The 60948-nt window shown below is 53.0% G+C and overlaps 1 protein-coding gene across 3 annotated transcripts; it reads right to left on the bottom strand.

Annotated features, from left to right (window-relative positions):
- Positions 1 to 621: 621 nt before the first annotated feature.
- On the bottom strand, positions 622 to 37725 carry OLFML2B (olfactomedin like 2B). 3 transcript variants are annotated; one of them, XM_058700073.1, is made up of 8 exons: positions 37316 to 37725; positions 34651 to 34914; positions 32295 to 32402; positions 19314 to 19490; positions 13941 to 14166; positions 11479 to 11988; positions 2209 to 2385; positions 622 to 1694 (listed from the first exon to the last, which is right to left on the bottom strand). In XM_058700073.1, exons 1-8 carry the CDS (start codon positions 37490 to 37492, stop codon positions 1093 to 1095), a joined length of 2241 nt encoding a protein of 746 aa, XP_058556056.1. In that variant the 5' UTR covers positions 37493 to 37725; the 3' UTR covers positions 622 to 1092. The 3 variants fall into 3 exon arrangements, with proteins under 3 accessions (XP_058556056.1, XP_058556055.1, XP_058556057.1); XM_058700072.1 differs by having other exon boundaries at positions 11479 to 11991; positions 37316 to 37724; XM_058700074.1 differs by lacking the exon at positions 32295 to 32402 and having other exon boundaries at positions 11479 to 11991.
- Positions 37726 to 60948: the final 23223 nt, after the last annotated feature.

Raw genomic sequence — 60948 nt, 5'->3', positions numbered from 1 at the left:
GGGGGTGCATCCACCTGGCCACACAGGGAGGCTGGCCACAGTCCGGGGATGGCCATGCGGGCCGTGTGTGCGTGTGTGTGCGTGCGCGCGCGTGTGTGTGCGCCTGTGTAGGGGGCACCTGAGGTCTGTACAGAAGGACTCTCTGGGCAACTGCTCCCCCAACGGTGGGGGGGCAGGGGAGGTGGGACAGCGTGGTGACATGATGTGCCTGACTTCCAACCTCATCCTCAGGGTCGGCCCTCTTCCCACAAACTCAGGAGTCACCTGTCGAGGCTTCTCCGTCTGTTTTGTGTCATGAGGAGGCGAGCGCTGGCCGGTGGGCTCAGCGGCGTCTGGAGAGGGGCCGGGCCTTCCCTTCCTGTACACGCTTCCCGGCAGGGGGTGGGGGGCTGCTTTCAGAGCGGGGCCGAGTCCCCCCCTCGGGGGAAGGTGGGCAGGGAAGCCCCGCGGAATGGGAACATTCACCACGAGGATGAGGAGGGGGAGGCGGACTGAGCAGACTGATCCGGCTCCGTCCAGACCCCCCTCAGCAGGGGAGGTGGCTCAGGGCGGGTACAGCTCCGAGGGACAGGATCAACCCTGCCGGACACAGCCACGAGGAACAAAAACGCGTTTGGGGGGTGGTTTTACATTTCCTCTTTATTTAAAAAAAAAAAAAAAAAAAGCATTTTTCTGGGTTTTTAAAACTTCTCCAATAATAAAAATTTTCCCGCCCCTTAACGCTTCTTTCTCGCCTCCTTCACCCCTGCTCCTGGGGCCTTCGGCCTGCAAGACCCGGATGGAGAAACCTTTCCAACGGCCGAGATCCGGGAGCTGGAGGGGCTGAGGGTTTGAAGGAAGGTGGTTCCTGGTCAGAAGGAGAAGTTCATTTGCACAAAAATATAAACCGTGGAGGATGAGACCAGCACATACGTGTATGGATTGATCTACAATCCACTTAAAAAAAATAGACCCAAACTGTCATTTTACAACTGCAATATTATACAAAATATTATATATTTTTTAAACCACACACACCCACCCACACACACGCGCACGCACGCACACAAGGCGCCGGGGGCCCCTCTGCACTTCCGCACGTGGGGACGGGCGTCAGTAGGCGAAGATGACGTGGTAGGTGACCTGGTGCCCATTGTCCCAGGCGTAGAGCAGGCGGTCCTTGGGGTTGTAGTCTATCTGGGTGGTGTACGAATACTCGTTCTCAAACAGCAGCCGGGGCACGATCTGCGTGTTGGTGTGGGTGTCGAAGGCGTAGGAGATGTTGGCGTTGCGCTGGTTGTGGCTGTCCACGGCGTACAGCACCCCGCAGATGACGAAGCAGTTGCCGTACAAGTGCCGCCGCAGCCCCGTGCGCCACGTGGTCTCCTTCTGCGTGCTCAGGTCCGCGGCGTTGAGCTTGCTCAGCACGATCACCTCCTGGCTGAAGCCCTCCTCGTCCAGGGCCGGGTAGATGAGCCACAGGCCGTTCTCGTCCACGGCGAAGTCCACGTCCGAGTGGCCCTGCCACCGCCAGGGCGTGGCCTCCTCGTAGGCCACGTCGTGGAGCATGGCCCAGGCGGCCACGAAGCGCTGCTTCAGGTCGTACTTGATGATGTTGCGGGTGAAGGCGCGGTTGTAGTAGAAGGCGCCGCCGTATACCACGTGACCCGTGCCGATCCAGCTGTAGGGCAGCTTGTAGGAGTTGCTCCAGCGACCTGGGGGGGGGGGGGGGGGGGGGGGCAGTGTGATGGGACCCGCCAGCGGCTAGGGGTCCGGACCCGCGTCTCCACGTCTCCGTTCTGCCACTTACGGGTTTCGTCCAGCACACGGCGAGCCTCCGCACGCCCGCCCACCACCCGGAGAGAAGGCGGCCCACTCCCCTCGCCTGGCGGGTTCCAGTCCCAGGACGCTAACCCACGAGAGCCCGGCCCGCACCCCACCCCACCCCGCGCCCTGGGAGGGGGGAGGTGCTGTCACCACCGGCCCCCTCCAGTCCACGACCCAGGAGCTGTGCGCAGGGAATGCGGGGCGGGCAGAAGCGGGCCCTCCCGCGACCAGGAAGGACCTCTCGCCACCGGAAGGCGGAAGGCCCTTCTCATCCGCCCCCTGCTTCCGGAGATCTGGCCGCGATGAAAGCAGGAGGGGGGAGGGCACCCACGAGGGCCTGCGATGGAAGTAGGGGTGGGGGGGTGGGGGGGCAGAGGCACCCACGGGGCCCGCCGCCTGTACCCTGTTTGAAGTTCTCCAAGTTCCGGAACTCCACCAGCGTGTTGCCATAGTAATAGTTGGTGACGTAAATCCGCTCATCCTTGGCCAGGGGGTCCTTCATCCAGGCCCCTTCGTTCCGCCCGTACGTGTTCTGGGTGATCGGCCCCGTGATGGTGGACAGGGTGTCCTTGCACCTTCCTGACGGCGGAGACAGGGACGAGGGGCAGGGGTGAAGGGGGACCTGAAGCGAGTGCCCCCCTCCCGGGTCTGACCCCGTGCGGCTTCAGCGGCCTTCGAGGTGCCCAGAGCCGAGACGCCTCGACATCGTCCGCTCCTCCTCCCGCCGGTCCTGCGCTCTACTCACTCCGAGCCACCTGCTGCCACCATCCCCACTGCGTTAGTGTCCCCGTGCGGGCTTGTCAGCCCTACAGACTCCTCCCTCAAGGATCTAAGCTCCAGAGTTCTCTTCCGACACCACAGCCTCCTGTGAAAAACCATCCTACTTCTACTGGATTCCATCTGTTCCCACCGAGCTATGAACGAGCCTCTCCGGGACGTCATTTCTCTGCTGAGTGACCCTGGTGCCTCCCCCTCCGCCCTCCAGGTCTCCCCCACCTGGAACGCGAGCACCGCGGGAGGCAGGCAGGGGGCTTCCTCCTCCCCCACGGTCCTCAGGATACAGCATCTGGGTGGATACATGGCAGCTGGGGAAGCCCTACCAGAGCTGAGCAACTTGCCTACTGCCTGTGACAGGGACGCGGGGCTCCACCCGCCGCTGAGCTGCCCAGAGGCGTCTGTCTGGCCAGGCTGTCTGGGGCCAGGTCAGTCCCGGTTGAGCAGTAGCTGTCGGTGCCCCTGAGGCCCACCCCCTGGGTCCTGGAGAGCTGTCCTCAAGCCCATGCCCCTGTCGCTATGGTGGGCAAGATGCCAGGGTCCCCTTCTGGGGAACTGGGGGAACAGGGGACCCAGCTCCACGTCAGGAGCTGCTTGGCTGTAGGCGCCCCTTCTAAGCCAAGTCTGCCTTCGTGGGACAGGAGCTCAGTAACGTACCCCTAATGGGCTCTCTGGAGTGACCTCTTGTGCCCAGGAGGGGCCCTAAAAGGCCACGGGAGCCACGTTGAGTTCTAAACCAAGTGGAAAGCCTGCCGTGCTTAATACATAGTGTTGTTATGTAGTGAGCACAGCCCTCCCAGACACTGAAACGATGTGTGACCACTGAGAACGTGTGTTCTTTCTGTCCCCGCACTGGTGCGTTGGGGAGGAGGTGGGAAGGTGAATCCGGCCCTCACACGGCCCCTGTCCTGCTCCTCCCGGCCGAACACCCCCACCTGCCATCAAGACTGGTGTGCGCATGGGCGAGAGTGGTAAGAGTAACTGGTCCCTGACGTTCACCTGGGACAAAAAACAAAGGCCTACAGTTCAGATTCAGGGTGCTCTCGATTCCAGGCCACCCTCATTTCCAAACTGCTCCGATCCGTTCCATCCATCCTGCTTCCCCATTAGTGGTCTGAGGAAGGAGCTCGAGCTGGCAGGACAGGCAGGCACAGTGCCCTTGGCCCCGGGCCCGGGGCAGCAGGCGGCCGGAGGTGGGATGAACATTGTTTCCCAGGCGGGCCCCGCGGTGGGGTGCAACTGGCAGGCTTCGGGCAGCTCTGTGTGGGGTTCATTAGGTCCCGATCTGACAGAGCGGGGAGGGATTCGGTCTCCGTTAGACAAACAACAGAGCCGACCAGCCAAAGCCCCATTCCCCCACATCTGAGCTCATCTGTTCAAAACAATAAACTAGAAGGCTAGAGCTGAGCCCAGGCAGCGGCGTCTGATGGAAAATATCTCGTTCCCTGGCGCCGACCGGGGGTGCCGGCTGATAGGTGGGGAGGCCGTGCTTCCTCTGCGCGGAGGTGAGCCCTCGTGTGCCACCCCCAGGGAGGAGCACTTCTCGTGTCCCCTCTCTGACCAGACTCAGGAACTGCCGATGAGCTCCCGGGAGCCAGGACTCCTCTGAGTTTTTTGAAACACTAGGGTGCCCTGGGCAGCCCGCTAAATCCCTACAGGTCCCGTCTGAGCCCCGAGGCTCTGCTGCGGCTCCTGAGGCGGGGGTGGGGGTGGGGGAGGCTTTAGCATCTGTCCCAGGTTTGGAGCCAGAGGCCTGGCCTTGGTCTTGGCCCTGCTACTGACCCCAGAGTCTGTGTTACCTCCAAAATGTCATACAGCCTTAATTTCTTCTGCAGTAAAGCGAGCGTAATATACGTCCTACCTACTTCACAAAGGTGCTTGGAGAATCCACTCCGATGACGGCACGGTAGGCTGAGTCATGGCCCCAGAGACACCCAGGTCCTAACCCCTGGAACCTGTGAATGTGACCTAACATGGCAAAAGGGACTGTGCAGATATGATTAAGTCAAAGATCTTGAGATGGGGATATCCCGGATTATCCGAGTGAGTCCCCAATGGCTCAGCAATTCCCTTATAACAGGGAGGCAGGAGATTTGACAGGAGGAAGCATGGGGGACGCAGCCGCCAAGCCAGGAAAGGCAAGATATGGATTCTCCCTTGGAGCCTCGGGAAGGAATCAGCCCTCTGACATCTTGATTTTAGCCCCTTGAGACACATTCCAGACTTCTCACCTCTAGAATGGTCAGAGAACAAATTTCCATTGTTTAAGCCACTAAGTTCGTGGTAATTTGTCACAGGAGACATAGACACTGAGGCGGATGGAGTCGGCTTCTGGAGTCAGGTGTCCCTACCTCTGTAGTTAGACGGAGTCCCAGCTGGCAGGCACCCAGGACCTCAGATAGAGGGACACGGGCCGGCAGGAGGGCAGAAACAGTGGGCACACATGCGCGGTTTCAGAGCACTTGAAAACATGTTCAAGGTCAGTAAAACCATGAGGCCCAGACCCATCACCACGGCCTGAGAACTGGGGCCGTTCGGACGCTCCTGCCCTTGGCAACAAACTGTCAGCCTCGGAGGGAAGACGCTTCGTGTTAACAACTCTCTTCAAGGACAGGGAGAGAAAGGCGGGAGAAAATTCAAAGGAGCCACAGAGGAGATGGGCTATCTGTGACTCATGTTACAAGTGTCCCCCACGCTCAGTGATGGCAAACGTGTACGAAACCCTCTCTAGGTATCAGCCCCTTTAAGCAGACAGTTCAGTGGCTCTCCTGCACAGGGTCCCAGGGGCTGAAAACAAGGGGCTCCTCCCCTGAGCACATGCACCTGCCCGTCCCTGGCCATCCTGAATCTGCAGAGAGGCCCCCTTGCCATCGCGGGCTCTCAGCTGTGGCGCTCACGGGGCAGGGTCCCCGCAGACACATGGGGGCACCGTTCCGTCCTCCCCGTCACCCCCGACACCTCCGATCGCCAGTGGCCACGTCCTTCCCTGCCAGCTCTCACCGTGCTCTCCCCTGCCCCCACTCCCTGGTCCTGCTTCCCCAGCTCCCGGGCTGGCCTCCCCCCGCCCACCCTTCACTTTTGTCCTGAGAGCTACACTCTTGAGCCTCTCCCTGCTCTTCCTGCGGCCGCTGGGCAAACTCGGCTCCTCTTGAGGACTCAGCCCAGGCCCCGCTTCAAGGCACATCCAACTGCCCGCTAGACACTGGCCTCCCATGTGCCTTCCTGGTTCCTCAGACTTCACAGGGTAAAAGCTGGAATCCAGTTGCTTCCATTGACAGCTTGCTGCACTCGCACCTCCCGCCCCCCAGAAAGGCACCGCATACCACCCAGTGGCCACACCAGGGTCCTGGTCCCTCCTGCTGTCTCCTCCTCCCCCACCCGCAGGTGGCTGTCTCCCACCTCTCCCTCTCCCCACCTTTCCCCTCCCCACCACTGTGGCTTAGTTCAGACCTCACTGCCTGTTTCCGGGGTCACCCAGTTACCCCGCTGGCCCCTCTGGCTCCCCTCTGCCCCTTTCCACCTCCCCTGCCCCGTGGTCACGAGCTGTTTCTGCTTAAACCCTTAACCCGCCATCGCCATCACCGGCCACCGTGGGAAGCTGACTCAGCCCCTATCCCGGCACGCCTGTCCTCCTGCAGTCTATCCCTGCCCCCGCCGATCCCCACCAAACTCTGGTGGCTCCAGGGGCCAGGAGGGGACAGAAACAGGTGAAGCGGGGGGGGGGGGGGGGGCGTTGTGTGGGACGACAACAGGCAGCAATATAGAGGCCGTGGCGGGTTGGGAGAGCAGCTGACCCGAAGGCATCCAAACTCAAGGCTGTAAGAACATCCTGGGATGAATTCAGCCCTCTGGCCGCCACACTAACTGCTTGTGTTCGCGGGCTGCCCTCTCGGGGTGCACAGGCCTTCGTGGCCTGTGATCTCTGTGCCATCACAGCGGGCCCCCGCTAGGAAGGGGCCGCCCTGGCTTTAACGCTCTGCTGTCGCCATCCTGACGCTCTTGATAATTTTACCTGTGACCTTGTTTCTAGAAGCGAAGTCTAACAGGACCGTGGAGCGCGTGCACGTGTACAGGAGCACACAACACGTGTGTGTCTGCCTTCCTCGTCACCCGTTTGCACGCGGCATTTGCTGGGCCTGATGGACACAGGACTCCGGGGGGACCCACCGTGCGCGGGGGTTCAGCCAGACTCGGGTGAGCACGTTGCCCCCACGGCAGAGCCAGGGGGACCCGCGGCCCCAGAGGCCGTGCTTTCCCCCGGGAGCCAGGACTTAGCGGAACGTAGAAGACAGTGGCGCATTCAGAAACGTGAAAAACCGAGTAAAGGGCCCCGTGTTATTTCTTGTGTTACTTCCTGGGATTAGCCAACGACCGACAGCCGGTCTTGTTAGCCTTCCCCACCCAGCGGGCTGGAATGGCGCGTCCTGCCATCACACGCACCTACCAAGAAGGAAAACAAAAGAGCCGAGCGGGCTCGTGCGGCCTTGCGCCGTCCTAAGAACAGAATCCGCCTGCATGAAGGGACTGTGACGTAGGAATTACGTCATTCTGGTGACTTCCACACAGGAGTTAAAAGATCTTATATTCGCATTTAAAACTGACGTTTCACAATGTAAATGTGGTAAAACTCACGCGAGTAATTTGAATTTTTAGTATTTCTTCACTTACACTGGCACGAAATAGCAAAGAAAAACAGCATGAGAGAGAGAGAGAGAGAGAGAGAGACAGAGTCACCGCAGAAGAAAGGGAAAAGCTTCTATTCACTACCTCTTGTGACGCCCCACCCCCCGCGCTCTCATTCGGGACGAGGATCCACGAATCACTGGCCACCCCGACCATGCCGCTCCCGCAGTCCCACCTTCCACCTTCCTGCTCGGCCTGTGCAGTTCTTCCTCATCCTTCGGGACGGCCAGGTTAGCTCTCTTTCCAGGAGAGAGTCCCTCGGACCCAAAGCACCCCATGCTTCCCTCCGCTAGAACTGAAACGATGTTCCCGGGTCCCAAACACGAGCGGGGACACTACCTCGCCTGAGTTGTGAACGCCTCCTGCACCTGCCGCCAACCTGCTGAACACCTGCCTTCCGCTGGGCATCTCAGGTCCCGCCTCAACAGCTCCCTACCACTTTCAGAGTTGACGCTGTGATCCCTTTCATCATCAGGCCCCTGTCCCTGTTCCCCTCCAGCATGTGCCCTTGCCTGGGGGGCTTCCTTCACAGCCCCCAGGCAGGTGGCTCTGCCTGCAGGGGCTGCTCTCCCCCCACCCCGGGGGGCCGTACGCTGGGGGGCCACGCCTGGAGATGGGGGTCCACAGTCAGAGCTGCTGTCGGCCTTGGCTGGACCGAGAACATCCCCATGTGCACGGCTCCCTCAGGCCACACTAGCCACTTGTCCCCGCCTAGTCCCCCTGGGACGTGAAAACAGCTCCCGCCCTTTCGGGCACCAAATGAGCCTTTTCCCAGCAGAGAGGTGAGGACTGGATTCCTCAGCCCCTTACAAGGAAGCCTCCACTGCATACTCCTGCTTCTAGGCCCAGGGCTCCTGCTTGTGACTGAAGTTCCCTGTGGCTTCAGGGGGCCGCTTAGGTGACTAGGGGCAAAGCAACTGACAGCAGAGTGCCTGTGGGGTCGGGGAACGAGCCTGTTAGGTGGCAGGTGGCGACTGGGGCGGTTCCTGTCTGGGCGCCGCGGGGGGGTCCGGCCAGCACTGCTCCCGGCCCGTCAGCACCACCTTCCTCACGCAGCCCGGACCGGCACCCCCTGACACGTGGCAGGCAAGGCTGGTCACCCCGCCCATAACCAGAGGGCCGCCAGACCTCGGGGACTGTTAGTGTCTTGGGCTTGTGGGGGAGACCGGCCTTCACAGATCGGGTTTCCTGGGTTCCACGAGGAGACGGGCTCTCACGGGTACTGTCGTCATCCTGACGGTCGCCTTGTCTGCTCCTCCCCTCTCCTTCCCCACCCCAAACCAGCCCCACGGAAAATCTTGAATCAGGAGCTGCAGCTGTTGAAGTCTGGGGCTCTGCAGAGCCTGGCCCACGTGGCATAGGCTTTTCTTCCTCTGCAGGAGCCTCAACAGCCATCCCCAGGCCCCAGGTTGGTGGCTGACCCCTCCCCGGGCTGCAGGGACAGTGGCTGACCCCTCCCCGGGCCCCAGGATGGTGGCTGGCCCTTCCCTGGAGAGCTGGCAGCATCTTTCCTCTCCTGGTCCTACAGTGAGTAGACTTTAGCCAATGCTTGTTTTCATAACCAAAAGTTAATTCTGATTTACTTGTTTTTGGAGTTTTTCTGAAAGGTTTACAGTTCTCCTGAGGATCATGGTAGACATTTTAGGACATCACAAAATCAGATTTGGAAAACATGGCATAGGACGTTCCTTTTAAAAGCAGCCCCATTTAAAACTGCATCTCAAATAGCTTAACATCAAAATTGCCAGACTCCTTAAACAGCAAACGGCCTCCACGGGCAGCATACTAGTAGCCTGTGTCGGTTTCAGCCAAATGGTTTTTATTTACCTGCAACTAGGACACGTGGGTGCAACCTGGTCTAACTCAGCCGGGCACAGACAAGCAGGGGTCTGCAGAGAAGGTTCCGGAAAGGAAATCCCATCCACACTAACAACAGCTCGAGGGAGCCACTTGACAGTGATAAACGATTAAAAATGATCCCCCAAAACGAGCCAGCCAAGACCACGCTGCCGGAGACACAGAACTTTCCTCTCTCTGTGCCCCCCTCTCTTTTCACCCCTCAGTGTTCGAAGAAAACACCACATGTTTGTTCACATCCTTGTGTTTTCTCTGCAGTGGACTCCAGAGGCAAGGATTTTCTTCTGGAAAACCCTCTGGGCCAGTCTTTAGGCAGACCCTTATATCCTCTACGTGCCGATGTCATTCTGGTTAAACAGAATACTGAACAGCAAGAGAAAATGATTTCCCACCTCCGGCTCCCACCAGGTAAATGGCCACGAGGACGCCAGGTTTCTCCCGCCTGGGCCTCAGCATCTCAAACAGGCTACTGGAGGTGGACAGAGTCCTAAGAGCCCCAGAAACGCACATGTTGGCAGCTACACTGGGGGCAACCACCCGCGAAGGCAGGCACAGCAGAGAACCCCACTCCTGGCTAGGAAGTCACCCAGGGAAGAGCTCTCAGGCTGATAAATAGCATCGCTGAGGGCACACAGGTGTGCAGGTTCACCTGTAGCCTGTCTTCACCGTCAGTATCTGAGCCACCCGTGGAGGGACAAGTCTTCTGGACGAACTGTCCCTCCCACTCAAGGGGGAAGTGGTGAGGGTACAGGGGCACCGGGGAGCTCACTCCACGGTGGGGGCGGGGTGCAGTGCTGATCTCGGGGCCTGTGGTCCCATGAGCATGGTCAAGGCCACCCATAGCCAGTGCGGAAGTGGAAAACTCGGGCTCAGACCCCAGGACGTTCTGCAGAAATTGGGTAGGACCCGTGGCTTCAGGATGGACTTTCCACGCAGTAAGGAGCTGCCGTCTACACTGTGGTCAGCTTGCTTCCGCCACGGAAGGGAAAGGAAAGGAAAGGAAAAAAAATGTTCTCTCCTGTTCCCACCCCAACCTCTGCGGCCCAAGAACTGCCTTCTTCTCAAGGTTCATGAGATTTTGCCCTGGGGTCTATTTTTCCTGGATATCTCCCTGTTCCCACTCTGCTGTTATTCTGGGATTTTCCCCCAAGAAGAATCTCTTGCCGTATCATGGCCTGATAAACCTACTGCAAACAACAACAAAAAGCCATAGGATTTCACGCAGACAACAGCGTGAAACTTTAGCAAATTTCTGATTTCATGTGAGACCCATAGAAAGGCAGGGATTTGGCCAAGGTCACACAGCTGTCAGCGGCCGGGACCAGACTACAACCCAGGTGTTTGCTCCCGGCAGGTGCTCTGTCCACCACCTGGTCCGACAGCAGCTACCAGCACCTTGTGGGGAGGAGGGAACGGGAAGAAGGAAGACCTAGGCAGAAGGCAAACCATGTCTCCTGCAAAGCTCGTGCACTTTTCAACACGCATTTTGATGAAACTATGATTCAACAGTGTTTTCATTCACTACCCGTGGTGACTTAACTAAAGTGTAGTTCTCTTTGGGAGAGGCACCTGTGGCTCCCACCTCTTCTGTTGTCGACTTTCCCCCACCCCGTGTCCCACGGTTCCCAGAGTCCTCCTGTGGCCGCGGAGCCCCCAGAATGGGGCACAGAACAGGGCTGCACTCCTCCATGCTTCTGGGACACGTTCTGCTCCTTTAGGCCCAACAGTCAGAACGTTTCCCTTCTGTTTAGAAAACTCCTGTTCATCCTTCAAAACCCAACTCAAATGCCACCCTCCTCAGGAAAGCTTCCCCAGCCTTCTTGGCATCCGGGCCAAGCTGGTGCTCCCCTTTCCACTCCTCTGTTCCTCCTCTGTGAGAGCATTTGCCACATGGTGCTGCGATGTCCCCACGCTCTCCAAGGCCGCCGCTCGTGAGATTTGGCCCTGGGGCCCGTTGTGCTAGTTACTCCCCGCCCCCTCCCTGACCCCACAAAGAGGAACCCCTTGTTATCTCACGGCCTGGTAAACCTCCTGCAGAAAACTCAGTCATTGCCAAATACCCGGTCCCCACTACAGGAAAGCACACAAGTGTTTACAAAACTGACCAATGCAGGCGGGGCCCTGGCTCCGCTGATTTCGATTTACTCTGGAAAGGAGCTTCCCACCGGGCTCGCCGGCCACACTATGAACGCATAAACCCAGGGTCAACCTGTGGCACTGGCCGAAGACGCAACTCCACTCACTCTCCTTTCCGAAGAAGTCTGACCATCTGGCTCCTGTCTCTCCATTCAACCTCTCCCCAGGCTCAGCCTGTTACCGTGCAAGCGGGAGACGGGGGGCCAGGCAGAAGGAACTCACCTATGACATTCCGGATGTCATCCTCCTCCTCCGGGCTCAGGGTGGGGCTGGCGGAGGCCCCGCCCTGCCCCGTGGCAGCGTCTCTCCCCAGCGGGTCTGTCTGGACTGTGGTGGGAGGCACCAGGGCCGTGGGTGGAGCCTCGGTAAATGCGTCCCCAGAGGCCCCTGGCACGGAAGCCGAGGCCGGAGGCTGCTGGGTGGCTGTGTGGGCCACGGTGGTGGCTGGTACGTGAGTGGAAGGTTCCAGGCCTGCCCCCGTCGTGGGACCTGGAATCACGGAGGAGGTCTGGAGCGGGTCTGGGAACCGCGTCGCTGAGGGGGACAGGGTGGGGTCGGGGGAGCTGGGATCTGAGGGCGAGGCCGGGGCCGAGGTCTGCATGTGGGTCATTCCGGAGGTGCCCTGGTGGGTGGCCACCGGCCTCCGGGGGGCGCTGGTCAGCAGGTCGTTGTGTCTCAGAAGCTGATCTTCAATCAGCAGATCCACTCCGTTGTCACCACTGAAAAACTCGTCTTCTGGGAAACAAACAGAAGGTCATCTGTGATTCGGGCGGAGGAGCACTGTCAGGCGGGCAAGAGTATGCGACATTGGGCAGATTAATAACAAAGTTTCTTTCCTCGACATGACGGCCTGATTCAGAGATGCAGCCCGGCTGGGATTGCAGAAGAGGCAGGTGGGAAGCAGCAGAGATGGGAGGGCTCTGCATCTCCTGGAGGGTCTCTGAACAGACCGCCTCTGAGCTCCACCCGGTCTCCGGGGCACCGGGAGGACGCACAGCCACCACCTGAGCTGGAGGAAGTCACCCCACCCCTGTCCACTCCCCTGGCAGACGCATATGGAGCACATCCAACAAGGGTGAGCAGAACAAACATCCTTCCCCTTCATGGAGCTTCTGTCCAATGGTGCAGACACTAAACAATAGACAGCACACTTACAGTGCTTGGGGGAGAAAGTCGAGGGGGGTGAGGCAGGCCCCGGAGCAGGGAGGCGAAAGGAGACTTCCAGTAATGGATAAAGTGGTCAGGAGGGAGATGAGCAGAGGCCCTAAGGAGGTGAAAGAGTTGGCCAAGCAGCCATCAGAGGAAGAGTGTTCTGGGGAGAACAGCAGCAGTGCAAAGGCCCTGAGGCCAGAACCTGCCTGCGAAGGCTGAGGAGCAGCCAGTGTGGAAGAAGCAGAGGGTGTGAGGGGAGAGTAACAGGTGACATCAGGGAGGACACAGGAGCCACATCACATTGGGTTTGGCTGCGGTTTGGACTTGAGTTCTTCTTGTGCATGAAATGGGGGACTGTACACGGTTTTGAGCAGAGAAGGAATATGAGGCGGCAAAGATCTCTTAGGACACAAAGTCTAACCACAGATGAAATAAACAGAGAATTGCATTTCATCTGTTTGTTAAAACCACCATTAAGGAACTGAAGCCATGGGCAGGGCAAAAACGTTTGCAGTACATACAATTAACAAAGGACTTGTTCCAGAATATGGAAAAGAAAAAAAAAAAATCCCGTAAGTCAGTAATTTAAAAAGACAGGGGCGCCTGGGTGGCTCAGGTGGTTAAGTGTCCAACTTCAGTTCAGGTCATGATCTCACAGTCCGTGGGTTCGAGCCCCACGTCGGGCTCTGTGCTGACGGCTCAGAGCCTGGAGGCTCCTTCGGATTCTGTGTCTCCCTCTCTCTCTCTACCCCTCCCACACTCATGCTCTGTCTCTGTCTCAAAAATAAATAAACATTAAAAAAAATTAAAAAAAAAAGGCAACAAACATGGTTAAAAATGGGCAAAGGGCACCTGGGTGGCTTAGTCGGTTGAGCGTCCGACTTCGGCTCAGGTCATGATTTCATGGTTCGTGGGTTCGAGCCCTGCATCAAGCTCTGTGCTGACAGCTCAGAGCCTGGAACCTGCTGCGGGTTCTCTGTCCCCCTTTCTGCCCCTCCCCTGGTTGCACGCTCGCACGCTCTCTCTCTCTCAAAAATAAATAAACATTAAAAAAAATGTTTTTACATGGGCAAAATGACTATGCCAACAGCTAGGTGAGCATCAACTGTGAGGAGGGACAGGGGAGAAGCCCAGGTACCCTGGAGGCAGGAACAGGTGCGGCGGGGGGCGGGGGCAGGGGTCTGAGCACATCATCCCACCTCCAAGCCTCAGTGTCCTCATCTGCAAACTAGGAAACCAGGCTGGGGGGTGGGAGTGGGGGGTGCACAGAAGTCCCTTAAAGCTCTGCTGTGTGATCTTCTGCAAGCCCAGAGAGGTCAAGTGACTTGCCCAAAGCTGCTCAGCAAACTGTGAGAAGATACAGCAGGAACTCTGGATAGTTCGTAACCGCAGGCAATTTTCCCATGACCTGGCTGGCCCGGAGAGGCCACGGCAGCAATCGGACCCCAGAAGGGGCGTGTGGCTCAGAGGATGTGCAGATACACAGGGTGCAAACGGTGACTCCCTCCCCACCCCGCCGACCCCCAACTCACGCTGCTCTTCGATGTTGTTCTCCTCCTCCGGGACCTTGGCCTTGTAGTAGGTGATGCCCCGGATGACGGTGGGCTTGGAGGCCGGCCGGCCCCGCAGGGGGACCCGCCTCTGTAGGGGCCGCTGTGGCCTCACCACCTCGGGCGGGGCCAGGGGCCGCGTCTGCAGGAGCTCGATGGAGTTGATCTGCTGGGACACGGTTTCTTCCTGCAGAAACCGCTCCTCATACTGTTCAGAGGGGACACAAGTTAAGGTCAGGTCACTGGCCAGACAGGCAGTGGTGGGAGGAGGCAGTGCTGGAGCCGGGACACTGTCCTATGCGCTTTACAGACGCCAAGCAATCTTCCCCCGAGTCCCACGAGGTAGGAGCTATGTATCACTCCCACGTACACATCAGGAACCTGAGGCACAGAGACGTCAGGTAAATTGCCCAAGGTCCCACAGCAGGTAAGAGGTAGCAGGATTTGAACCCAGGCCCTCTGGCTCCAGCACGTGTCTCTGTAACGTCCACACTGTGCTTTCCAGCCTAGGGCTGCTGCGTGCCTTAGATCTTGTCTCAGTTGTTTCTGGGGAGGTCTGTGTGTGGGCAATGGTGTCCAGGCTGGGACATGAGGCCCGAGAACCAAGATGCACCCCTCGGGATGAAGCTTTTCCTTCCGTGATCAGAAGGAACTGCTCCACAGCCTCCCTGATGCATCCAGGATAAAGTCCAAAGTGCCTGGCCTGGCATTTTCCACCCTCTTAAGCACGGACCCGGACCCAGCTCAGCATTCCCCTGTCTTGTTCTGGGCCCCCAGCCCCAACCCTTCCTTGGTGCTTCAGTCACCTGGCTGACTCCTCAAACTCTCGGCTCTCCTGAGCTGCCGGGCCTTTGCTCGGACTGTTTTCTCCATCTGGCAGGCCTCCTCTCTTCCCCCCTCTAGCTACTTATCGTAATGTACCCATTTCTCAAGGCCCCGCTAACCTCTCACGTCCTTAAGAAAATAGTCCCAGCCCTTCTCGTTCATAATTAATCTTTGTTTCCCAGTTCTCACTCTGCACTTTGTGGCAGAAACTTCTAACCGACCACGTAAATCCCGTCTCCTTGTTCCTCTCTAATGGGAAGCTGGCTTTGTGGGAGGGGCCACGGGACAAAGTCCTGGCCAGTGGGGTATAAGGAGAAGTTGGTGGAAAGAGCTTTTGGAAGAGCTCCTTAAAAGGGAGGCTGAGTCAGCTGGAAGGCATCTTTCGCACTCTTCCTGACTGGTCTGGCCTGAAATGCGGACAGAGCGGCTAGAGTAGGGCAGCCCTCCTGTGACCAGGAGGGGATCTGGAGGATGGATGCCACTGACGGCACCATGAAGTTAACCACCCACCACGGTCTGCCTGCCCCTGGAGCCCTTCTACACGAAAGAACAGCAGACTCGGGCCTTCTCCTCAAGATGCTGACACAGCTCCTAAGGGACACAAGTCTATCCCTTCTACCACAGCACCTCTCCCAGCCTGCCTTCCGTGGGCATTATTTAAGAATTTGCCTCTGCAGACCCTGTGGAATAGAAGGACAGCAATCACCTCTTGCTCAGTTCTGATGCCCCCGGCTGGGCGCTCCTTAATATTTACATTGCATTTCCCTTAAGTCATCTCTGTGCCCAACACGGGGCTCAAACTCATGGCCCCAAGATCAAGAGTCGCTTACTCTACTGACTGAACCACCCAGGCACCCCCCCGTTGCGCTGAATTTTTTAATCAGAACAAATCCCGAGGAACAGTCTACGTTTGTGACTGGCATTGGGATTCTGTCAAATGATGCTTTAAAGTAGGCAGCCCATGACCCAGGCCTCTTTTTTTTTTTTTTTAAAAGTTTCATTTATTTAAGTAATCTCCTCACCCAACATCAGGCTTGACCTCATGGCCCCGAGATCAAGAGTCGCACGCCCCTCCGACGGAGCCAGCGGGGCGCCCCGACCTGGGCGTCCCGACAGCACCCTGAGGACGCTGCCGTGCTGGTTCTGGTCCAGCGGAAGAAGCGCCCTGTCCTCCGTGGAGCTGCTGCCCAGGCAATGGCCTCTTCTGTCCACGGCGTGGCACGCTCTGTGGGTCCTGCCTCGGTCCATCTGGTCACGTAGCCGCCCCCAACCCAGGATCCCGATCACCCACCATTGAAAACAACAGACTTTGGGCACAGGTTCCTGGGAGCTGAGTTCAAAGCCAGGGCCGCCCACAGGTGGGTCCAGTTCCTGAGGGGTGTGGCCCTGACCTGCTCTCAGGAGGAGGGCTCCGGGGGCTCCATAATGAAGAGGAGGCTTCCTGTCGCCCCCGAGCCATGGAAACCCCCTCCTCACCACGACGAGGTGGGCAAGCGCCCCTAAATCCCGTTACCTGAGACCCCAGTGACATCCCCCCAGAGAAGCAGAGCCCACTGAGAAACAACACCTCTGTCCCCGGAGGCCCAGGGTCCTGAGAGGCAGGGCAGGGCCTTCAGGGTCACAGAATATGAGCTGGAGGAAAGCCAGCCCGAATGGCCAACTTTCTCACCTTGCACAGAAAGAAGCAAATAAGGCTCTTGTTTTGACCTTAAAAATCTGGCCTGGAGGAAACCTGGAGCCCTTCCCAACCACACCCCCAAGGCTGTACTGGGTTTTCCCCGTGACAAGAGAGCTGAACCAGGTGACAGAGCAGACATGGCAGCCCCATGCTCCCTGGCATCCCGTGGGGACCGACTTCTCCAAAGCAGGGGCCCCTCTCTGCCAGCCTCCCCTGGCTGGGGCCAGAGAGCTCTCTAGAAAGGGGCAGGCGTGTGCCCAGGGGAGCCCCCACTCCTGCCACCTGCCCCCTCCTCAATTCCCATTTCGGCTGGTGAGCTGAGCTGGACTAGAGATGCAGGGATACATGGCCTGTGGGGAAGAATTTCAGTGGGCTCCCATTCTGACCAGACATGTCCCTTTATGGCATTTTTTAACCCTTACGACAATGAGGCAAGGTAGAGAGCACTTTACAAATAAGCAAAGAGGGGCTCGGGGTCATTTAGAAATTCAGCTGAAGGTCAATCAGTGAAGTGGCTGAGAGGGGCACTTCCAAATTAGACCCAGGGCTGCTGTCTTTAGAGCCTGCACGCTTCCTTACATTAAGCCACACTGCCCACACCGGTGACCATGGGACTGACTTGTCTGCCATCCAAAAACTCGTCTACACCCCCAAGCCCACAAGGCCATGGTCTGGCTACTGCCCAGCAGACTTGGGGATCCCTCATTTCCCACTGGGAAAGGAGGCTGGGAAGCTGAGAAGAGGCCCCCAAGCGCCTGACTCAGACGCTGTGGGCCAGCTAATTGCCGGACCCTGGCCTCCCTCCGCATTGCAAAAGCAGGTTGTCATTTCTTCATGGTAAACCCCAGGAACTGTCTTTAATTCCAGGCTCTCTGGGACAGGCGGGAACTGCAGTTCCTTCTCCCAGCCAAGCAGATGGAGTAAGACCATGGCGGCCTCTGCCAGAGAACATATAATTTCCCTGGATCCACTGGCGACAGGCTGTGCTGGGCGGCCGCTGCCCCCACCAAGCTTTGATTTCCTCTCTCTGTTAATCCAAGAGTCTGTTGTATGACTTCAACTCCTGGCGTCCCTGTGTCCCCACTCCCAACCCGGCCCCCAGAGCCCCTTGCCAACCCTCCAGGCAACGACCTTGTTGGAGAGAGGCCTCCAACAAATGGCCATTCACCACGCCGAGAAACCCCAACATCGACGAGAACCCTGAAAATAACCACCGAACCCAGCACCTCATTTGCCCCCTTTTGAGTCATGGGGTTTGCTACACAGACAGAAAGATGAAGCGGGGGGGGGGCAGGAAGATCCTAGCCTTGGCCTTCCCCCCTTCCCACCCCTCCCTGGCCCAGCCTCTACCCCCTGGCACGGGAGGATTGTGCTCACCTCAGCAGCGTGCTGAACGGGGATTTCAGGAGGGGAAAGGGCTTTGCTGAGCAAGGACAAAACGGGTTTGGTGCATTTGATTTGGTTTACTGTTTGCCCTCAGGAAATATGAGCCGGGTTGCTGAACATACCACATAATGTATCATCAAGACAACAGACGGGTTCTCAGGCTCAGCCTACTGGGAAACTGGAAGCCAGAGAGGGCAGGGAATGCCGGACTCCGCCAGGCCCTAGGCCAGCTCAAGTTGCCAGATGGGCTGAGACAGGAGTGGCTGGGTCCCAGGTGCGGGAAAAGGGTACCTCCAAGTTCCCTTCCAGCCCAAATGTCCTCAGCTTTTTGGTTTATTTAGAAGCTCAGATTTGGGGCGCCTGGGTGGCTCAGTTGGTTGAGCGTCCAACTTTGGCTCAGGTCATGATTTCACGGTTTGTGAGTTCGAGCCCCATGTCAGGCTCTGTGCTGACAGCTCAGAGCCTGGAGGCTCCTTCGGATTCTGTGTCTCCCCCTCTCCCTGCCCCTCCCCCACTCATGCTCGGTCTCTTTCCCTCTCAAAAATAAACGTTAAAAGAAAATTTGTAAGTTCAGACTTGTTCAAGGATGACCCACTAAGCTGACTAAACACATGCTCAGCAGCTAGTGCCTTGGGGACAACTAAAAATGAGAATAAAAATAATTGCTTAAGAAACATGGTATTTCCAAAAAATCATCAAAGCAGTCATCATGGGCAAAGCCAGAAAATTATTGGCCTTCCTTATACTTATTTTCTGGTCTGGAACTGGTTTTATTTTCAATTCCTTCTTGGGCAGGGTGCAAGCACCGTATGGTCTTCAGGGTTTCTGGCCTCCACAGTCCTGATCTGCCCACTGTCCTGCCTTTGGAATCCATGTGCCCAGGATTTCCCCTAACCCACAGCTGCCACCTGCTTGGCATCTCTTTTACGAGTCTCCAAGCGTTCCGAGCATCGGCTGACTCCCTCTCTTACCCCAGTTCCTAGTGGCCCAGGCAACAGGCTCCTACACAGCAATGCCTAGCCCTTTTCTACGTCGCAGTGCACAGCAACGGCTCAGACGCTCTGAGTGTCCAAGGCCCTGCGCCCTGCCTGCCCCCCAACACCCTGCCAGGGGACACCTCGGCGGTACACCTGGAATCCAGGCTCTGCCACCCACCACCGACTCTTGGCCCGGTGAAACACTTCAACATTCACTCACGGAGCCCCTCTGGGCCGCCGAGTCAACCCTGCCCCATCACACCCACAGAACTGCTATCTAGATAAAATGACACCGTGACCGTGAAAGAACCAAATCCGGCAAAGCTCTGTGCACGCGTGAGAGCCATGCCAAGTCCGCATGGCAAGAGGAAGGTGACCGGGCACCAATGGGTTCCGCAGGTGGCAAGTGTGGGGCTCGTGGGGGTCAGAGCAGAGAGGGGATGGGCACAAAGCAGGCTGTGCTCAGAGGCCAGGGAGCCAGGGCCGTACCTCGGGGTGGGTGTAGGCGGCCGCCGCGTCCCTCTGCAAGGCCGAGCGGACGTCCGGCATGCTGTCCAGGAGGCTCTTAGAGCAGTTCTCTTTCCCCCGCTTGTTCATCTCCGTTCGGATTTCTTCCATGTCTTCTTTGATTTGCTCATTTTCCTTGGTGAGGTTTTTGGAAACTTCCTGAGAAGAGAAAAAATTTAAAAAAGAAAATCCATGATGAGGCACTGGGTGGCTCAGTCGGGTAAGCATCTGACTTGGGCTCAGGTCACGATCTCACGGTTTGTGAGATCGAGCCCTGCATGGGGTTCTATGCTGACAGCTCGGAGCCCGGAGCCTGCTTCGGATTCTGTGTCTCCCTCTCTCTCTGCCCCTCCCCTGCTCAGTCTCTCTCTCCTTCAAAAATAAATAAATGTTAAAAACAATAAAAAAAGAAAAAAGAAGATCCATTAATGTGCTCTAAAGATGAGCAGAAGGCAGCTGGCAGCCATCTTCGGGTCAGAGCTAGAAATGCAAAAGCAGGCTGAGAAATCGGCCAAGAAGTGACTGGGGCTCTGGAGAGGTCCGGCCCTGTGCTGAGGGCCAGATCCCAGGCAGTATTTCTGGGCCAAGACGGCTCTGGGGCGTCCCACTGCTGGACATGCTACCCCAAACTCCCATAGCTTTCCTGGTCATGACACTGCCTTGTCTCTAGGTCACCAGGACACCTGGCTCCTTTTCTGTCATTTGCACACGGTCGTCCTTATCCGGCGAGAACTAACACTACAAAAACTTCCACTCATACCTCATACATGTGTACCAGCAGCTCAATGAACAGAAGAAGGGTTTTTAAAGCAATTTTAGAAGAGGTGGCTGAAGACATCTACTTAACCTGCATTTCTAGTGAACACAAACTAACCCCCAGCACTTTGAAAGCATCATTTACATAGAAAACCCACAGGCTGGTTTTAAACTTTCCTATTTACCCATAAAAACAGATTCCCTAAATGACTTCCACCTGGCAAAGGAATGGTGTTCCAGTCCTGGTTCATACCGGAAGGGACCGAAGGTACATCTAAGCCAACCAACACTGGTGAGTACCTCCTGTGTGTCTAAGGAGCAAAGCCTCACGATACCCTGGGGCTCTTGGTCTGGGGGTGCGGGGGAGGTGCCAACTATAACTGGGAAGAAGGTCCGCGTGGCAAGAGGAAGGTGACCGGGCACCAATGGGTTCCGCAGGTAGCAAGTGTGGGGTTCGTGGGGGTCAGAGCAGAGAGGGAAGGGGCACAAAGCAGGGCCCCAGAGGCGGTGACGCAGCATGGGATTTGAACCAGGGATGGGTACCGACAGGCTCAGAGGGGCCCTTCTCCTCTGGTTATTCTGAGGGAGGTTGGTTTACTGCACGGAGACCCAACACTGTCCTGCTCTGGCCTGCATTCTGGTTTGCGTGAGCATCTGAGTTTTTATTTTTTAATTCTTTTTAACGTTTATTCATCTTTGAGAGACAGAGAGAGACAGGGTGCGAGCCGGGGAGGGGCAGAGAGAGAGGAAGACACAGAATCCGAAGCGGGCTCCAGGCTCTGAGCTGTCGGCACAGACGGGTGCCCCGTGAGTTTTCAGATGTGATGTTCTCCTCGGGCCGTGTTTATGACGTGGGTAGAGGAAGCCACCATGTAAAACAGAAGATGCGTTTGCTTTCTGTCTCGGGGACCGTAAAAGCACAGACGTCGACAGGCACAGCCCTGCAGCCTGGCAGGATGCTAAGTCCTAGAGGAAAGCCGCGGTAGCTCCAGTGGGGTGTAGAAGTATCCAGGCCGGCAGTAACCCCCGGCGTCGTGGCTCCCGTGGCTCCCGCGGGGGCTCCCCTGACCAGTCTACTAGGCCCCAGAACCACCGGCCGTGCCATTCTCCTGGCATTTCATCTCACGGCAGATTTCGAGCACTGGAAGGGCTTGATGCGTTCTGTGGGGCTCAGGCTAAGCTCGTGTCTCTAAATGGCAGTTAACTGTGAGAGAGAAAGCCCCTGAGAAAGAAGTCTTCTTTAAGGAATACCCGGAATGAGCAGTCTTACCGGGTGGGCAGTCATTCCCGATAGGTGTTGTCAGGGGCGGTCAAGTGCAATGGTTAAGAGCAGGGGTTCTGGAGGGAACAGTCTGGCTTACGTGTCAATGCTGGTCCCACTTCTTTGATCCTAGACAAATCAAAGTCCCTGAGCTGCAGTGTCCCCAGGGGTAAAATGGAGTAATACTAGGATTTTCCCTACGGATTATTAGGAGTAAATATGTGAATATATATGGAAGTGCATGGGACGCGGTGATTATTTTTGATAGGATGTTACAGCTGGGTGTTCTAGGCCCCTGCGGGATCCCAGAATTCAAGCCCTTCCCAGATGGGGAAACTGAGGCCCAGAGGAACGATGTCGTTTTCCTCAGATGACAGACACAAAAGTGCCAGGGCTGAGCCCAGCACCCAGCCTCCTGGCCCTGGCTTCCGCAGTTCACTTGTGGAACCACTAAGACGGCTGGGGGGAGGGTCCTGGAGCTCAGCCAGTTCTCTGAGCAGTGGGGAGCCCATCAGAGGGGCCTGTGAATGTTGCAGTGTGGTCTCAGGGTTTATGACAGAATATGCATATGCAGAGAAATGCAGAAATGGTGGATTCCCCTAATCCTTGTTACACAAAGCATGTCTCAGGAACCTGTTAGGAGCGCAGTCTGGGGCCCCGCCCGGGCACCTGCGGAATCAGAATCTACGTTTTAACAAGACCCCCAGGCGACGTGCATACACATCAAAGTTTGAGAAGGGCTGTCTTAAATGTTGGAAGCTTGGGGTACATCTGCTGGAAACAGGGCCAAAATGTATGAAAGGGGCTGTTTTACCGGAGCCAAATATTTGGACTCACACATTTCTTTTTTGTTTTTAAAGATTTCATTTTTTAAAAATTTCTTTTACATGTTTATTGATTTTTCAGAGACAGAGACAGAGAGCGTGGGCGGGGAAGGGGCAGAGACAGAGGGAGACACAGAATCCGAAGCAGGCTCCAGGCTCTGAGCTGTCAGCACAGAACGTGACTCAGGGCTCAAACCCACGAATTGTGAGATCATGACCTGAGCCTAAGTTGGACACTTAACCGACTGAGACACCCAAGCACCCCGAAACATTTTATCTGTAAGTAATCTCTACACCCAATGTGGGGCTTGAACTCACAACCCCGAGATTAAGAGTCTCCTGTTCTACCGCGGAGCCAGCCAGGCGCCCCGGGATTCACGCCTTTCTGTACCTCCACGAGCACCTGCTAAGAGCAGCGTCCAGGCATCTCCCCCATGAATTCACATCCTGAGGCAACACGGCCCAGCAGGCTCAGCGGTTCAGAGTGTTACTTCTTCATTAATGCATTAATGTGCTCAGTGCCGGGCACCAAGGGGTCCAGCAGAAGCCGCAAAGCCCAGGATCCTGCTCTGATAAAGACCACCCTCCACTGAGGGGAAGAAAGCAATAAACAAGAAAGCACCAACTAGTGACAAGTGGAAGGCAGGGCGAGGCGACAGAGGTAGCTTCTGACCCCTCATCGAGGTCAATGACTCTGTCTCTAAGGTGGGGGCTGAGGCCCTCGGGCTCCACTCTGGGTGGATCCCGTGGCAGGGCCCGCATAGCCTTACGGCCAAAACAAGATTCCGCCTGATTCCTGAACACCCTGCAAGAGTCCGCATCGGCCTGTGCGCTCACTGGGAGAAAAAGGGGCGGCCCCCCACATTCACCTGCTCCCTAGACCCCGAGGGTTCTAGGTCCCTGGAGGGGCTTTCTTCTCACTGATGTATGAGCCCCCAGTGCCCTTTCTGATTTCAGTGAGGAAGCATTATTTTGGGTTTCGGCACGGGAGGGTTGACGTGGCACGGCCTTGAGCGCCCACGGGAACAACAGAGTTTACTCTCCTGAATCAACAGCCGGCTGGCGGTGACATCACCCCACCGGCCAGCCAGGCCGAGCCAGGCGGTGTCCCCCAGGATGGCACAGCGGCTCCACCTCCTCAGCCACCCGCTGACCCGGCCACCTCCCCCCCTCCCCGGGGGTGCTGGCCCTGCAGGGCTCCCCACGGCCCCCTGAGAGTCTGGCTTCCCCGTGGGGCACTTCTCGGGAAGTACGGGGGGAGGCTGCCCACACAGGGCCCTCTAGACTCAGCCCTGGCAGAAGAGTGAACCCCATGACCTCATGCCTTGGGCTCTTCCCCCGGGACGGCTGCAACCATGACGTCCGTGGCGAGTGCTGCTTGGCTCACGGGCAGCGCTGGCAATGTGGCTGAGGAGGCAGGCAGGGGGTCTACCTGGCAGGGGCCGGCGCACCGCACGGTGGCCGCCAAGGATCCCGGTGCTATGAGGAGGAGGGCGGGGAGGAGGGCGGAACAGCCAGTGGACGGAAGGCTGGCACCAGAGGCCGGGCACAGCCAGGCGCAGCACTTAAAGACCCGAGCAGAGCCAAGGACCCGAGAGGCGCTCGCAGAGCAGGCGGCTCGTGCCGGAGGGACACGCGGTCGGGCACCGGGCACGGGAGGGTGCGAGCCCGGGGCGCGAAGGGGACCAGCGTCCCGTGCTGACTACAGCCAGGTGCGCAGATACCAGAGGAAGGAACCAGGAGAGGGGCTGGGTGTAGGCGAAGTCGGGGGCACAGCTGGCACGCGGTTGGCCAGGGCCATGGGGGGTCTGGTGCAGGTGGGTGGGATGGGGGCAGGGGCCAGGGCCGAGGGGGAGGCTGAGCAAGAACATGAGCTGGACGGCGCAGGGCTCTGGCCGCTCGCTGTGGCCTCATTCCCCCTGCCCGGAACCCTGGACGGCACTGCCGTGAGGCGAGGTGCTGGCTCCGAGGACCAGCCCACACGGCCATCGCCGCCAGAAGGCAGGTGATGGGACCGCTCTGGGAATAAGGACGCTGCCCGCCCCCCCCCCCCCCCAAGCAGGCCTGGTGTGGAGAATGAACCAGGGGCTGCCTGCACGGTGCCAGGCACGGAGTAGGACTCGGTGCGCCCAGTGAAGCTGGAGTGGGACCCCTGCGACCCCAGCAGCAGACGGGCAGCTGGGAAAGGGCAAGTGAGCTAAGGCTCGGTGGGCTGGGCAGGAGGGAAGGGGACGGCCCCGAGGCTGCCGTGTCTTAAAGAGACGCACCAGACACCTGCAGGAGGAGACAGAGCTGGACCGCGGCTGGGCCAAGCCTGGGCCCCAGGTCATGCAGCAGGCACGTGTCCCCACATCCCAAGAGGCCACCTGACCCCGTCGCTCGATGGCTGGGAGTACACAGGGCCCGATACAGAAGGCAAGCCTGAGGGCCCAGACACTGGCCTTCCTTGAGGGGGTGAAGGTGTGGGGGTGACCGGATCCTGGGTGGGGGGGGCCCACTCACGGCTCCTGGTCACTCGCCTGCCCTTCCCCCTCTGAGCCGCCCAGGACACAGCGAGCACCAGGTGGCCTGGGACAGCCGCCCCAGCCGACAGCTGTCTCCAGCCCCTGGTGAAGGAGCTGGTGGGGGAGAGCAGCTAGAAACAGCCGGTGCTCCAGCCGACAGGACCCGGAGCGATCCTGGAGCATGGATGACGGAGCTGGGCAGGCCGCCTGGGTGCAGGGGCCACCTGCTGTCGCCTTCAGTCACTCCCCCCGCCCAGCCCCAGACAGCTGCTGCGCGTCTAGCCCGCATCAGCTGCGGGGCCAAGACCCGGAAACAGAGATGGCTCAGGCCCAGGTTGCCCTGAAAAGTCCAGAGCCTGGAAGGACAGCCAACCAAGCAAAGAACAAGAGGTCCCAGGCCTCTGCTGGTGAATTTGCTTTAGGGGCAACCTCACCCCTTTAAGACAGCCACGGGCTCCTTGCACCTACAAGCTGCTCCCAGGCCAGCAGATGGAGGGCGGGCTCTCACACCTTTAGTCTGGTTAGCCGAAAGAAAACCTTTCTTTCCACAGAGACAAATTCGATTTGAAGTACATACAAGCCCAGGAGACAGAGTATATTCACTCGAACCCATATTCAGATGTAATTGAATTAAATAACATTAAAGCCGAAATTTATCTTAGAAATATTATCTCCAACCCTTTCCCCTTTCACAGATGACAGCACAGTGGTCGGAGAGGGTGGGGGACCCTTCTCTCCAAGAGTAGGAGAGGCAGTACGTGACCAACTGCGAAAGCAGATTTGCTCAGGAAAAACAGTGAATCCTGGGGGTGTCTAGAAGGGCATGGAAGGCAGGCACAGAGGGAAGGCCTGGAAAGAGACAGTTCCCCTAACTCACGGCCAGGCCTGCACAGACGAAAATTACATTTTCCTATTAGTTGATGAAAAGATACATCCCCTCGAGTCAGGAATGCTCCTGATGATCTTGCCTTTCAGACCAGAAACACAAAGGCCACCGAATCCTTTGGTTTGAAGAAGAAGCCTCAGCAAAGCCTGTGCTGGCACATTCTGGGGAGCAGGCCAGTTCTGAGTCTGGTAACTACATCACAGAGTTTTAAATTTTTTTAATGTTTACTTTTGAGAGATAGAGCATGAGCAGGGGAGGAACAGAGAGAGAGGGAGACACAGAATCTGAAGCAGGGTCCAGGCTCTGAGCTGTCAGCACAGAGCCCGACGAGGGGCTCGAACCCACAGACCGCGAGATCATGACCTGAGCCAAAGCCAGATGCTCAACCGACTGAGCCACCCAGGCATCCCATTTTTATTATTTATTTTTTGCATCACAGATTTTAAATCTTACTCGGACACAAAGCTGTCAGGGGAAAAGGCTTCGGAGAACACACAAGGTTCCACGGTGACCATCTGTGCTCACGGACAAGTTTTACAAACCCCGGCAGACGCGTGTGAGGAGAAGAGTCGAGTCACCCTCTCCAGAAGGTGCAGGGCTTCCACAACAGAAAGCACACTCCGGGCAGCTTGCAGGCACGCAGCTGTGTTAAGAGCAGGGGCTGTGCACCCACACATACACGTGGACATATGTATCCACAGTCACACGCATATCCAAGTACTTGGGAGCACTGACAGGTGTCCTGCTGCCACGCGGGGGTGGGGCACTTCTTCACAAAGACCTGCAAGTTGTGTAGGAATGACTTAATCATACTAAAACCCTGATGCTAGAAGAGATTATTTTAATGACCTGTCCCTCTGTCCTTTTCTCCACTTTGATAATCAATCTGCTCCTGGAAGCAGTATTTGGCACTGGGCATAGGACCCCATGACTCTGTCCCGCTGCCTTCAGAATCCATCCCCGGGCCTGGGCAGCCTACGAGGTTTCGGGTCTCCGGGTGCACTCAGAGCTCAGGGCAAAAGTCTTCTCAGGGGAATCACTGTCACTGCCGGGCCTATACGCAATGAACAGGGTTTGCCTTCGGAAGCCACAGATTGTCCTTCTAGACTTCCGATTCCCACCTCTGCTGGCACCTATTCTCTGTGCCCACCCACCCCTGACTCTAATGTAACTCATACTCCTGGATCTCCTTCCCCTTCCCAGCCACTGCCAGGAGAGGGTCAGCCTTACTCTGCCACATCCAAGGTCCTGGACCGCTGACCACTTTGGATGTTACTTCTCCCTGGACCAGTTCTCGAGGAACGCCCGCGGGGTTTCGGGCCTCCACCAGACGAACAGAAAAGATGTGTGGGGGGTTAGGTTTCTGGAATACAGTGAAATGCCCCTGCTCTGCTACACTCTCCAAACTGACGAAAGCTAGAAAGTCTGACCACAGCAGGTGCTGGCGGGGACGTGTGTGGCACTTTCAGTCCCCGCTGGAGGGAACGTAAACTTGAACTACCACTTGGGAACACAGCTTGGCAACCCCCCGCCCTACAGATGAAGATGAGCGTAACTAACGTCCCAGTAGCTCCCTTCCTACTTACACACCACAGAGAAATGCACACGCGTGTGGGCCAGGGACGCAGACAGGGACGTGCATGTACAGGGAGACTCCTGGGCTACCGTGAGTTATAAAACTGCAAACACACCCCGTATCCATCATCAGTACAACAGAGTGATCAACCGTGGTACATTCACACAATAGACTACTACACGGCGATAAAAGTAAATGAACTACAGGACAGAAAACCACGTAGGTAACTATTAAAAACAAAGGGTGCCTGGCTCGCTCAGTGGGTAGAGCATGTAACTCTTGCTATCTGGGTCATGAGTTCGAGCCCCACGCGTGGCGTGGAATTTACTTAAAAACCACTGAAAACAAAATTGAGGGGCGCCTGGCTGGCTTAGTCGGTTAGGCGTCCGACTCCGGCTCAGGTCATGATCTCATGGTTTGTGAGTTCGAGCCCCACGTCCAGGGCTCTCTGCTGTCGGTGTAGATAGAACCTGCTTCAGATCCTCTGTCCCCCTCTCTCCTTGCCCCTCCCCCACTCACATTCTCCCTCTCTCTTGAAAATAAACAAATATATTTAAAAAATAAATGTTTAAAAAAAACAATAAAATAAAATCTTAAAAAAACACACAAATGAGTGAAAGAAGCCTAACACACACGTGTGTGCACACACTGACACACACAATTCTGTAGGGCTCTTTATTTAGAGTTCAAAAACAGACAAAACTAGTATATTTAGGGATGCATCCTTAGGTAATGAAAATGTTTAAAAAAAAACAAGCAAGGAAGATGATTAACATAAAAGTCAGGACAGAGGTTCACTTCAGGGAGGGGGTGTGAGGAGAGGCCATGTGGGGGGCGCTGAGCTTTCCTGAGCTGGGTGGTAGTTACATGGGCATTTGCTTTATAATCTTTTTTTAAGTTTATTTATTAAGTTTATTTATTTTGACAGAGAGAGACAGAGAAAAAGAGAGAAAATGCAAGCAGGGGAGGAGCAGAGAGAGAAAGAGAGAGAGAGAGAGAGAGAGAGAGAGAGGATCCCAAGCAGGTTCTGCACAGACAGTGCAGGGCTCTAACTCACAAACCATGAGACCATGACCTGAGCCGAAATCAAGAGTCAGACGCTCAACCGACTGAGCCTCCAGATGCCCGGCTTTGTAATAATTTAAGCTGTACCCTCACCATGTATGTACTTTTCTATGCGTGTGTTATTTTCACAATTCAGAACAACAGCTTCACCAAAATCGCTCCACGAAGCAGAGCTCTCGGGAGTTGATTTTACCAAAAGGTGAGACTCGAACGGTTTAGATTCGACTTCTCTCTCTTTCCTCTTTCATCTGCAAATGGAGTTTCCATTCCTGCGTCCTCCTACATCCCAGGGGTGGGGATGCACACGTGTGCCCGCTCCCACTGCCAGGCCCTGATCCTACTCTGGGCAAGACGCCCCTTCAATCTGCCCCCTTTGTCCGGTCTGACCTCCGAAGCACTCCCCTTGGGCTTCCAGAATATCCAAAGACCAGGAGCAGGAATGTACTTCCATTCCTCCCGCAGAGCCCGGCTGCAGAAGGAGTGTTTTCCCCATTTACCCAACACCGTGCCTCTCCACCGACTGCAGACAGTCAGCCAGCGCCAGCCGGGAGATGAGAGGCTGGATGTCATGCCGGGAGACGGTGCTCTGCTCCGTGGGCCCAGGGCCCAGACCCATCTGTGACAACTGCCATGCCACAGCACCCTGCAGCCTTGGACTGCCTGCTGTGCGGAACCTCTCACTCCTGCTAATCCTATTTAACAGGAATTCTGGGACACAGCCACAGTTCTGCCTAGAAGTTCCCTTGGAAGAGCTATTGTTTTCAGCTCCGGTTAGGAAAAACTGATGCTTCCAGGGCAGATAGCAATGATTCAAAGCAACTTACGGGGCTGATTAGAAAGAGCCCCAGCCCAGGAGCCAGAAGGCCTGAGCTCCTGCCTACGTTTCCCTAGCACTTTCCACAGGCCTCACATCCTGCCCAGCTCACAGGGACAAATGTACGGAATGTATACGGGGTGGTTTAAAAACCATAATTGCTATATAAATATAGGGGATTATTATTATTAATACGAAGGGCCAGTTTTTGCTACTAAACATACCATGGTTTTAAAAAAGAGATCACTCTCAAAAAAAAAAGAAAGAAAAGAAAAAGAAAAAGGAAAAGAGAGCACTCTCAAAAAAAAAAAGAAAGAAAGAAAAGAAAAAGGAAGAGATCACTCTCAAAAAAAAAAGAAAAGAAAAAGGAAAAGAGATCACTCTCAAAAAAAAAAAAGAAAGAAAGAAAAGAAAAAGGAAAAGAGATCACTCTCAAAAAAAAAAGAAAGAAAGAAAAGAAAAAGGAAAAGAGATCACTCTCAAAAAAAAAGAAAGAAAGAAAAGAAAAAGGAAAAGAGATCACTCTCAAAAAAAAAAGAAAGAAAAGAAAAAGGAAAAGAGATCACTCTCAAAAAAAAAAGAAAGAAAGAAAAGAAAAAGGAAAAGAGATCACTCTCAAAAAAAAAAGAAAGAAAGAAAAGAAAAAGGAAAAGAGATCACTCTCAAAAAAAAAAAGAAAGAAAAGAAAAAGGAAAAGAGATCACTCTCAAAAAAAAAAGAAAGAAAAGAAAAAGGAAAAGAGATCACTCTCAAAAAAAAAGAAAGAAAGAAAAGAAAAAGGAAAAGAGATCACTCTCAAAAAAAAAAGAAAGAAAAGAAAAAGGAAAAGAGATCACTCTCAAAAAAAAAAAGAAAGAAAGAAAAGAAAAAGGAAAAGAGATCACTCTTGCTGAAAGAACTAGGATCAATTTTGGCAAAACTCCAGTTATTGTGGACTGCACCAAACACCCACTAAATCCACTCCCCTCCTGTGCCGGCAGTAAGGGCTCAGCTGCTAACAGGCTGCAAACAGACCACAGCCCTTGAACCAAGCTCTCGGAGGCCCAGCGCCTGACTCTGGCCTCACAAGCACTGTGCTCTCCCCCCGGAGCTGTCTTTCCCAGGCTCCAGGCTGTTCTGCAGACAGAATGAAAACCGGGTGAAAGCGGAAGCGGCTGCCGGCCCTGTTCTATTAAAAAAAAAAAAAAAAAAAAAAAAAGCAACCCTCTTTTAGAAAGGGCATTGCACATTTGGATGGTGCTGGATGCCAAGGGTTAAAGAACTTTCCAATTTCCAAGGACGACTTGGGTCCTGGTTTAACTTCTTTTGAGCCCATTTGAAAGAATCAGGAGAAAGAATCCCAAGCCCGCACGAAGCCCTTCGATAGAAGGGTGGCGTTGACCATTCCCAGTCTCTCCACGCCAGCCGCCAATGCTGGGGACAGAGAGAGTGAAGGTGAGGCCAGCTTCTCTTGGGAAGTGCCCTCAGCAAGAGTGGGTTGATGTGGTCCCGTTGGCCGCCTCGAACTGTCTGTGAAGCTCAGGCTCCAGGGCCCCGACGCTTCTCATCAGACCTGGTAACTGAAAGGCTGGGGACCCACCAAGCCTCCCAGGGCTGGTGGCCATGGTCAGAAAACGCTCATCACAGCACAGGGGGAGTCAAGCCTAAAGACGGGCGGACAAGGAAGTGGCGTTCGCTTTCCGGGAACACTGGGGTGTAAGGAAGGGGCTGAAACCAACCTTCGCAAGGGCAACGTTTCATCACCCGCATCCCAGCGACTCGGACACAGCAGCAGAGAGATGCTGCCCCCACTCACTCCCTGGCCATACCCCAAGCGCCTTGTTTTGCTTAACCATTTCAAAGTGTTTCCAAGATGATTAGCTCACTTTTTTATCCCCTGAGCAATCATGCAAGGTACGTAGGGCACCTCTCCCACTTTACAGATGGGGAAGGTGAGACACAGCCGCTTGGGAGCAGCCAACAGAGAGGCGTCCGCTCCGTCCTGACTCCCAGCCCAGCGAGCGCTCTTTCTGCCAAACTGGAGAGTCTTACCTTTCTCACATCCTGCGGCTGCTCTTCAGCCATCATGGAACCCCAGCTCCTCCATGAGAGCCCACCCCCAGAGCCCACTTTTCATGAGGAATATTGGTCTATTAATCATTCCGTTATTAAACTTGCCATTTACGGTAACATTCTAAAGATTGAACAGACCTAATTTTTTGAGTCACCGTTTCAGGTATCAGTTCAAGACGTGGATGCCAGTCAATGACACCTATGTAAGCTCCCGACCAAGAAGGGTGAGTGGGGAATGTCCCTTTTCTGGTGATTAAATGACTTATCTACGTGTTAGAGCATTATAGCAATGGAATGGTGTCCGGGTTACTGTGGCGTGTGAGGATTTCTCTCTCGCACCCCGACCCACACACCACCCCCTGAAAACCATGGTGCCAGCCACACATCTCCCTGGAGCCCGGTCATAACCATGTGATGCCTGTCTGTGGAAATGACACTATCAGTCCGTTCTCCCAGGGGGTGAAGAGCCTGAATGTTTTCCAGTGGGGAATATCATGCATCAGCAACCGTTTTCACGTCTTTTTCCTCTAACGTGAACCGGAGATGCGTTACCACACAAATGCACACACACGTACAGAGACAGAAAGCAGAACGACTAAAATGACAAAGCAAAACCGGAAGAAGAAATGAACAAGCATGCACCCAGAAGGGAGATGCCGCCATCTTAAAACCGGAAGTGAGAGGCTTACCGTACTTTTACGTTTCATTTAGCTCTGAGTTCCCTGGAAGTCAAGGTAAAAACAGAAATACGATGGAGACACCTGGATGGCTCCATGGGTTAAGCATCTGGCTCTTGATGTGCGCTCAGGTCATGATCTCATGGTTCGTGAGTTCGAGCCCTGTGTGGGACTCTGCACTCACAGCATGGGGCCTGCTTGGGATTCTTTCTCTCTCTGCCCCTCCCCCTCTTGAGCACACATACGCACACACACACTCTCTCTCTCAAAATAAATAAACTTTAAAAAAAAAAAAAAAGAAATACATTGATTATATGGTTCTTGTGTGTGAAAAAAGAAGGTATTTACATTTATATTTCATCAATTCTTTGTCACCCACGATTTGGCATGAGTTTGAATGGGTGTTTTATGTATATGTTTTCTTCCCAAAGCACAGGATAGGTGAAGTCTAGTCAGGATACATGCTTTCTGAAAAAATATTGTGGGAAGTTGGATATGCTTTCGGGCCTGATGGAGAGAAAGATACGGAAACCCAGAATCTTCCTTACCTCCTCCAGTTTATCCATCCGTCCAACCAGTTTGGTAGTGACAGAATGCAGCTTCAGGAGATCCAGACCATAGAAGGCTCCTTCCAGCATGTCTATGATGGTGGAAAGCTATGGAACATGAGTAGCAGGTTAGTCGAGGGCTGGGGTGTGACACCCAAGATGAGACTTTTCCTGTCAGACCCCCAAGCTGGAGGCTCAACAGAGACGCCACTGGCCAGGAACAGAGAGGGGGGCTCTTGGAAACTGGCGTTTTGTAGGTGGGAAGTATTGTGCCCCCTGGAATACTCAGATAAGAAAATGGAAGAATCCAGGGGTGCCTGGGTGGCTCAGTCGGTTAAGCGTCCGACTGCAGATCAGGTCATGATCTCGGGGTTTGTGAGTTCGAGCCCCGCGTCGGGCTCTGTGCTGACAGCTCAGACCCTGGGGCCTGCTTCGGATTCTGTGTCTCCCTCTCTCTCTGCCCCTCCCCTGCTCATGCTCTGTTTCACTCTGTCTCAAAAATAAATAAAAACATTTAAAAAAATTAAAAAAAAAAAAAAGAATCCTAGAAGAACAAGTGAAACTGAAGTCTACACATCTTCACCCAATCGCTTAGACCCCTCTTCTTCTCTTAGGTGTATGCCTGCTTGTCTTTCCTCTTAGACGCTGAGCTCCTTGCAAGTGGTGCCCATCTTTGTTTCCCCAAGATCTCTAGCACAGCACCTGGCCCACAAGAGGTGATCTGTAAATACTCAACAAAGTGGCTCATAAACTTCGATGCCTTGAGGATGTGCTCCTGAAATACCCAACCTCGTTGTCTACCCTGGAAGATACCAACAGTTTTCCCTCAGCACTAAAACTAAACTAACCACGGGGTAAAAGAGGCCCCATGACCCATCTCTGCGATAGCATGTCATCGTAGGGTGCGAGCCTTCTCAGTGCTTTTAATGCTGTCCTTCCCGCCAGTACTCTGGGAGGACGGTGGCCGAATATCTGGTGATATCCAGGTCACCCAGAGCGCAGGCAAAGGGGCAGATGAGAGATGCTTGAACTGGGCCTCCCTGCCGAGGACCAGTCCCTGGAAGAATCTGCCGGACACCCTTCTGCGATTTCTGTTCCCCACCCGTCTCCCAGCCTTGTTGGTAGATGAAGAATTCCATGTCATGAGACACTTGTGTTCAGAAGCCCTCCTTCCTCCCCACCAGAGGAAAGCAGCTGAACCGTGGGTGAGAGCCGCAAAAGGCATCTTGTTGGCACGCACTGGGATGATTTTCTGAGTGGCTCCCAATAGAAAATTTTGCCTGCTGCTGTTCCAGAAGCCCCCAGGAGTCCAATCCTGTAACTGGGTGGTTCAGAAAGCGGCTTGATGGTGGGGCTCTGAGGCACACTGGATCCCGGGGCAGGATGTTAAAGCACTGTCCTGCTAACCCCCGCTCTGCAAGAAGGGCATCCGTGACCGCCAGCTACCGAGCGCATACCAGGCACGGGCACAGAGGCAGCTCTTCACGTTGGTCATTCACGAACAGGACGCGTGTCTACTGACCCTGACTGCGTATCAGGCACCGTGCCAAGTACTCCGTAGGGTCACCCATCGGTTCCCAAAGCAACCCCCAAAGCAGACGTTGTTATCCCCACTTGCTACTCAAGGAGACCAAGGTCGGGCAAGGCAGTTAGGCACCTTGAGTAGGATTACACGGCAAAGAATAGCGGAGCAACAATCTGAACCCAAGTCTGTGTGACTGCAAAACCAGGCCCAGGCCACCGCTCCCCCCTGCCGCCCCCCACTGCAATGAAGCGGGGAGGGCAGAGATCGGACAAAGTCCTCAGCCCACCCCTGCAGCAGCCTCAGGCAGGCCTGAGCTTCCCCCCCCCCCCACCCCCCCCCCCCCCCGCCGCCGCCCAGGATCACGGTCTGATGCCGACCCACAGCTGGCCCCAGGCCCCTCCTACCCTGGGTCACCCCGGCCCGCGGGCTGAGGACTGACGGGCTCGCCCCTCCGTGTCTCTCGCCTCTTTAGGGTGCGTGCTGGGCTGACAGTAAATCGTGGCAACAGCTCTCCGGGAGAAGAACACTGAGTTCTTCTGGCCCCCGGGCCTGGCAGTGGCTCCCAGGCCCAGCCTCCCTGGCTCCATAGGGAGAGGCAGGCACACTTTGCTGTCAGCATCCCCTTTAGACATCCAGATTGCGAACGGCCGCTTTGTCACATGACCAGCCTTGGACACACACAGTACTCCAGATGCCAGGGCCTGACCTTTACAGGCTAAGACACGTCCCATTTACTCAAAGGCCTTACAATCCCTGCAACAGCTTCTGCCAGAGGCCTGGGTCCCGAAGGCGTCCTCCCACCCCTGGCCTCGCCCCCACACCAGGTCCTACCTTCAAGTCCCGGCTGTCTGCCGCCCGCAGCTTCTGGAGCCGAAAGTCTCCCTCACAGGGATTGAGGGCCGACGGGGGTGCGACACAGGCACATTTGCAGGACGAGCCCGAGGTGATGGTTTCCACGGTGTAGAAGTCTTCCTTCCTGGAGGTCCCCTCGTTGACCCTCTGGCAGGCGTCTCGGCCCAGGGGTCTCACCACGCACTTGCACTGACAGTCTGAGCCCTCAGACACAGCCTTGACCTTGTCATAGTCTCCCAGCAACTAGACAACAGAGATAAAGCAAGAAAGGGCTGGGTGTGCAAATACAGGTGCCTCTCAGCCCAGCACCTAGGAAGGCTCTCCATTCACCCTGTTGAATGTCCTGCACTAGCCCAAGACCTCAGACAAGTCTGAACTGCGGAGAGAAGAGGTCATCAGAACACAATTTGCTGACTCTGAAATTTCCTTGAAGGCACAAGGAGTTCAGCTCTCTTCATTTGCCTTGGAAAGCTGTGTGCTTCTCAGGGGGCCTTAGCCTTTCATCGTTTCAAGGAAAAAAACAAACGAGCCCCATCATTCTTCCAACGGCCCTTGCCTTAGCGGACATCCAGATTTAGATTAAAAAAGAAAAAGGAGAAGGGGCTAAAGGGAGGATTGGAAAGCTGATACTCCAATCTGAAGGCTACTTGCTTTGATCCTTGTTCACTCAGTGACCACATACTGAATGCCCATTCGGGGCTGTGCCAGGTAAACAGACGGGCCAGAGAGCCCACCCGCGTGGGAGCTCTCCGTGCGGGAGGCACACAGACCACAGCCATGCCAGGTAAAGGGTGGTAAGTGCCCTGACGTGATGATGCAGGGCAGTCGGGGGAAGGGGGCGCTCAACCTGGAGAGAGGGGCTCCGGCCAAGCATCAGAGGAGACTTCCTGGAGGAAGTGGTATGTGATCTGGCCCTCGAAAGACGGCTTCAGTTTGGAAAAAGAGAGGCTGAGTGAGGTTTACGCAGCCTAGGGATTCACTTGGCTCCTTGAACAGCTTCTGAACCCAAACCCTAGGCCAAAGCCAGGAGAGCAAACTGGCAACGGTTGCTGCTTCTACGATGCTAAACATTTCCTTCTGAGCCCTGGCCCCTGCCAGCCTCCCCAGGATGGAAATCACACAGCAGCAGCAGCAGCAACAGCAGCAGGCTTTCTGGAGCCACCATTCTGGGCACTTGCTCGGGGTGGGGGGGTGGGGGGGGAAGCCTCCTTCCTCCTCTGCACAGATCCCGCATCCCCAAAGCCACGGCGCCCCCCAAAGCCTTTCTAAGCACCGGGAAGGGTTCCCTTCACTTGCCTAATGACCTCGGCAGGCAGGCACAGACCTAGCTGGAGTGGAAATGTTCCTGGGATGCTGTCGGGGGTGGGGGGGGGCGGGCGGGGAGAAGGCTTGTAATGTTTTTCTTGCAAAGGCTGGGTTTCTTCTAACACTAATATTTGCTTTAGAGCTGTTGTCAAATACAGAATGGCGCAGCGGGCTAAGGGGTAGCAGTGCAGGGTGACTGAAGCGGCCGGTCCTCAGGGGCTGACAGTAAATTGTGGCTGTCTGCTGAGACTCTGCCTAGATTCCTGCCGGAGCCCGCGCTAAGGCCCCGGGTGGATTCCTTCCTTTCAGACTCCGGGTTCAAGAACACTTGTGGATGGTCCTCCAGAGCCCCAACATGAAGGGTTTTCATGTCCTTTCGGTTTAGGGGACAATGAGAGGTTATGGGTGGCTCTAGGGATAGATAGCAGCCTAACTTCCCGAGGAAGGGGAACTGATTGTTCTTCCCCTGGGAAGGAGACAGGACCCAGAGCAAAGGCTTCTCCAGATGCAGGCAGCACTGAAGGCACCAGATGCAGCCATCCCTCTTCTTTAGGATGACGGCAACTCCCACCACACGTCATCATGCTGAACGGAACACTCCAGAGAACCGTCCCTTCCAGTCACCTGGGCTGCAGATTGTCAGAAGACCTGGCTCTACCCACCTGGAGCTACAGCCGGGGAACCAGGGCGTGTGTGACCATCGAGTCAGATAAAGCGAGCCAAGTACTTTGTAAAGGGGCACTTGACGAGGCCGGTCCCTATCAGCTGTCCCTCACCCCCCACTGACCACGCGCCAGAGGTGAGTGGGTCTGCATTTCCACCCTGCCTTCACCAACACACGGGGTCTCGTCCGCCAGCCCCTCTGCGCGGGGCCACCTGCCACGCGTCACACCTGCAGCTGCTGCTGGGTCTCGACCCCGCTTCTCCCTGGTGGGTGTCTCACTCCGGGCCCGTCAAGTGCCTTCCCCCTGGGGCAGCCGTCCGCCCGCCCCAGTCCAGCGTGCCCGCCTGTTGTCACATTCCAATTCCCACGAACAGCCACACAGGCAAGACACGACCACACTTTCGCAGAAACTAGGTCTGGATTATTATTATCCGTTACGTCCCTCTTTCCAGGGAGCTGCACGGAGTCTTCCCTTCCTTCTCTCCTTTCTCCCGATCCGGTGACCTTGAAGTACCCGTCCCGTCCCCCGAGAAACGCAGCGAGGAGGGCACCGCGCACGCCCCTCCCTCCGGGAACGGGGCGCAGCGGCCGGCCGCACGCCAGCGACGACGGCCACCTCCGGTCCCCCCCCCACCCAGCGCCCCGGCCGGGGGGTGGCCAGGGCCCGCCGCCTACCTGCGACAAAACGTTCTCCTGGTTGTCCGCCTCGTTCTGCAGGGTCTCGTCCTCCGTGGGCGCCACCGTCGGCGCGTCCGGCGGCTCGCTCGTGCCGGCGGGGGTCACGCTGGCCCCCCACTGGGCCCGGGCCACCACCAGAGCGCCGCAGACGACCAGCAGCAGGGGCTTGGCCATGAGGGACGCGGGCAGAGGGGCTGCGCCCGTGGGAGAGCGGCGGGCTCGGGCTGCGGGCTGGCACTGAGGCGGAGGGCGGCGCGGCCGCGGCCCGGGAGTGGCCGCTCAGAGCGCCTGCTGACGCTGGGCGCGGCTGAGCGCGGCGGGAGGGTGCGCCCCCGAGCCCCGGCGCATGTCCTCCCCGGCGCGAGCGGCCGCGACTGTGCGGCCCCGGCCGAGAGCCGGGCGCGGGGCGGGGGCGCGGGGCGGGGGGGGGGGGGAGAGGGGGCGGGGGGCGGCGGCGCCGGGAGCGAGCGCGGCGTCCGCCCGGGGGCTCAGGTGGCAGGCGGGGCGCCGGGCGCGCGGGGCGCCGGGGGGCGGGGCGGCGCGGAGGGAGGGAGGGGGAGAGGGCGGGGGCGGGGCCTCCATTGTGCGCGCGGCCCGCCCCTCCCGGCCCCGCTCGGCGCCCCCGCGGCCGCCGCGCGCGCCCCCCGCCCCATCACGCTCCCCGCACCCCCGCCCCGGTGAAGTCTGGGGTCCCCCGTGCGGTTCCGGCCCGCGGCCGCGCGCCCCCCCCCCCCCCCGAGGGGGAGGCAGACAGGCAGCGGGCGCTCGCTGTGAGCCCGAGCCCCTGTCTTCCGCGCGCTCCTTTTATCGCCCCCCGGGGAGAAGGAGCCTTGCTCTCGGCGTCTCTCTTCCCGGACTCGGCTCGCAGCGCGAGCTCCGGCAGCTTTGAACTTAGCGCCACTGGTAGCCTGCCTGCCCGCCGCCGCGTCACACCCTGGCAATACCTCCACCCGGAGGATGGCCGTTGAACTCCCTGCCGGAGTGGGTCCTGGTTTTGCGAATATCGAATACGAAGACCGCGACCGTCAATCGCGGACGCTCTGCGGGTCCCCGGGGTGGGGGGGGGGGGGGGGAAGCGGCTGCCCGAGAAGCCGATGATTGTCCAAGGGAACAGCTGTTAGCTAGCTTCCTGCTTTGGGACAGGTGTCAGAGTCTGTCGCTACGTGATCCTCAAGAGGGCGTCCACTTTCAACAGCGTGCGATTATGTTACAGTGTCCCTTAATTAGTGTCCCTTTGGGGGGCGCCTGGGTGGCCCAGTCGGTTGAGCGGGGCACTTCAGCTCAGGCCATGATCTCACCGTGAGTTCGAGCCCCGCTTGGCGCCCCTCAGGGCTCGCTGCTGGCAGCGCAGAGCCGGTTTTGGATCCTCTGTTCCCCCCCTCCACCAACACCTTGGATCCTCTGTCCTCTCTCTGCTCCCCCCCCCCCCGCTCATCCCCCCTCTCAAAAATAAACATTTAAAAAATTTAGTGTCCCTTTTGTGAACCTACTGTAAAGATTAATACTGCATGAATTCAAGGAAAGGCACAGTGCCTTCCGGGACAACTGTCATCCTGAAAATATTGAACAGAGCCAGACCCCTTCAAAGATGTGAAAGGTGTCAGTACGCATCTTGGGAAGTACAAACACCTTGCCTTTCACACTAAGGAATAAGTTGCAATAGTCAAAGTCATGAACTAAGGAGCTTCAGCTCATGTAAGTGATGATAGTTGACAGACATATGATTGTCTTTACTAATGTTTAAATAGGGTTTTGTTTTTGTTTTTGTTTGTAATCTCAGTTTGTGGACAAAAGTCCAAGGTTCTGGGTGTCTGGGCCTGTGGAAACCTCTCTCTCACACACACACACACACATACACATGCAAAGTACTCTGTGTGAGCTAGCAAATGTTTTCTGAAACTAGACGGTAGTAAACATCCATAAAACATAGTTTTCAAATTCAGTTCGAATAAGTGTTGGATGTTGGCTAAGCGCAAGACAACAAACTAGGTTGCTAGATCTTTAATGGGAAGATAAGAATGTCCGTGTTTTCCAGAAGGAGTGGGGTGGAAGTGAGGGGGTTAGCAGAATAAGGGCTCGAGTTGTAAGGCAGGGTGAGAGCATTGGCCGAGGGCGTTCAAGGAGGTATAGGCCACGTGTCGTGGAAAGGTCAGGCCTTCGTGGAAGAGTGACGCTGGAGGTGTCTGGGTGTATGAAAAGGCTTCAAGGGAGAAGATAAGCCAACGAGATACAGGCAAGAAAGAGAGGGCATTGTGGGCAGAGACACAAGCCTGGAGCGGATATTCAGATCTCAGACTGCTCGCTTCTCAGGGAGACCTTCCTGACTCCACCACCGGGGCCATTCCTACGTTGTATTCTCCCGTAGCACCTGTACCTTTGCCCCGCAGCATTATGGGAATTACATTTTTCTACTCCTTCGTGGATTGCTTCAGTGACGCCTCTCTTCTCCACTGGAATGTAACCTCCATGAGGGCAGGGCTTCTGTCCGGGTTTGTTCAGCATTACAGCCCCAGAGGTTAGCCAAGTGCCCGGAACAAAGTAGACACTTCGCAAAACTGGTTGGATGAATGGGGTCTACAAACAGTCTGGATGCACACATCCCAGGTACTTTCACAAAGACGGCCTTTGTATCGATTAGTGTGCATTTGACCGCGAGTCACAGAAAATCAACGGTGGCTTAATCACACATGCATTTATTTTTCTGTCATTCTAAGAAGACTGGAAGCTGGCCATTTTAAATTTAGTTCAGCAGCTCAATGAGGTCATCAAGGACTCACGCTCTTTCTGTTTTCCCAACTATTATTCTTAGGGTATTGGCTTTTGTACTTAATCACGCGTGGTGGAGGCCAGTCCTCGATACCCCTCTGCCATTCTCTTTGGCCAGATACTCAATTCCCCAATCTTTCTTGCAGCTAGGGGCAGCCACGTGATTCACTTCTGGTCAATAGAATAAAATAAACCTACAGAGACTAGAAAAGATATGTGGCCTCCTGATAAAAGAAACAAATTAGAGAGAGGAGCTTTCTGGTGCCCCCGTTTCTTGTGTTAGATTGTAGTCATGATGCCTGGAGCTGTGGCAGCCATCTCACGACCATGAGGCCTTTCTCCTATTGAGCTGAAATAGATCTCCTTTGAAAGTTTCTTTTTCAGTTCAGTCCTGGGGCACCCGGGTGGCTCAGTCGGTTAAGTGTCCACCTCTTGATCTCAGCTCAGGTCTTGAGCTTGGGGTCATGAGTTCAAGCCACGCATTGGGCCCCATGTGGGGCCCCATGCTGGGTATGGAGCCTACTCAAAAATAAAATAAAGCTCAAGCTGTCTGGGTGGCTTGGCCGGTTGAACATCTGACTCTTGATTTCTGCCCAGGTCATGATCCCAAGGTCAAGGGGTTAAGTCCCAGGTCAGGCTGTGTGCCGAGTGAGGAGCCTGCTTGAGATTCTCTCTCTCCCTCTGCCCCTCTCCCCTTCTCCTCCTCTCCCTCTCTCCTTCTCTTCCCCACCCCACCAGCTCTAAAAAAAAAATTATTTTTAATTTTTAATTAAAATGAAGTTCAGTCCCATGGTCATACACAGACCTTTCCCACGAGAGAGTTTTTCTTTCACTTAAATATAGAAGCTAAGTACCTTCTGGATCTCCTTCTTTCTCAAGCTAACTAACCAGATAACTAACTCACCTTATATACCCATTTTATTCACCTGTTTCTCAGACCACATGGTCTTTTGGACCCCCTATTATTCCAGTTTTTTTTTCTCTAGAGAGGTTTGAGTAGATGTTACAGCATATTGAAACCATTTTTTCTCTTTTTCCAAGCACTGTTATTTTATTACTGTAACCCAAGATTGGCTTTGCCTTTTTGGCATTACATTGCACCAATGATTCACATTAATTTATTTTTTTAATATAGTTTTTTTTTTCCTTTTCTTTTTGTTTTTAACATGAAGTTTATACTGGTTTCCTCCATCCTGTACTTTCCAGCTATGTTCTTTTTTTTTTTTTTTTAATCCAAGTACAGACATTTACATTTTTTCCCACTGATTATCATGCTCTTGGCCCATCTTTTCACCCTGTTGAAATCCTGTCTAAGTTTTCCAAATTAAATAAGCATGATTTCTGTCTTAATTCAAATCATTAATTTATTAAGTCATAGTCATTCGAATACAGCTAGATTCTAGAGCCCTACACCCATAGAAAAAGTATTTCCTTATTGATATTACGTCCTTTGGTGTGTGATTGCTTGGGTAGTCGGAGGTGCTGGTGCCTAGACCCCAGGGCTTCCTCACATCTATAAGCGTTTCTCGAGAGACTTTAAGCACCTGCCTTTCAGAAATCAAGACACTGCCCATGGTGTTCCTTCCACCTGCCGGTCTGATAGCCCAATCTGAAGATCCTGAAGTGAGCTCGCTTTGGCTTTTGAACATCCAAGCCGGTGTACTGGAAACTCCTTAGGATCCTTTGCTAAACACCTACAGATTCGACTTCACTCGATCCTTAGCAGATGATCATCAAATAGGTATTACGCTCCCTGTTTGACAGGTGGAAACATTGAGGCATTAAGATAATGAGGTGGGGACACCTGCGTGGTGCGGTTGGTTAAGTGTCTGGCTCTTGATTTCGGCTCAGGTCATGACCTTGCGGTTTGTGGGATCGAGCCCCACATCGGGCTCTGTGCCGGTAAGCACGGAACCTGCTTGGGATTCTCTCCCTCCCTCTATGCCCCCCTCCCCCCTCAAAAATAAATAAATAAGCTGTAGGGGCGCCTGGGTGGCTCAGTTGGTTAAGCGTCCGACTCTTGGTTTCGGCTCTGGTCATGATCTCATGGCTCCTTCGTAGGTTTAAGCCCCCCATTGGGCTCTGTGCTAGCAGTGAGGAGCCTGCTTGAGATTCTCTGTCTCTGTCCCTCTCAAAAATAAATAAATAAACTTAAAAAAAAAACTTTAGGGGCACCTGGGTGACTCAGTCGCTTAAGTGTCCGACTTTGGCTCAGATCATGATCTCACAGTTCATGAGTTCGAGCCCCGCCTCGGGCTCTGTGCTGACAGCTCAGAGCCCGGAGCCTGCTTCAGATTCTGTGCCTCCCTCTCTCGGCCCCTCCCCTGCTTGCACTCTGTCTCTCTCTCTCTCAAAAATAAATAAACATCAAAAAAATTTTAAATAAATAAATAAACTTTTTTAAAAAAGGCAATGAGATGTATTGTAGCTACTCTGCCCAGAGTGCTTCCCATGTGCGGACATTATTTGGTATTCAGAATACTCCTGAGGTAGGTAGTGTCATCCCCTTTTACAAATGAGAAAGCAGGCTCAAAGATGGAAATGTTCAGAGGGTCTTAGAAAGGCCCGAACGTGCCACCTCAGCCACCTGGGACCCAGGACCCTTATCCGGCAGGTTGCCGGGTCCCAGGAATCCCTGGTCAGCGGCTGCATCCACCAGGCCTCCCCAGCCAAGTCTGCTGCTGGCAAGAGTATCTGTTTTCCAGTTTATCTGGGAGCCTCTTGGCCTCGCTCTGAAATGTCTGCCTGCAGAAAACCAAGGCTCCATTTGCCAGGTGGGGCTGGGGTGGCTATAAATGACCTGCCACCTAAGTGGGTAATTTAGCATATGCACCTGCCCCACAGCAGCAGAATCAAAGAACGGGACAAAATCCCACGAGCAACATCATTCTGCTGCCCCCCCTCTCCTGGCTTGCTGCAGCGTGGGAGCCCTGCCAGGGAACTGCCATAAAAAGCTGGAAAGGGGTGATGGAATGCTTGGCTGAAAAAGAGTTCTCCACCACCGCCCCCCCCCCCGACCCCCGTTCACCTCGCTTTCCTGCTTTCTCGGCTTCTTAGTTCGTCTTTGATCTTCCACGTTTTCTCTCTTCTTTAATTCAGTTTAGCTCACTTTTTGAACATACGTTAGGAGCCAGGTGCTCTGTGGCCTGCTGAACACACAAAGATAAAGACGGCCAGACCCCTGCTTTCAGGAGCTCCTATGCTAAAGCTTATAGATGCGTAACTCTGGGGAAGCACACAAAAGAGCTTTCACTCCCCTCGAGGTATTTTAGCAAAGCAAAACGTTTTTCTTCGCTGCGGGAGGGATGGGAGCGTGTCTGGTAGGCAGGGAGGAACCGTGAAAGGGTTTGGGCCCGGGAAGAGGGTGCCGTGGTCAGCTGGGCAGACCAGATGGGTTGATCAGGGCGGCGGAGAGCAGAGCGCAGAGGGAGAGGCAAGACGGCAAACACAGTTTTCTGTTTGCAGACCACCTGGCCTCCCAGGGTGGCCCTGCCTGAGCCCGAGTCCTATGCTGGATGGGTCATTGCTCTGGCTCGGAGAGGAGCGCCCTTGCCTTGTGGTGACCTAGGGACGGCCGGGTGGACGGAGGCCCTCTGCCCTCCCGTGGGATTTCCCAGCTCTGCTCTGTGGCACAGCTCCGGGAGAGACCAGTCACACCACAGTCCATGTGAATGGATCCCCCGCCCCCCAAGAATCAGGCAGGCACAGCCCCCAACCAGGCCAGGTCAGGAACACTGCAGACAGCCCGCTCCTTCCTGCCCACCATCGTATCCCTGCCCTCTCTCACCCCCACCCCAGCCTTCTCCCTCCCTCTTCTCCCGGTGCCCCGTCTTCCGTGATCACAAACAGAGCAGTTCTGATGCCGATAATGTGCGTCAGGCTGTGTGGCTCCCCTGCCTTCTCACACATGCCTAATGTGGCTTTAATAATTCTGCCTCAGTGGGGAGCCTTTACAGGCAAATACTCCCGGTAGAGGTAACTCATTGCCTTAAACCTATACCAGGAAATAAATAATTGGTAACAGGCTTTGCTAGGGAAGTAACAGAGGGAAGACACTGGGAAGTTAAAAAGACTCCTTACAGGGGGAGGCCTGGGCGGCTCAGTCGGTGAAGCCTCCCACACTTAATTTCAGCTCAGGTCTTGATCTCTCGGTTCCTGAGTTCAAGCCCCACATCAGGCTGTGCGCCGACAATGCGGAGCCTGCTTGGGATCCTCTCTCTCTGCCCTCCCTCCTCCCCCACTGTTTGCACGTGCTCTTTCTCTCTCTCTCAAATAAATAAAAATTTTTTTTAAATCTTCGGAAAAAAAAAAAAAAGACTCATTATGGGACAATCCCAGAGGTCTTGGACTTTGACATGAGGTCTAAAGGACTCACGTTTGTTGCTTAGCATTAGGAATGAATAGAAGCTTGTTCAACAGAGATGGGAGAGGAACGTGCCAGATTGGGAAATGCAGGCATGGGGGTTACAGGGAAGGAAGAGAAGGGGAAACAGAGAGAGGTGAGAACAGGGGCCAGATCACACGAGGCCTTTACACTATGCCGGGAGTTTGGAATTGAAGTCAAAGGCTATGGGGAGAGAGGGAGACAGAAAAACTGTCTCTAGAAGAGAGCATGTGCATGTGCACGGCAGGGAAGGGTTGACAGAAGGCTGGGGATATTGGTAAGAATCCTTAGTGGTCAGTAACAAAGCAAAGAAGGAGACTTATTATAAAGATACAGGAGTGTCTCACAGAACCCGAGGTCTCTAAGGTCAGTAGGGTCCATACAAGAGACCGAAGATGTCCAGGCCACAGTTACGTGAAGAGAAGAGTAAGGCTTTCTCCTTCTCGGGGCCAATTCCAAATGCCCAAAGAAGGGAGTCCTATCTCACATGGTCAGGTACCTAATCCTGAATGAATCACATAAGGTAGGTGCCGAGGGGGTCAGGTAACTTTGTAGAAAGAAAGTGGGGAGAGGCGCAGGCCCCAGGAAGGACCAGACAAGTCAAAAGGGATCCATTGCACCCTTGCCCGTGGCTGGCTGGCTCTCTCTGTGTGTCCCCTCGACCTCCAAAGACGCACTTACTTAACATAAAGTAATCATCTTATAGGAAAGCAGAAATATCTCTCTATAAGAGACAATCCAAATCATCCTGCATAAAAAAAGAGAGAGAATCCAAATTAGTATCTAGGAATGTCAAAGGCAACTCTTCTGTGTGTCCACATCTCCAGGAGATATCTTTTCCAGCTTGGCGTGAAACTTGTCCAGATGTGACTTCTCACTAGGTTCAACCATAGCCAATAGCTCTCAGCTCGTTATAGACACTTCACTTGGCAGAAGAGCCCCCGAAAATATTTAATCCACACACGTTCTCTTCAGGATGCTCCCTTTCCTTCACTGGGGCACTTGAACAGCTTCCAATCCTAGCCTCATCAGGCAGCCAGGGGCCGTGGGGAGCCCGGGCTCCGGGCTCAGACAGATGGGCTATGGAATCTGGCCTTTCCAAACTTACCAGTGACCTAGCAAGTAAGTAAGTAAGTAAGTGGACGAGTCACTTCCCCTCCGTGAGCCTTGGTCTCTTCATTCCAACATGGGAATCATGCAGCTACCATCCAGTGCTTACTATGTGCTCAGCAATGTTGCTTTCTCTGCCCCTTGAGGAATGAACCCCACCCTCCAATTCCAATGCTAAAAATAATGAGAAATATACAAATCGCAGGTGGATCGGGGCGCCTGGGTGGCTCGGTCGGTTAAGCGTCCGACTTCGGCTCAGGTCACGATCTTGCGGTCCGTGAGTTCGAGCCCCGCGTCGGGCTCTGGGCTGATGGCTCGGAGCCTGGAGCCTGTTTCGGATGCTGTGTCTCCCTCTCTGTGACCCTCCCCCGTTCATGCTCTGTCTCTCTCTGTCTCAAAAATAAATAAACGTTAAAAAAAAAATTAAAAAAAAGAAAAAAAAATCGCAGGTGGATTAATAAAGGTCTCGTGTTGAGCATCGAGAGGAAACCCAGACACTGATACGAAGGTGAAGGTTTACTTGGGAGCAAGAGAAGTGATTGTAGCCTGAGCTTTGGAGGGGCTTCAGAAGCACAGACCTGGGTTGATATTAATCCTGCCACCTATCCAGTGGGTGATCCTGGGCGAGTTTTCTCTCCTAAACCTCACTTTTCTAATATTACTAGGTTGTTGCTGCGATTAGAGATACATAAAAAGGCCTAGCCTGTGGCTTGCCACGTGCACAAATATTTGCTGAATGGTGAGTGGCTGCTAACATAGGAATCATTGATTAAATGCTAGGATATTATTATGCCTGTTTCTGATTTACTATGTGACCTTAGCAGGAACTCTGTGCCTCGATTTCTTTATCTGAAAAAGGAAACCGTCATTTTTTTTCAAATATTTATTTTTGAGAGAGAGCGAGAGAGGGAGCAGGGGAGACGGAGACGCAGAATCCGAAGCAGGCTCCGGGCTCCGAGCTGTCAGCACAGACCCCCGTGCGGGGCTCGAACTCTTGAACAATGAGATCATGACCTGAGCCAAAGGAGGACGCTCAACCGACTGAGCCACCCAGGCGCCCCAGGAAACTATCATTTTTGATTCTCTGTTCCTTCCACCTGGGGATAATGGTTTAGGCAAACTGAAGTTTTTCCCTTTTGGGGGTTTGGTTTGTTCCAGGGACTAAAGTTCAACCAGGTCACTTTCTGAAAGTTGAACGATTCCTGAAGTGTCTTCAGCAACTGGCCTCTGGAGGCAGCTGCCAGCCCCTTGCTTTTGTTGGCCGGACAGCCCAGGCACATCTGGAGGCTGCGGTGGCCCAGGTCGGGGGCGGGGGGTCCTCAGGGGGGACCAGCAGCATAGCCTGGAGCTAGGCAGTGAGCAGAGTGAGGCATCCCTGGCCTGACACGGAGTCCCGAGTGAAAACCCAAGGGACCCCTCACTCCAGACAGGAGGAAAGCCAGCTCCATGCTCTGAGAGCCAACCCTCCCGTCCAAGGAGAAGACACCTAAAATAGCAGCAACACGCTTGGACGGAGAGGCAGCGCCACGGGTTTCCATCTCCCCCGACTTTCTCCCCCTTCCTCTAAGAAATTACTTTCTCCCATTTGAAAACCCAACTCAAGCTTGTTCCGATTAACCTTGGGGCTCCCCCGTCCCCCCCTTCCACCCATCGTTCCCGACCGTCCTTCACCCCATCGATGACACCCTGCTTCCCTCCCATTCTGCTTGCAAGGAAAAAGCCACTCAGAACCATTATCTCCGTGACGGGTGTGGTTTCCTTCCTTCACTGGAGATTCTCAGCGTCTGAGGGTCGATTCTTCTTGACCTAGACTCGCACGTCCAGTGACCTGTTGCCTTTGCGAAACTCCAGGGGGCGCCGGGCAGTGTAACGTCTGTCCTCTGGGGTTCAGGATGGTCTGCGCCCCTAAGTAAAGCCGGGTGCAGAAATCTTACGTCATCCTCACCACCGTCCTGCGCTTGGGTGGACGAAACAGAAGCAGGGAGGTTGACCTGCCCAGGGACAAGACCGCACAACTAGTGAGGGGTCCACCAGCATTGACCTCAGGTCTGTCTGCCTCCAAGCTCATGCTGTGAATCACACCCAGCACATGTCCTCCCACATTTAACTTTTAAAACTCAACTTCGGCGTCTCACCTACATGCAACCTCTTCTTCTAGAAGCCCGTATTTCAGGTTCTCTGGCCACTGGCGTGCAAAGTGGCACACCTCTGGGAACACAACTGGCTGCAGCCACAAGCGGGCCGGGAGATGTCCCGTCGGGAGACCCCGCTCCCCGTCACAACACTGCCACTCCAGCTGTGGATGCGAACTCGGGAAGTCCTTGGCCTCTCTGGGAAGTCACGGGCCTCAGTTTTGCCTCTTTGCCAAGAGAATCGGTTGGACTGAGTGATTCCCAGGGCGGTGCCTTTCAGCCCAAACATTCTGGATTCCTCAGTCCAAGCGACTTGATTTATTGATCCTTCCGTTGTGTGTTCTGAAACACAGTTGGCTTGAACGTCGCTACCGATTCTCAAAGCAGGTGCAGTTTTCTCCATCGTATGGATGAGACAAACCGACACTCAGAAAGTAGAAGTGATTAGAGCAAGGTCACAGCGTCTGGATTGGAACTCGGTCTTATTTATTCAAAGCCAGTACTCTGAAACACCCAACTACATCCAGGCTTTCTTAGGAAACGTCTAAAGGAAGAGTCTAAATACAAAGCGTGAATTAATTTAATATCTATTTAAAGAAAAGGGTTAAGTCCGTCTAAGTGATAGGACAAAAATCGCAAAGGTGGGGACTTTTACAAATGCCTGAGGTTTGGGGACCACTGAATCAGATAAATATATTCCGATGTTCATTGGTTCCATGAAGACAGAGCAGGACCACGGCCTCTTCCTGAGCACCTGGTACTGTGTCTCCAGCTCTTGGGCAGCCCTTTGAAGGGGGGAAAAGAGGGGCACCTGAATGGCTCAGTCGGTTAAGCGTCCGACTTCAGCTCAGGTCATGATCTCGCGGTCCGTGAGTTTGAGCCCCGCGTTGGGCTCTGTGCTGACAGCTCGGAGCCTGGAGCCTGTTTCGGATTCGTCTCCCTCTCTCTCTGTCCCAACCCACTCGGATTCTGTCTCTGTCTCTCTCAAAAATAAATAAACTTAAAAAAAAAAAAAAGAAAAAGAAAAATGAAGGGGGGAAAAGAAACAAACTGTGTATCCAGAAGACTTACTTGGTCTGGATACTCTCATATCTACTCCCCCAGCACCCCCCCCATGTCTCCTATGCATCCAAGACTTTGCTGTCAGATATCTGTCAACATATCCCTTAGAGAAGGGCTGAAGTCATAGGTTGCAAGGTGGTTGGCTGAAGATGTATTTAGTTAGGCCAACGCAGTGATTGTTGTCGATTTCTGAATTTGAATGTCTTCAGGGACGACACCCAATCTGGTTTGCACAGACCTCACCTCCACGTGAGGTAGGTAACCCCGGGCCCCTGAAGGCATATGAGCCTGTGACCCCTGGTTTAAGGCCTTATCTTCCCCGAGATCAAAATCCTCAGTAGGGCGACTTCAGAGCCCAGAGCTCCCGGGAGCCACCAGCAGCGTGGATGTCACTAACACGGTGTGAGTCTCTAAAGCTTCTGTACCAGTCCTGCCGGAGACAAAGTCAGGACAGCAGTCAGGACAGCAGTCAGGACCAGGAGGTGGCTATAAAAGGTCACAGCTTTTTATGATCCTTTGGGAGCTCAGTGGCTGCTTCGTGATTTTTCAGACTGGGAGCAGAGTGACACCTGCTGTCTGGTGTCGGGCTTCCAACCCAGCGGTTCCCCGTCTCCATCCCCGCACCGGCTGCTCTTCCTCCCCCCACTCCCCTGTTCCGCTGCCTGCAGCCCGGTACTGGGCTGAACACGTCAGGGCCATTGGCGATGCTTTCTCCTCCCTCCTCTCCCGAGACCCCTCTGTTGCCACGGTCTGTCAGTTGGACTTACGTTGAGTTTGTGTGCCTTGCCCCTTCTTGTCACTGCCTCTTTGGGACTCATAAGTTCATCTCTGTCTTCCTAGATTGGAGGTCCTCTGATGACAAGGATGATGTCATACTTGTTTTCTTTCCCTTAACAGAGCCTAGCACATTCCGCTGCATTATGATTGCTCGTTAAATGCTTCTTAAATTGTTGGTTGACTCTTTTCCTTGTGATGAGGCTACTTTTTCCTTTATTTTCACTTCTTTATTATTCTTTCTTCTCCTTCAATCTGTCTTGACCCAGGATGTTTCTTTTTGCATTTTCTTTTTTTTTAATTTTTTTAATGTTTATTTATTTTTGAGAGGGAGAGAGACAGAAGGCGAGTGGGAGAAGGGCAGAGAGAGAGGGAGACCCAGAATCTGAAGCAGGTTCCAGGCTCTGAGCTGTCAGCACAGAGCCCGACGTGGGGCTCAAACTAATGAACCGTGAGATCATGACCTGAGCCGAAGTTGGATGCTCAACCAACTGAGCCGCCCGGCCACCCCTCTTTTTGCATTTTCTAGTTTTTCCTCCCCATGTAAACTCTCAGGTGACTAAGGGTGGCCGGGAGCATTGCCTTGCTGATCTAGGTTCTCTTGAAGCTAGGAGACTGTGCAGTTCTAGAATAAATGAAGATCGTGTAACAGTTAGAGATAGTAATGTCCCCTGAACACTCTCTGAGATAGGTCACCAGCCTTCTTATAGAGACAGGGTAACCTTGGCTAGAGTGAGTCCAAAATGGATGAAAGAAAAATCTTTAGTTGCTGCAGACAGAAAGGGTATTTCATTCAATGACGGTCCACAGGGGCCCATGGCATCGTATTCCTACTCAGTTCAATTTTTCTAGGGTTTTCTTTCTTTAGATGTTGTCCTCAAAGTGCCACAACCAGAAGACGATGCTCACAGAATTCAGCAGTAACTGAAGGAATACACACAGACACCAACTCCCTACCCAGGAGACTGAAAATGCCCCTCCCCCTTTACATCTTAATCCGGGGAACCTGTAAATGTTACCTTATTTGGAAAGAGGGGCTTTGAGATATTTTCAAGGATCTTGAGATGAGGAGGTTACCTGGATTCTCCAGGTGGGCCCTAAACGCCATCTCAAATGTCCTTATAGGTGAGAGGCAGAGGAAGAGTTGCTACACACGGAGGAGAAAGAGAGGTAATGAAGGAGCGGAGAGAGATTTAAAGTTACTGGCTTTGGAAATTGGAGGAAGGCAGCCCCAAGGCAAGGCAAGCCAGCATCCACTGAAAGTTGAAAGAGACAAGGAACAGATTCTTTGTTAGAGCCTCTGGAGGGAATGCAGCCTTCTGCACACATGGCTAAAGATTTTTCCACCTGCCTCATAAGGAAAAATTTGAAGTTAATATAAACAAAACTCAAATGTTGAGCGATTGTTATTTTATGCTTGACTAATTGTAACACGTAGTCCTTTATTCTTGTTTGCGATGGGAATTCAGTTACTTTCAATCAGTCCTCGTGCTATTTTCACAATCTCCTGAGGTAAAGACGTCCTCCCGGTATCGTGACGGATGATGCTGGTCCCAGTGGTACCTGAGTATAGCCATCTCTGTCTGTTCCTCAGATTGCAGTGCTCTGGTTGGATAACCTGGATGAAATGTGCCCCTTCCAGAATGCTGGCTTGGCAAGACTTATTCCAGAGTGTGAGGGCAATCCATCCACTAAAGCAAGAGTAGCAAGCTGATGGTTTCTGGGGAGACAGAACTAAAGTAAGCTCCTTTTCTGTAACAGGAAAATATGAAACCTGAAATGTGGTATCTCCCTATAGGAAAGGAATCCTCTTTGCTTAAGTGGGAACAGGAAGATGACTCCCTCTTCTGGCTGCACTGGAGTAATGGACAGCAGATTTGCACTCCTGTTGGCAACAACTAGAAAACTGGACAAAATGTGAGAAACACCTGTGGTAGACGGTGGCCGGTAAGACCACATAGAACCGTGGTCCCGGAGAGAAAGGGAGAAAACACAGTAAGTACTACGACGAACAGTTTCCGGCCTGGAAGCCCTTTCTAGAATGTGGTACAGAGGTGGGAAACCCAAGAAGCCCACGGCAATTTCACTGAGGTGAGGAGAGAGCGTTCAGGCAGGTGAAGGTGGGGCGGGTGCACGAAGCAGAGTGCCAGGAAGAAGGGAGGTAAAAAGAGAACGAATTCAGCAACCTGCATAAGGTGAAGCCTTGCCTGGATGCTGAGCTGTACGTGTGAATAAAACCCCGTGAAGGCCAGGCGAGTAAAAATCCGAGAGAAGGAGCAATGACTGCAGAGAGATATTTGATGAGCAAATCTCAGAATTCACATAGGATTACCAGCATGCCTTTGGTATCATAGAAAGATACTTTGTCTTTGCCCCGGGTGCCTAGCCCAGAGCTCCTAAAACCCTTGGAATTTCCTGAGTTACAAGGGTAATAGGAGCGTCTTTTGTTCTGATGAGGTGACTATTGACAGGCCCCTAGATAGCCTCAGTATGACGGATGGTTGCCAGGAAGACCAAGGCTTGATTAGAAGCTTAGAACTCTTGGGCACCTGGGTGGCTCAGTCGGTTAAGCATCCGACTCTTGATCTCGGCTCAGGTCACGGTCTCATGGTTGGTGGGTTCCAGCCCCATGTCAGGCATCTGCACTGATGGTGCAGAGCCTTCTGGGGATTCTCTCTCTCCCTCTTTCTCAAAGTAAATAAGTAAACTTAAAAAAAAAAAAAAAGAAGCTTAGAATTCTTAGCCCCCCTGCCCAACCCCTGGGGATGGGAAATAGACTGGAGATTGAGTGACTCACCAATGGCCACTGATTTAATCATTTGTACCTACATAATGAAGCTTCCATAAAGACCCCCAAACGATGGGGTTTGAAGAGCTTCTGGGTTGGTGAACATATCGATGTGCTGGGAGGGTGGTGTGATCGGCCCCACACTGCTCCCCCATACCTTTCCCTCTCTATCTCTACCATTTGGGGGTTCCTGAGTTGTTGTATCTTCGTAATAAACCAGTAATAGTGAGTAAGGTGCTTTCCTGAGTTTTGTGTCATTCTAGCAAATTATGGAACCTGAAGGTGGGGAGGGGTTGCGGGAACCTCCGACTTTGGAGCCACGTTGAACAGAAGAGTGGATAACCTCGGGACCCAATACTTGTTGCTGACATTCTGGTGGGACTGAGCCCTGAAACCTGTGGAGTCTGACATTGTCTCCAGGTAGTTAGTGACAGAACTGAATAGCACTATAAGACACCCAGTTGGTGTCAGAATTGGTTGGCGTCAGAGGAAAAAAACTTCTCAATACCACCGAGTAAAGACTGTACACCGTCTACCCTAAGAAAGCCTTTAAAAAAATTCTTAAAAGATTCAAGGTAGTCTAAAAATAACCACATCTGAACACAAAATTAAGCTTTCATTTTTGGGGATGCCTGGGTGACTCCATAGGTTGAGAGTCTGACTTGGCTCAGGTTATGATCTCACAGTTCATGGGTTTGAGCCCCATCTGCTGTCAGCACAGAACCTGCTTTGGATCCTCTGTCTTCCTCTCTCTCTGCCCCTCCCCATGCTCTCTCAAAATAAATAGATAAACTCTAAACTTTCTTTTTTAAAAAAAGGCAAAAAGGTACCCAGCTGGCTCAGTCGGTGGAGCCCATGAGTCCTGGGGTTCTGAGTTTGAGCCCTACGTTGGGTGTAGAGATGACTTAAAATTTTTTTTTAATCTTTAAAAAAGCATAAAATATAATCAACAATGTCCAGCATCTAATGAAAAAAAAAAAATACTACTGAACACACAAAGAAGTAAATGTGATCCATCCCCAAGAGAAAAATAAGTCAATAGAAACAGACCCAGAGTGGGGCTCCTGGGGGGCTCAGTCAGTTAAGCGTCCAACTTCAGCTCAGGTCACGACCTCACCGGCCAGTCCATGAGTTTGAGCCCTGCATCAGGCTCTGTGCTGACAGCTCAGAGCCTGGAGCTTGCTTCAGATTCTGTGTCTCCTTCTCTCTGACTGCTCCACCCGCCCAACACTCATGGTCTCCCTGTCTCTCACAAATAAATAAACATAAAAAATTATATTAAAAAAAAGGACCCAGATGGAATTAGTACACAAAATTTTAAAACATATATTTGAAATATGTTCAAGGTGCACCTGGCTGGCTCAGTCAGTAGAGCATGCAACTCTTGATCTCAGGGCTGTAAGTTCAAGCCCCACATCGGGTGTAGAGATTACTTAAAAAATAATGAAAATTGGGACGCCTTGGTGGCTCAGTCAGTTAAGTGTCCAACTTCAGCTCAGGTCATGATCTTGTGGTTTGTGCGTTTGACCCCGCATCAGGCTCTGTGCTGACAGCTCAGAGCCTAGAGCCTGCTTCTGATTCTGTGTCTCTCTCTCTGCCCCTGCCCCACTCGCACTTTCACTCTCTCAAAAATAAACACTAAAATTTTTTTTAAATAATGAAAATAAATAAAATATGTTTAAGATTTAATGGGAAAAATATATAGATTATCCCATACAACAAAAAATAAACAAAGCAACCCTTAAAAAAGTTTAATGTAGGGGGTGCCTGCCTGGTTCAGTCAGTAAAGCATGAGACTCTTGGTCTTGGCATTGTGAGTTCGAGCTCCATGTTGAATGTAGAGATTACTTAAAAATAAAACCTTAAAAAAAGGCTTAATATAAAATATAAGAAGAAAAATGAAAGACATAAAAGAATCAAATGGTCTCTCTAGAGCTGGAAAATATATTCACCGAGTGGACTTAGAATATTAGAGGCTATAGAAAAGAGATTTGTAAACTTGAAGACAGCAATAGAAACAATCTAAATTGAACCTCAGAGTGGGGAAAGCTGGAAAAAAACACTAGAAGCCAAGTGACCTGTGGGACAATTTCAGGGGGTCTACTATATGTGAGATTGGAGTCATAGGGTGGGGAAGAAAAATATTTCAAAATGCAAGAACTGAAAAACTTCCATTTTGATAAAACCTACAAACCGGAGCTAAATGAATCTCAAGTAAAATAAACACACACACTGGGGCGCCTGGGTGGCTCAGTCGGCGAAGCGGCCGACTTCGGCTCGGGTCACGATCTCGCGGTCCGCGGGTTCGAGCCCCGCGTCGGGCTCCGGGCTGACGGCTCGGAGCCTGGAGCCTGTTTCCGATTCTGTGTCTCCCTCTCTCTCTGCCCCTCCCCCGTTCATGCTCTGTCTCTCTCTGTCTCGAAAATAAATAAACGTTAAAAAAAAATTTTTTTTTAATAAAAAAAAAATAAAAAAAAGAAATAAACACACACACACACTGCCCCCCACAAAAACCACACAAAGGAATGTAATAATTACATTTCTGGAAACCAATTGTAAGGACAAAAATCTTAGAAGCAACCAAAAGGAAAAAGAATAAAGGCACACAGTATATAGCAATGCAAAACACAAGAATTTCTTGACTCCTTATCAGAAACAGTGCAAGGCAGGAGACGATGGAATGAACTTCTTCAAGTGCTGAAATTATTTTTTTTAAAAAACCTATCAACCTAGAATTCTATATCTAGCAAACATATTCTTCAGAGATGAAGGGAAAATCAAGACCTCTTTAGAGAATCAGAAGCTGAGAAAAGATGAGGCAGCTGGGTGGCTCAGTCGGTTGAGTATCCGAATGTTGACTTCGGCTCAGGTCATGATCTCACAGTTTGTGAGTCCGAGCCCCTCACCGGCTTCTTCACTGACAGTGCTGAGCCTGCTTGGAATTCTCTCTCTCTCCCTCTCTCTGCCCCTCCCCAGCTAATGCTCTCTCTCTTTCTCTCTTTCTTCCTTTCTCTCTTTCAAAATAAATAAATAAATATATCAAACTTGAAATTTTTTTAAATATTATAAACTCTAAAGCAACCCCACAAAAAATAAGTTTAAGAGGCATATAGCTAATGTATTAGTTTCCTGGGGCAACCATGACAAACTATTACCAACTGAATAGCTTAAAACAGCCAAAATTTATTCTCTCACAGTTGTAAAGACTAGAAGTCTGAAATCAAGGTGTCAGCAGGGCCAAGGTGACTGAAAGCTTTAGGGGAAAATCCTTTCTTGCCCCTCTCTAGCTTCTGGTGGTTACTGGCAAATGTTGGCATTCTTGGTTTATAGATGCCACACTCAATCCCTGTCTCCCTCATGTGGTGTTCTGTGTCTGTATGTCTCTGCTTTCTCTTCTTATCAGGATACCAGTCATGGGATTACAGTCCATTCTAATCCAGTATGACCTCATCTTAACTGTATCTGCAAAGACCCTATTTCCAAATAAGGCCACATTCCTTATTCCAGTGGTGTTCCAGTGAACGTACAGTACACTGGATAAACGTCCAGTACAGCTGATAAACCCAAAGTGGAGATTAAATGGAATTATGAAAATAGTCAATAATATTACTTGATTATTAGAAAGTAGACAACCTCATCAGGTGTGAAAAACAATCCAGCTAAGTCTTTATAGAGCTAAACTGGCCAACTCTTCTTTTTATGTCCGGTTCAGGCATTTTGGTGAATGGAAGACGTGGTTTATTTGTTTATGTATTTATGCCCATCTAGTACCCATTTCTTTCCTTTTCTTCACAGTGCTCTCTCTCTTACCCACGTGACTCATCAGAAGGTAATGCTATGCCCTGCTCAGGGTTGGGTCTTAACTGGTTTAAGCCACACAGGTTAGTCTCATTTCTATCGATGGTTGCTTATTTAGGGGTGAGCAGGTGACACGGTTCTGGCCAATGACTAAGCTCTTTCTGGGAGAAGTTATTCTCATTCCCAAGGAGGACACACCAGGAGAGACAATGCTTTTCCTCTCTCCGAATATCGTGTTTGAGTACCACATTTAGAACTGTTGCGGCCATCTTGCTACCAGGATTATAGAGACGAGGAGTTGGAGGTTGGTGAATCCTATGTGGAACTTCCCAACATCTGAATACCTTATGACAGAGAAAAAATACGAATCCTTTTTGTTGAAGCCAAAATGAACGCGGATTTTCTGTGCCCGCTGCAAACTCACAGAATGGGTCTGCACAAGGCTTAGGCGAATAAGCCTAGATTTGTATTAGTCAGAGACGGATGGATGGAAGAGGGTTCCCATTCGTGGGATACAATCATGTACTATCTTTTCAGGGCCAGGAGTGAATCAGCAACTCCTACCAAAATAAAGACAAAGATTGTCTACTTGTGAGTGATACTGTCTTGGACATCTGATATCTAATCGTAATTTCCTACGGACGTTTTCTTTTTCTTGGTCACGTTGTTAGCCTACCTCTTCCCTCTACTCGTGGTCTTATCAACCACATATACTCATATATACATATCAAAATATCCTACATGTTGTGTAGACCTAAGAACAGGTGAGGGTAAATCTGACATTATGATTGTCTATGTCACAATAAGGAAAAATCTGATGATACGTCTATCTTTCCATAACTTTTTCGTCTTATATTTTCATTTTGAAAGTATTTTTGAAGTCAGATGTCAGAGTATGCTAGAACAGGGCTCATAGTTACATTTCTGTTGACGGTTTCATTGCCACCCAGTGATCCCCTAAGTGACAGTGCTTGATTTTGAATGTGTTAAGATAAAGTCTGATATGTTCTTTTTTTTTTTAATTTTTTTTTTAACCTTTGTTTATTATTGAGACAGAGAGAGACAGAGCATGAGCGGGGGAGGGTCAGAGAGAGGGAGATACAGAATCTGAAACAGGCTCCAGGCTCCGAGCTGTCAGCACAGAGCCCGACGCGGGGCTCGAACTCACGGACCGCGAGATCGTGACCTGAGCCGAAGTCGGGCGCTTAACCGACTGAGCCACCCAGGCGCCCCAAGTCTGATATGTTCTAATGTCCAAATGATAATTGGCCCATGACTGTTATTTGTCCCACGTGACCCATGACTGTTACCACGGCAAATTCTTCTAATAGTTTTTTTTTTTTTTGAAGTACTCAGTGCCCAACATGGGGCTCAAACTCACGACCCCAAGGTCAACAGACGCACGCTCTACTGACTGAGTCAGCCAGGCACCCCTGAGTTCTCCTAATGGTTTAAGGACAAACCTTTTCTTCTGCAAGGATAATTCACGCTGCAACATCATATAGTCTTCCATTGGCATGAAGCATTATTCATATTTTTAGAGAAATAAAACTCCTGAATTATAGTGTTGATGCCTAAAATGCAGCGATTTTGAGTTCAGCATGCCTGTGCCCTGTGACTCAATTCTTCCCGCATTTCTCTCTATTTGAACTACTAGTAAGTAGCGGTATTTGGTCATCTACGACGGCATTCTGGATGATCCCCAAATACACTTTTTTTTTTAATTTTTTTTAACGTTTATTTATTTTTGAGACAGAGAGAGACAGAGCATGAACGGGGGAGGGTCACAGAGAGAGGGAGACACAGAATCGGAAACAGGCTCCGGGCTCCGAGCCGTCCGCCCAGGGCCCGACGCGGGGCTCGAACCCACGGACCGCGAGATCATGGCCTGAGCCGAAGTCGGCCGCTTCACCGAGCGAGCCACCCAGGCGCCCCCCAAATACACTCTTTGTTGCATATCTTCTTTCTGAAAGTGAAACAGAGGCTCAGAAATGTTAAGTAACGTTTCAAGGTCAAATAGCATTTCAAGGTCAAAGCATCAGAACCACGGTTTGAAGTTAGGTATGGTGGCTCCAATTCTAATTGCTCCTCCCCCTTGTAAGAGTATTTCCCAAGTTGGCGTACACACCGCTGGTGAGATGTCTGATGACCTTACGTGACAAGTGGGAAGACGTTCTTATTTTTTTTTTTTTTTTTAAATTTTTTTCAACGTTTTTTATTTATTTTTGGGACAGAGAGAGACAGAACATGAACGGGGGAGGAGCAGAGAGAGAGGGAGACACAGAACCGGAAACAGGCTCCAGGCTCCGAGCCATCAGCCCAGAGCCCGACGCGGGGCTCGAACTCACGGACCGCGAGATCGTGACCTGGCTGAAGTCGGACGCTTAACCGACTGCGCCACCCAGGCGCCCCAAGACGTTCTTATTTTAACAGTTGTCTTAGTTAACCACCCATTAGAGAGTATAATGAATTATATTTCAAATCTTTGATGACTCAGGGTTTTGCACGGGACAGGGGTTAAAGTAGCGAGTGCCGTGAAAATCTTGGTCAGAATTCCTAAAACACAGGACGTGCTCCGGCAGGTATGTGGGTGTTGCCAAATTCTAGTAACTGGATCTTCTGTTGTAGAAAATTACTGATGTTAGAGACGGCGTAGATCACTTATATGGCTTCTCATATAATGAGTGTTTGCATCCTTTTCGGCAAAATATCGAAGACTGTCCCAGAAACTCCCAGTTATTTGCAAGAGTAATAAGAAGCTTTATTTCTCATATAGAATCTATTATAGCAATAGAAAAATTTACTTCCTGCTGTAACCACAGGGAAGTCTTTTCCACTAGAGAACTGCATGAAGATTTAACAAATCCGTTAAAAGTGTCACATCAGGGGCGCCTGGGTGGCTCAGTCGGTTGAGCGTCCGACTTCGGCTCAGGTCATGATCTCACGGTTCGTGAGTTCGAGCCCCACATCGGGCTCTGGGCTGACAGCTCAGGGCCTGTTTCCGATTCTGTGTCTCCCTCTCTCTCTGCCCCTCCCCCATTCATGCTCTGTCTCTCTCTGTCTCAAAAATAAATAAACATTAAAAAAAAAAAAAGTGTCACATCAATCCCATTATAATAAATTCTGTTTTTTTCTCCAAGTTAGTTAACGTCCAGCGTAGGGGCGCCTGGGTGGCTCAGTCGGTTAAGCGTCCAACTTCAGCTTCGGTCACGATCTCACGGTTCAAGCCCCGCATCAGGCTCTGTGCTGATGGCTCAGAGCCCGGAGCCTGCTCCAGATTCTGTGTCTCCCTCTCTCTCTGTCCCTATCCCATTAGTACTCTGTCTCTCTCTCAAAAATAAATAAAAAATTAAAAAAAAACCATACAGTGTAGTCTTGGCTTCAGGAGTAGAACCCAGGTGACTCATCTCTTATCATATGACACCCAGGGCTCATCCCGAAAAGTGCCCTCCTTAATGCCCACCACCCATTTAACCCCCGTCACACCCACCTCCAGCAACCCACAGTTTGTTCTCTGTATTTAAGAGTCTCTTATGGGAGGGCCTGGGTGGCTCAGTTGGTTGAGTGTCCGACTTTGGCTCGGGTCATGATCTCACAGTTCCTGAGTTCAAACCCCCCGTCGGGCTCTGTGCTGACAGCTCAGAGCATGGAGCCTGCTTCAGATTCTGTGTCTCCCTCTCTCTCTGCCCCTCCCCTGATCATGCTCTGTCTCTCTCTGTCTCAAAAATAAATAAAAACATTAAAAAGAAAAAAGGGTCTCTTATGGTTTGCCTTCCTCTCCATTTTTATCTTATTTTTCCTCCTCTTCTCCTATGTTCATCTGCATTATAACAAATTCTTGATTTCTTTTCTCGGAGAGGTGGTGATCATAAGCAATATTCATTTCATACTGAAGGTTAGTAACTGTCACAAGAAAAAGCCCTCTTTTGTCTTTTCAAGTTGCAAGAAGAGCTTCAGGACTTCTAGAAGGAACCCATCACCCTGTAAGACAGTAGGCATGATTAGGACTAACTTATCTCACAGATATATTTGATCATTTAAAAAATTTAAATTTGGGGGTGCCTGGGTAGCTCATTTGGTTAGGAGACCAACTCTTGATTTCCGTTCAGGTCATGATCTTGTGGTTCATGAGGTCAAGCCCCACGTTGGGGTCTGTGCGGACAGCGCAGAGCCTGCTGGGGCATCCTTCCCTCCCCCCACTCTATCTCTCTTTCTCTCTTTCTCTGTCCCTCCCCTGCTCACACTCTCTTTCTCTCTCAAAATAAATAAACATTAAAAAAAAAAACCAACTTGGGGCGCCTGGGTGGCTCGGTCGGTTAAGCGGCCGACCTCGGCTCAGGTCACGATCTCGCGGTCCGTGGGTTCGAGCCCCGCGTCGGGCTCTGTGCTGACGGCATGGAGCCTGGAGCCTGTTTCCGATTCTGCGTCTCCCTCTCTCTGACCCTCCCCTGTTCATGCTGTCTCTCTCTGTCTCAAAAATAAATAAACGTTAAAAAAAATTAAAAAAAAAAACCCAACTTAAATTGTTCCTTTCAAGACAAGCCTATGAAAGTATACCACGTGCAAAATCAGGTGCACACATTCTCGTGACACTAGAGTATGGGATACGTGCCATGACTGTCTGGTCTTGGGTCCTTTTTATCTACACTATCTGCTATTGCTTTGATTTCTGAGCTGCCCAATAACATCGTCTCCTCCTATGTTCTCCCTGTACATTCACTTTGTGTCCTGTGGTTTGCCACACCCATTTACTACCTCTAGTTTAGTTTTTATAGATTCTTCAGGACTTTATACATAGATGATCATATTGTCTGAG

This window comes from Neofelis nebulosa, chromosome 15, assembly GCF_028018385.1.
Source record: "Neofelis nebulosa isolate mNeoNeb1 chromosome 15, mNeoNeb1.pri, whole genome shotgun sequence".
NCBI lineage: Eukaryota > Metazoa > Chordata > Mammalia > Carnivora > Felidae > Neofelis > Neofelis nebulosa.
The sequence above is the reverse complement of the archived record's forward strand: the minus strand, read 5'-3'. Positions and strand labels throughout refer to the sequence as shown.

Coding starts and splice junctions, on each gene's coding strand:
- OLFML2B (XM_058700072.1), bottom strand. CDS start 37,492: ATGGCCAAGCCCCTGCTGCTGGTCGTCTGCGGCGCTCTGGTGGTGGCC. Junction 34,915..37,315: donor AGGAGAACGTTTTGTCGCAG/GTAGGCGGCGGG, acceptor TCTGTTGTCTAG/TTGCTGGGAGACTATGACAA. Junction 11,992..13,940: donor GAACAACATCGAAGAGCAGC/GTGAGTTGGGGG, acceptor TTTGTTTCCCAG/AAGACGAGTTTTTCAGTGGT.